General features: G+C 50.3%; 2 protein-coding genes across 2 annotated transcripts; one reads left to right on the forward strand and one right to left on the reverse strand.

Annotated features, from left to right (window-relative positions):
• Positions 1 to 28869: 28869 nt before the first annotated feature.
• On the forward strand, positions 28870 to 35161 carry LOC134055589 (serine/threonine-protein kinase pim-1-like). The gene is made up of 9 exons (XM_062511994.1): positions 28870 to 28937; positions 30974 to 31225; positions 31388 to 31730; positions 31849 to 31899; positions 32073 to 32439; positions 33083 to 33262; positions 33523 to 33620; positions 34638 to 34771; positions 35107 to 35161. The coding sequence occupies exons 1-9, from the start codon at positions 28870 to 28872 to the stop codon at positions 35159 to 35161; spliced, it is 1548 nt and encodes a 515-aa protein (XP_062367978.1).
• Positions 35162 to 44664: 9503 nt separating this feature from the next.
• On the reverse strand, positions 44665 to 50962 carry LOC134055590 (serine/threonine-protein kinase pim-1-like). Its single transcript, XM_062511996.1, has 9 exons — positions 50895 to 50962; positions 48555 to 48866; positions 48098 to 48440; positions 47931 to 47981; positions 47391 to 47757; positions 46568 to 46747; positions 46210 to 46307; positions 45055 to 45188; positions 44665 to 44719 (listed from the first exon to the last, which is right to left on the reverse strand). Exons 1-9 carry the CDS (start codon positions 50960 to 50962, stop codon positions 44665 to 44667), a joined length of 1608 nt encoding a protein of 535 aa, XP_062367980.1.
• Positions 50963 to 70353: the final 19391 nt, after the last annotated feature.

The following is a 70353-nucleotide window of genomic DNA, read 5'->3' on the forward strand; positions in this document are numbered from 1 at the left end:
GGGGAATGCTGAAGGGGAATCTGGGTGGACTGGGATGGACTGTGGGGTTGCACTGAAAACTACTGGGACATACTGGGATTGATACTTGGAAGTACTGGGACAAACTAGGGACACAGGGCGCACTGTGGGGATGGCTGGGGGACACTGACGCCTACTGTGGATAATACGGGGAGGAACTGGAATGGACTGGGAACTAAGCCAGGTGTATTGGGTGGGACTGGGGTGTACTGGGATGACCTGGAGGGGCACTGGGTTTGTACGGGGCTGTACTGGGGATGGAGTGGGCTCCTGCCTCTGGTGCCTCCCATTTGCCAAGACTCCCGCCCATCACTGCACACAACCAATCAGTGCTGGGTCTTGGCACTTTGGGGGCGGTGCCTGGTGCTGGCGCCATCTTTTCTGTTTTTGCCTGTGGCTCCCGTCATGCCCCACGGCCCAGTTGAGCCCCGTTGGTGCTGGGACAACAACGCCCGTCATGCCCTGGGCTTCACAGAACCCCAGTGTCCACCCACCACATGTCACGTATGTGTCCCCCAGACCTCCCAGGATCTCTAAGTGCCCCCGCAGCACCCATTTGGCACACCCCAAAAGCATCCCCAGACTCCAAAATGCTCCCAACCCCATAGATGGCCGTTACAGCCACTTCTGGGAATTCATCTCCTGTCATCTGGAAGAGACGGTCCGAAGTTTCCCTCATTTGCCTCACGACCATCACAAGAAGACCCCGGTGAACCCCACTCGCTCCAGACAGGAGTTTTCTGGCCTGGTTGCCTTTGAACAGTTCTGGCCTGGCCGAGGTAGAGGTTTACCAAATAACTGTTTGCAGCTGTGCTGTGCTGTGCCGTCATGGTGCACTGCTCTTCGAGGCCACACTAGCCCAGTCAGATTGGCACCTGCTTCTCTGAGCACACAACGGTCCATAAATCTCCCCACCTCTTGGCCAGACATCGCTCACTTTGAGAAAAGACTGTAAAACGGTGACTCTTTGGAGAAGCCTCTTGAGATCTCCCCACGTAAGGAAGACACGTCTATTGGCCGAAGACCACGAGGACTCCGTCCCATCCCTTGGTAGCTATTTCCCTTCCCCTCTTTTCCCCTTTTGTTTCCTTAAACTCTCCCCTCTGTCGCACAACTGAATTGTTAGCATCAAATAAAGTGCTATATTGAAGCATACTGCTGTCCCCCTGCTCTGTGTCTTGCACCTCAAGATCAAAACAAAGCATCACGATCCCCGCCTGGATTGGCGGATCGTGACATTAAATTGGCATCACGGACTGGATTATGACAGACAGAAGGGCTGCAAGGTTGTGTGTAGTCTGTAATAGGGGAAGGACATCTTGCTCCAACCGCACCTAGCTGGTCACCTCAAAAGGAGTGAGCTTGTCCAGAAAGCAAGGGGGGCAAGTTCAGATTTCCTGCAAACTGCACAGGCCTAGGTGGAGAGCACCCCCACACTTGTTTGAGGGCTCTGTCTGTAGAATTTCACTCTAGGATCTCTTGGTGTGGAAGACAGGACTGTTTTGTTGGTTTTTATTGTGTTTTTTTTGACTGCTTGGTGTAGCAAAGAGACAACCAGAGATTTGTACTGAAGCTAGTGCCTCCCAAGCAGCTTCGGTCTCTTCACCCACACAGGGAAGTGAAAGGGAACACAGAGAAAAGTTGTGTGTGTGTGTGTGTGTGTGTGTGTGTGTCTGTGTGTGCGCGTGTGTGTAACTTAAGTGATATACCTCCCTGCAGTGGTTTTTACTTGCCCCTTCATAAAATGAGTGAAAATTGCAGTGCAACAAATAAAGCTGCATTGTTTGCTCTATTAGCTATATATAGTGCCAGACCCTCTCAGGGAGGAGAAGAGTGGGCACCAAATAATTGGTATAATTTAGAAAATGTGATTGATGGAATATGTTCTCTGCAAAGGGAGTCAAAATTCAAACTGTACAAAAATAAAACTGTACTCTGTTCTGTTTTGGGAGCCTGTCTTAGGGCAGCTCTAGAAAATCACTTCAAGCAAACAAATGAGGAGACTACAATTATAAATTCTCTACAAAAATGAGTTCAAATTTTGCCAGAACAACTAAATGAAGAAAGGAACAAGTATCTTTGTTGGAAAACATGAGTGCTCTTTGTTGCAAAATGAGAAACAGTTGTTAGAAAGTGCTCTAAGAGAGGAACACACTAAAACTTTAGAACTTCTGGACTCACTGAAAGAAGCAGAGCAATGTACCAAAAATGGTTCCACCCACTCTGGGGGCCCCATTCCCTTTTCTCCCTATACAACCCCTTCTCAGCAGACACCAGGTTCACCTTCGCGTTGTCCTGCCAAGAGCCATAAAATGTGGACATTATTAGTGTTCTGGAGAAAGCACATTCCAGACTTTTCAATAATTGCCAGGCCTCTTTATGACTTGCTGAGGGAAGGGGTGAAATGGGATTGGACTCTTTCTCAGGAGGAAGCACTGCAAGTGCTGATTTTTGAAGCAACAGCTCATCAAGCCCTGGGCCCTGTTCACCCCACAGACCCTTTCCAGATAGAGTGGGGATTCCCCATCTCGGGGTTGTCGGTTCACATATGGCAACAAGGCCCTGATGGTCCTACAAGGCCTGTTATTTGTTTGTAGTTCCGTGGCTTTCAAGATGCTGAATAAAGATACGCTATCTGGGTTAAATGACTGTTTGCGGTTAGCTTAGCTCTCATAGAAGTGGAGAAAATTGTAGGGCAACGACCAATTTCATTAAGAGGTCCTTTCAAAGTGATCGTAGTGGTCACTACTGGGGCTCCCCTGCCTGACGCGGTGGCCCATAGATCCTCAGCTAGGAAGTGGTATGCCCAGATTGAACATTATTGTAACATCTTCTCAATAACAGAAGTTGCTATAAAACATTGGGCTATACAAGAAACTGAGAGCTTGGGGAGCAGCCAAGACAAAGCTGCCTCGGCAATTAAAGTAGCCCCTCCTTTCTCCTCTGAACAATCAGCAAATTCTTGGTTCACTGATGCTTCCGCCAAACCAGAGGGAAAGGTGTGGAAGCACAGAGCAGTAGCCCTCCACACTTCTGATGAATGAATCATTACTGAGGGAGAAGGCAGTGCTCACGTTGGGGAACTGATGGCTGCCTGGAGTGTTTTCCATTGTGAGGTACACAATACCTCTCTTGTTTGCATCTACACTGACTCTTATGCTGTGTTTCAGGGATGTACAGAGTGGCTTCCTTTTTGGCAGCAAAATGATTGGGAAGTTAACCGAATTCCAGTATGGCAAAAGAGAGAGGTGGCAAGAAATTTGAACTATCGCAAGGTAAGAGAATTTTGCCATGCGGTGGGTAGCTTCACACATGCTAGATAGTTTCATCATTTTAATTTCCTGCCTCTTCATGGCAGACTCTGTTGCGTTTACTTTTCACAGAAGAGCACCGAGGGACATGAAGAACCAGATAACCCATGATAACACTGCTGATACTTACTGACTGTTGGTATAATTTTACTTGAACTAAACCAACAAGATTGAAATGACAAAGCTTCATGGTTACAATAACACATAAATTCATTGCTGAATCCCTCATCAAACTTGTACACAGTTATGGCACAAGACCTCACGGCCGTGTTGTACTTTGTAAAGTTTAAAATCAGAATTGTTGGCTCCATTTCATTGCTGTACAGTTTTCCCATAAAATCATGTGTGGTAAAAACAATACAAAATACTGGGGGGAATTTGATGTGACTATTGTGACACCTACTACTCCACCACCGCTTATCCTGAACCCTTTTAACAAACGAATGACAAGAGACATAATCGGCGTTGTGGGAGCAGGATTGGGAATTTTCAGTAGCATTGATTCAGAAGTACTGAGGAATAAATTGGCTACTACGTCTGGAGATGTCACCAAATTACAGCAACCACTGCAGTCATCTTTGACAGCTTTGGGAACCCAACAATGGTTCCTATCAAACATTTTGGCAAATTGGGAAAAGGTAAATGCAAATGACCGCAAACCGATAACTGATGAACTCGGTGCTGCACAAAATAACATCTCTTTAGGTCTCAGCTGTATCCAGGCTCAGCTGTGGGTGCGGTTTGTTGCTGCCTCAATTATCAGAGAAGGCGAGGAAGGCACTTTTCCTACTGAAATTCGGCAAAGAATTTGGGATAGTGCCACTGACTTTGAAGGAGAATTCCAATCCTGGTGGAACTTGGTACATTTTAGCTATGACCCCAGCACAAACACAGCCAGAGCCTTTGTGCTGATGATACATAATGCTTCAGTGCATTCCATATTCGCCATCATTGCATTCGGGCTGAATCGTGATGGAGCTATTCTCTATCCTTTTAAGCATAGAGAATGGGCCCGTCAAATTGGTGAGAAGTGGGAAACTGTGAATTTGGAAACTTGTACTGTCCGGGAACAACAAGGGTTTATCTGTGAAAGTAACGCAATTAGAGCTCAAGATATTTGTTTGGACACAGAGCCAAATGTTTGTAACTTTGAAATACTTCCAAGCGAGATTCCTGAAACGGTGCTGATTTATATAGGCAATGGTTGTGTATGCTTAAGAACTGCTGGCAACCTGTTATCATAGAAAATTTGGTAGTGCATACTAAAAATCATTCGAATGTTTGCATTTGTAACTTTACTAGAATTGTAGGATGTGATTTCCTTATGTAGTCCCAGTTACGTCTTGCCACCTTTTGCAGTCCAATTACACATGAATCCACCATTTATTGCCTACTCCCGTTGGAATGAACCTCGCTCTGGTAAAGCAATTGCTGCTTCCCCAGGATTTAATTGAAATTTTGGAAAGGATTAAGAAAAACAGACCAAAACTCTGATAACTCTTCATCACCATGTAAAGGAACTACATCATGTTTTGGAAAGAGTAAAGAAAGATGCTGAACTCAAGTGGTGGGATACCCTCTTTGGGTGGTCACCTACTGCCACAGGTGTCCTGAACAAATTGTGTCATCCCATCACTGTCCTTTTGATTTTGGTTTTGATTGGTTTTGCTTATATCAGCAATCCTGTACAACATGAATTGGAGAATGATGAAGCAGTTAACACACTTGACATCCATAATGAATATACACAAGTCAGTCACTGATGACGTCCCCAAGGTTATTGATGCAAGATGAAAAACACATGAGTATTTAAAATAAGGTGTTATATTGACAACTTGTGTTTTCAAACTCCAATTACCTAGAAATTATTTTATTTTATTCATTATCTACTTAAAATACTTCTTAATTATTTTAAATTGTGCTGAAATGATGTACTGGTATTGACTTGTTTTTTAATTATCTTACTTGTGTTTTGTACTGAAATTGCTTATTCATTATTTTAAATTGTGTTCCATTTACTTATTAATTATTTTACTTGTGTTTTAAATTGAAATTACTTAAATTAGTGTTTCAAATTGAAATTACTGATTAATAATTTTACTTGTGTTTTAAATTGAAAATACTTACTTAAATTGAAATTACTTTGAAAGATTGAACTTGTTCTTTCCCTTTCCCTTTCCCTTTCCCTTTCCCTTTCCCTTTCCCTTTCCTACTTTTTTCTTTGGCTGACTTTCTGTCCCTGTTTATCGGAATATGCTACTAACCTGGATGAGTCCTGAAGACTTCGCTGTCGGAGTTGGCGGGAGAAATGCAGCACTCAGTGTGAATGATCAGCAAGTCACAATTTATTGCATGCTCTTAGTTACATTTATATCATCAATAATTAAGCTCATACATAGTGCAAAAGCAAGCTCATCACTGGCTACCGCAGCAAAGGTCAGTCCCACCCAGTTCCTCATTCTTGTGATCCTTTAGCTGTGGAGGTTCTGCATACTATCTTAACTGCAGTATCCTGTTATTGCAAACGTGGTTCCATATCTATTGCTCAAGGAAAAGCTGTCCTTCAAAATACCCACTGTGTCAGTATTTTCCCAAAGCCCTGTCAGCTAGTTCTCGCATGGGAATATGGCCTTTCTCTCTAAGCCATTCTTCTACACTTCGCAACTGAAGACACCGCAGCAACAACACTACAAAGGAGCTCTCTCGACAAAGATTGTGAGTCACGGGGTGGCGTAAGAGACGGTCCAAAGGTTCCCTCATTTTCCTCATGACCGTCGCAAGAAGATGCCCGTGTACCCCACGTGCTCCTGACCTGGTCGGCTTTGAGCAGGAGCTCTGACCCGGCCGAGGTAGACGCGTGGCAGGTGGCTGTCACAGGTGCACTGTGCCGTGCTGTGCTGTGCCCTCATAAGTGCCAGCCCAGACATGTGGGTGCCTGCTTCTCTGGACACACAGTGGTCCGTAAAAATCCCTACCTCATGGCCAGAAGCCATTCGCTTTGAGGAAAGACTTTAAGAAGGTGACTCCTTGAAGAAGCCCCTTGAGATCTCCCCACAGAGGGAAGACCCGTCCATTGGCAGAAGGCCCCGAGCACACCCGTCTATGACCACAAGGATGGTGTCCCATCCCTTGGTAGCTATTTCCCTTCCCCTCTTTTCCCCTCTTTCTCTCTATCTCTTGACTTTGTTTCCTTAAAAACTCTGCCATCTATAGCACATAACTGTGTGCTTAGCACCAAATAAAAGTGCTCTGCTGTGAGTATTCTGAAGCATACTGTTGTCCCCTGCTGTGTCTTTTGTACCTCGAGATCAAAACGAACCATCATGATCCCCGCCTGTACTGGCAGATCGTGACAAGCTCCCAGCTTGTCATCCTCTGTACCAGAGATACCCTGAGTTGTACTTAGAGAATGCATCGTCCGTGAAATGTTCCAGCTTTAGGAGATGACTCCAGGAGCTGCAGCTGCATTGTCCTGCAGCCAGAGGCTTCCTGTGTCAAAGGCTGGGAGTGATTCCGCCCCAGTCACCTCTGAGCATCTTCCCAGCCCTGACAGATTGAAGCTCTCTGTGCCCCTGTGCTGTAGCCGGGGTGGCCGCAGGCAGTGCCCCAGCCCTGCTGGGCTGCACACAGGAGCTGCTCCTCAGTAGAAAAGTCATTTTGTAGATCTTCTTGATTGGCAGGATCACCCTCTGAGCCAGGAGCCCAGCCCAGCCCAGCTCAGCAGCACAGACACAGCTGAATGACTTTAATGACCCTCTCAGGGCTTTGATGTTGTTTATATCAGACTCAGTCCCTGAGAGTGTGCTCAAAAATCTTGTCAAGAACTCAAAGTGATATTTAAAGTCCAAAGATTCTAGAAGCTGTAATGGGTCCCACTGAGGGATACATCGGAGAAAGTGTCCCCAGGTTCCAGTTGGAGCAGAACACTGGTGGAAGCGATGACAGGTGCAGACAAACAAGGGAAAGGTGTCTCTGATGCTGAGCAAACCTCAGCACAGCAAGGCTCACTTGTCCCCTGCTGGCCAAGGGCCCAGGGCCAGCAGCCATGGCCAAAGTGCTTCAGGAGGTGGCTCTGGCAGGGCCTTTCAGCTGCTGCCCATCCCTGTGCCCTCTGCAGCCCAGGCTGTCCTACGGTGTCCATGCCCTGTGCCTCTGTCCCTGCAGGCTGTCATCAACCCCCGGCTGCCCCACCTCGCTGGCCCCTTCCTTTGCTGCCAGCTTTGCGTCCTGCCTGCCTCTGCCTGGGCTCACAAAGCCTGGGGCTCGATACCTAGAAGGCCCTACTGGATTGCTCTGTAAGAATCCTAAGTGTCAAGTGCCCAGGGAGCAGGGTTTACATGCCATGGCGGGCACCACAGAGCCCTTTTCTCCCCCATGTGCCGAGGGTGTGGCACTTGCCATTTCCAAGATCCCTGCGGTTGCCAAAGGGGCCTTTTTGGCTCCGCTGAGAAGAGTCCTAACTGTGAGCCTGTCTTTCACCTGCTTTTCCTGCAAATGTACTCAAGGAATCCACTTTTTTTTGAACTCTCGGGTCCTGTGTGTGTGCAGGTGTACCAACTGAAGGATGGAACAGGTCTGTTGGGGAGGTGATCTCCTTCTCTAGTGGCTTTTGGTTTTGTTTTGGTTGTTGGATTTGTTTGTTTGTATGGATTGGTTTGGTTTGGGGGGATTCTTTTGTTGGACTTTTTTGTGTTCTTGTTTTAATCAACTCCTCCTGGCAGCTCTGGGCAGGGCTCTGGAACCGTGTCTGACACTTGTCTGTGGCACAGTGAAGGCGGCCAAGGGGACCTTCGCTGAGCTGCATGCAGAGGAATCCACATCAGCCCAGGCTGGGGGTGCTCAGTGGCCAGTCGGTTCTGTTGACTGGAACCTTTCCATGGAGCATGTCCAGGGATGGAATGTTGGGGCTGCCATGGCTGTGCTGTCACAGACAGGGGAACGCTGGGGCTGCCCCAGCTGCGATGTGCCAGAGAGGGGAAAGCTGGGGCTGCCCTGCTCCTGGCCAGCAGGATCCAGCACGGTGATTCTTGCCCTGTACTCAGCACTGTTTGGGCAGCACCTCGAGTGCTGTCTCCAGTTCTGGGCGCCCCGATTTAGGAAGGACGAGGAGGAGCTGAAGTATTTCCCGAGAAGGGCAACAAGGCTGGTGAGGGGTGTGGAACACAAGTCCTGTGAGGAGCGGCTGAGGGATCAGGGGTTATTTATCCTGGAGAAGAGGAGGCTCAGGTGAGACAAGGTGGTGTCAGGGCACAGGTGGGATTTGAGGATCGCTTAGGTCTTTTCCATCCTTGCTGCTTTTGTGATTCTCTGAAACCAGCCCTGGAGCAGTTGCAGGATGAGCGCTGGGCCCCCTCTTCAGAAGCTCCAGCAGCCCAGGTCCCTCAGCTTCTCCACACAGTCCCCAGAGCCCATCCTGTCAGTCCTGCAGAGCCTCTCCAGCCCCTCCTCAGTGCCCAGAACAGGGAGCCCCACAGCCAGACACACCAGCCCAGATGTGCCCCCCTGGCCTGTGGTGCCCCTGGCAAGGGAGCAGCACGAGGCACTGCAGGACCCTGCAGACAATTCCTGTGGCACCACTGCAGTTTGGGCGTGGCTGCCAGGCAGCTCTCCCTGTGAGCAATGATGTCTGCAGTGGGACAGGAAACTCACAACTCCCGTGAACAAACTTTCAGAGGCCACGACAAACCTGAGTGGTTTCCCTCCCGTCCCCCAGACCTTGCTGGCCCCAGGGGCTGATGGCGTTTGTGCTCACTGAGGTCCATCTCCCCACACCAGCACCATGCTCTGCCAGCACTGATCTTCCCTCAGCTCTGCACACAGACATTGCTGCGGCAGCTCCAGAGAAGGGAACAAAAGGGGCATCTCTAGAGAAAACTTTCCGGGCAGATCCTGTTATAAATGAGAAACAAAAAGTCTTGATATTTAGCAGAATTTAGGTTGCTTTATTTGATATAGACGGAGCAAGCAGCGCTGGGGAACGTGAGGGGTCAGCGCCTACCCCACGCTCCGTTGAACCTTGGTTTGCAGCTCCTTTCTAGAGTATGGTTTTCCTTGTAGTAATCAATAATTCTTAATTTCTTTTGTTGTCATAATTCTGCCAGGTAAGCAGTGGTGGTTAAAAAAACATCCGTGGGACCGCTGTGTGAAATCTCCGGACAATTTGTCAAGTAACCACCTGGTTTTGGTAGATAAAGAACAGCAGAAGTGGGAAGTCTGGTCTTAGCAGATAGGTTGCAGTTGATTACGCAAAGGCGGGAGATCTGATTTTGCAAAATCTTTCAGGCTCTGGGAAAACCTCATTTTGCAAACTGGTATCAAATACAATTTACTTAGGAAGCAAAATATTCATAACAGGGGGATTTAAACAGAATGGTTTTAAAAATGTATTTCCCTTTATCGAGTTCCATGTCTTGTCTAAGTATTCTGGTTTATACAAACTCCAAAACTTTTGCGATTAACACGAATCATTTATCAATTATCACAATTTCCCCACTTCTCTTTTTTTATCCCATTAATTCCTGTTTGGGCTTTAAATTTTGTCAGTACTTCTTGTACTAGATTTAATTCATTTACTGCCATTAATTTCGTTGCCATCTCAGGGTCTCTTGGTATTGTAGCAATTTGCATTCCTTGAACCACTGATTGCATGTGTCAAATGAAACATGGAACAAGACAAGGCATGAACAGTAGTTCTAATAATGCACATGTTAACATAAAACCTAATTTCTTCCACCAAGTTCCCCCAACAGGTTACTTCACCAATTATCATTAAGCATAGAGTTCCAGGTTTGCACAGGTACAGGGGCTATTTGTTTTAATTTTTTTTTTCTGCAATTATAGTAATTATTTCACCGTTATAAATACCATTTTTAAGCAGCATTCATAATTATTAAACTTGCCACACACTCCTTCTTCAGCTAATAGATAGTGCAGGGCTAGTCGACTTTGATATACTGCTGCTCTAGTTTGAGTAAGTTGCTTAGCTATTCCTTTCGTTGCTTGGGCTTAATCCCTCCCCCCTCTGTGGCCATTGTTCAGTTTTTTGCATTTCTCCACAGATCCAGCAGGGGGGTTCAGTTCAGTTCAGCAGTAATTTCTTTCGTTAATTCTGCTAAGAAATTCTTTTCCGAGGTGGGTAAGTCCCGTTTGCTGCTTTGTTGTTTCAATTTCTCGTGCAAGTTAAAACTTTTCTTATGGTTTGTTCTTGTTTCCTTGAGCGTTTTAATTGTGTTCTTTATTCATTCCTCCTTGCAGTGATTTTGCACTCCTCCCTGATCTGAATATCCCCACAGACCTTCTTTTGTGAAGCAGGGGTACGCTTCTCCTACTGGGCAACTTTGGTATGCCAATAGAGCCCACCATTTTTTCCAAATTGGTGGCTACCCAGTAACTTTTTCCTATAACAGTGCACGTTTCTAAGTTGTGCTTATTATAGCAGGCTGAACTGATATGAGTGTGGAGGGCAAGGGTGGATTCTGTGCGTCCGCCGTACCCGATTGTCTGGTAACACTTGGAACAAGCATCAGCACTATTTCCTTTCATCATAAGGAGCAATAGGATGACTCCCAGGACTGTTCTCATCCCTCTGCCTCCCTCAAGGCCTACGGGGTTGCTGCCAGTAGCGGAGGTTTGTTTAATCTTCTTGGCAGCACGGACTATGTCCTGGGGTCTCGCCCTTTGTCTTTCTCTTTTGGTATAATTTCTTAATTTTGTCCCAGCTTTTGGTTTTAACATTCCGGTACGAGGTACAGCAGTAACAGCACGGTATACTCAACCCTTTCCAGCACTTTCTTGCCAGTACCTCCGCTTTGGCTTTCTTTTTTTTTTTCCTTTTCCCCTTGTTCTATTCTCAAATAACTCCCACCATTTATGATCATCAATTTTGATTTCTCCTCTTGCTGATAGAGTATTAAGTACCTTAACAGTTTCCTTATATTAATTTCTTCTACACTGGATACATAATGCGAGTGGGAGACACCCACCACAGGAATGACCCCGCCACAACTCAGTACAATATGGACACCGTTTTTTGATGAACGGGCTGCAGTCACACCCAGGTTTAGGACAGGTGACTTTCAGTCCTGACTGGGAGACCTTCGAGACGAGTTGATCCGGTATCAACATCCAGTCCTGTGAATTGGCACTTCGAGGTCTCTGAGCTCGGGTGTCGCTGTCCAGCCTACAGTAGGAGGGGTTATGGGACCTTTGACTCTACTCACATGTGTTCACTCCTTTTTGGCTGTCTGTACAGCTGTTTCAGTGGTTAACAGAACTAAATATGGTCCTTCCCATTTTGGATCCAGACTTTCTTCTTTCCACACTTTAATTAACACATGTTGTCCTGGCTTAATCTTACGTATGGCAAATCCTAGACGGATGGTTTGAGCTAAAATTTCCTTCCACTTAATTCTTGCAAGTTTTTGTTGATGGTTATTATGTAACTTTGAAGAGAAGTGTCCTGAACTAAGATCAGATCAAGGTGTACTCCTTTAGGGTAAGACATACCATACAGCATTTCCTGTGGTGAAATTGAAGTTGTTTTCCAAGTTGGCATTCTTTGTATATTAGACAGGGCTAGTGGGAGGCACTTTGTCCATGGCATTTCAGTCTTAATTCTTAATTTTAACAGCTGTTGTTGAAATGTTTGACTGATCCTTTCAACTGTCCCAGAACTCTGAGGGTGCCAGGGTGTATAGTACTCCCAGCTGATGCCTAGGGCCGAGGTCAGGAACTTAAGCACCTTTGATGTAAAGTGCATGCCTGGTCGGAGTCTATTGCTGGGACCAGGACATGCTTTGGTATTATGTGTTCTATGAATATTTTGGCTACCACTTGTAATGTGGCTCTAGCTGCAGGGTGTGCCTCTAGCCAGTGGGTTAATTGGTTTACTATTACTAGTAAATATTTCCACCTTCCTACCACCTTTCCTGTGTTCAAGGGAACATTAACAAATCCAATTAATTCAGTCTCTTGTCCTGCTAATGGCACTTGCCCCAGGGGGTAAAGGGGAGCCTTTGTGTCATTATCTCTGTCCTCTCTGCTGATACCATCTCTCCTGGTATTTCTTTGACTCCAGGGAGTCCTTTGAGCTATAGGAGGAGAGGGAGCAGAGACCCTGGTTGGAGGGGGGGGGAGGCATGGGGGGATGGGAGGGTCTCCTGTATTTTCTGTATTATACAGAGGTGGGAGATTATCAAGTGTTCCCAGGTAACTTTTTTTTATCCTCATCCCTTTTTTCCTTTAAAGTATATACCGAGAATGGTTTATGCTGTTCTGTCCACAGAGCAGCACAGTCACACTCCTCTCTGTAAAATGGTTCTTTACAAGCAACATATGTGTTTAATGCTCTACAAATCCAACCCTTAAACGATCCCAACATGGGCCAGTACAGATTATCTCTGCGGATCATTTCTTTGGTCCACTTTACCATACTATATTGAATCAATTTTTCTTTGCTTTTTACTTTGTATAATTCCCTTGTGTCTCAAGGTCTTACTATTACACCCAAAGGGCTGGCTGGTGGTATTTCTGGCAACCTGCTGGGCTTATTTTATTTCTTTGTTTTTCTTTTTACTTTTATGTTTGTGATTGTAAGAACTTTGACCCCTTTGTGGCTCGTCTGGACTTGAACCCTTTTACTCTTTCTTTCTCCTATTTTTACCTCAATGGACTGTCTTGAAGTGTTTTGTGCTCCACAGAGTGGAATTTTGCTGAAAGGGTGCATTGATTATTCAGGGGAAATGGCCCAGGGCTTAAAGGGGTCAGGGTGTTCTTCAAGGGATGATCATCTCCTCATGCCACTAGAGGGGATCAGGACACCAGTGTCCCCATTACTCGTAATCCTCAAAGACAAACCCCAGAACGCTCTGGTGCCCACCGGGTATGAGAGGGGCCTTGTTCCCACCCCTCTCCCTGCAGGCTCTGCTCACCTAGGCATCCAGAGAGGAAGCCTGGTGCTTCTGCTGCAGAAGGCCTTCCAGCTTTTCAGGCACACAGGGCTGGAGAAAAAGGCAGCATTAGAGACACACTGGGGGCACTGGGCTGGACTGGGAGGAAAGAGGAAAGCAGGGAGATCCTTGGAGAAGGGGCCTATGGGAGCAATGGGGTGCAGGAGCTGCTGTGCTCCTGCCCAGAAGCACTGGGGTCCTGGCCAAGAGGCACAGCTGGGGCAGGGGCTGCATGCTGGGTCATCCTGGGAGGTACTGGAGTGGCAGGGATGGAAATGCAGTGGGGCCCTCTGGGCAAGGGGTTCCCTGAGAAAGATCCATGGGCCTGGGGTGTTGTCTAGGACGCCAGTAGGGGTGCACTGGGCTGTGCTGGGACAGACTGGGATAATCTGGGGTGTAGTGGCCATGTAAGGGGACGGTCTGACACTGGCAGATTTCATGGTACCCACCAGAGGTGTCTTCAGGATCTCAAAGTTTTCGAAATCAATCTCCAGAAGGACCAGGAGACATCAGTGAATGCTGTGATGTCCCTGGTGCCAGCATGGGATGGGGGGACCAAACTGCTCCCCAGTTCCCTGAGGGGATGCCCTCTAATCCCAGCACCCCACTCACCTCCCAGAGACCATCTTGGGTTCCTCCCACTCCAGCTCTGTCCCTGCCTGGGACTTGGCCACAGCTCCACAAGGCTCTTGACCCCACAGTGTGACTTCAATGCCCTGGCCCTTGGCCCAGGCCAGCACTGGCTCTGAGTAGGATGTGCCCATCCTAACAGACAAGGGGAAGTGGGCATTTCTCCTCGAGCAGCCACTGGAAGCTAATTGCGCAAACAGAGATGCCCTGTGACGAGGAGGGATGTTGCTCCCATGCCAGCATCTCTGATAAGCCCTGTTTACTCAGGGCCTGAAGCACCAGGAAGAAAGTGGCAATCTCGGGCTTCCTGGAAGGAAAATCCACAGTGAAGTTGTTCCTGAAAGCTGTCCCTGTCTGTGATTCCTCTTTGACATTTCAGAGCATTAGCGAAGGCTTCTGCTTCTCTCTTTCCACAGGGACCCTGTGGATCCATCAGATATGTGTGGTGGGAAGACGTGTGCCCAGATGGGAAAACATTTCAGGCCACTGCCTTGACTGTTTGCTCTGGAACTTGTCCAAGGAGCCACAGTAGCCACGGGGGAAGATTTTCCTCTGGAATGTTGCTGCTCTGTGCCCATGGAGGAGAGAGCAGAGTGTCCCTGTTGGGGATTCTTGACCAGATGGACAAGTGCTGTGGTGTCATTGCTGTGCAGACATCACCTTGGAGAGGAACTCGGGAAGTGTCTGCAGGGTGCTAACCGGGAACTTTGGCTAGGGAGAGGTCCAGGCTTCCTTGGAGATCAGTGCCAGTCAGGGGGATGGCATTGGATGGCCACTGACCATGTGCCAACAGTCTGGGGACAGTGACCTGGACACACACAGAGGTTTCCAGTGTGGGTGCAGTGACCCCCATTTCCAGGGAACCCCGTGGGAATGTCCCTTCATCCCTGGGGGCTGGGTCTCAGCCCTCCAGAAACTGTCCCTACAGTTGTATTTTCCTACACTTGGGCCAGCCTTTCAGGACAAATGAGTTTCCCCTCTCCTACCGACAGTGACTTCAGTATAAGCAATTTGCAAGAGGGTTCTCAGCACAGGAAAGACTCAGACCTCATGAAACTGTTCCAGGGGAGGACACCAAGACACTTGGAGAGCTGGAGCACCTCTGTGACAGAGACAGGCAGAGAGAGCTGGCAGTGTTCAGCCTGGAAAAGAAAAGGCTGCGGGGACACCCCATGACCCTTTCAGATCATCAAGGCACCTCACAGGAAACAACAAACCTGTGTTAATGCCACAGAATGTCAAACAAGAATCAGTGGCATGGGCAGCTCTCAGGAACCATTTCTTGATGGATTTTTGCTTTGTGAAAGCCCAAGATATTTGAATGTCTTCCTGGTTCCTCAGGCCCTGGATGAACAGGGCTTATCAGAGATGCTGGCAGGGGACCAACATCCCTCCCCCTGAATGGGCACCTCAGTTTTCCCAGTTTGATCCCAGTGGCTGCCTGGGGACAAACACCAACTGCCCCATATCCCTCAGGATGGGCACATCCTGCTCTGGGCCATTGCTGGCCTGGGCCCAGGGCCAGGGTATTGCAGAGACACTGAGTGGGGACAAGGGCCCTGGGGAGCTGTGGGCAAGTCCCAGTGAGGGACAGTGCTGCAATGGGAGCCTGGTTGGACATGGGGTCCCTGGAACCTCCTGTGTGTGGCACCTGTGCATAGCAGGACCCAGTGCTCTGGGAGGGCACAATGGCTGCAGGTGTGACAGGATGAGGGTCTGCCCCAGGGCAGGGGATATTCCCACCTGGACTCTACCCTGGGGCTGAAGATGGGACCAGTTTGGGGCATGCAGGGAAAGGGAAATAATGGGGTGGTGTGGATGTGTGAAGTGCCACACCTGAGCCATTCCCCAGCCTTCAGCCTTGTCTGTGGGTGATCATCATTTCCCAGTTCTGCCCAGTGTCTCTAGTGCCTAGAGACCCAAATCACCTGGCTATTTCCTAGGTTTATGACACCGTTGTCCTAGCATGCCCCAGTTTTCTGAGATTCTGGAGTCTTGTTGTCACCAGAAGAGGGGTCAGTCCATCTCCTGTTTCTCCATGGGACAGGAGGGGGAAGAGTGATGATTCTGCACTGACAGGCTGGGTGAGTAGCTGGGGTCAGCTCTGGGATATCTTGAAGAAAAAGCCCTTGGAGAGAAGGGAAACCAAAGATGGGGGAATGTGACTCTGGAGGCTGTTGGAGGATGGATTGGGTTGGAGTGGGGGTGTTCTCCACAGGTGATCCAGCTTCCTTCGGCTCCCTGACCACCCCTCTTGGACCCCAGAGGTGCCTGGGCCCTTGCAGGGGCAGGTGGCCCATGCAGGAAGCTGGAGAGATGATGGGCAAGGGGGTTGGATGTGTGCCACAGCTTGGATGGAATCTGTCCAGGGCTAGGCTTGTGGCCAGGGCTAGGGGCTGGGCCAAGCCAGGCTTTGGCCTGGGAGCTGCTGGGGAGGGAGCAGGGAGGAGTCCTGACAGGCTAAAGGTGCTCCTGCCCTGCGGCAGCCTCAGAAAGAGTAAGGGTTCAAGTCCAGACGACCCACAAACGGGGTCAAAGTTCTTATAATCACAAACATAAAAGTAAAAAGAAAAACAAAGAAATAAAATAAGCCCAGCAGGTTGCCAGAAATACCACCAGCCAGCCCTTTGGGTGTAATAGTAAGACCTTGAGACACAAGGGAATTATACAAAGTAAAAAGCAAAGAAAAATTGATTCAATATAGTATGGTAAAGTGGACCAAAGAAATGATCCGCAGAGATAATCTGTACTGGCCCATGTTGGGATCGTTTAAGGGTTGGATTTGTAGAGCATTAAACACATATGTTGCTTGTAAAGAACCATTTTACAGAGAGGAGTGTGACTGTGCTGCTCTGTGGACAGAACAGCATAAACCATTCTCGGTATATACTTTAAAGGAAAAAAGGGATGAGGATAAAAAAAAGTTACCTGGGAACACTTGATAATCTCCCACCTCTGTATAATACAGAAAATACAGGAGACCCTCCCATCCCCCCATGCCTCCCCCCCCCTCCAACCAGGGTCTCTGCTCCCTCTCCTCCTATAGCTCAAAGGACTCCCTGGAGTCAAAGAAATACCAGGAGAGATGGTATCAGCAGAGAGGACAGAGATAATGACACAAAGGCTCCCCTTTACCCCCTGGGGCAAGTGCCATTAGCAGGACAAGAGACTGAATTAATTGGATTTGTTAATGTTCCCTTGAACACAGGAAAGGTGGTAGGAAGGTGGAAATATTTACTAGTAATAGTAAACCAATTAACCCACTGGCTAGAGGCACACCCTGCAGCTAGAGCCACATTACAAGTGGTAGCCAAAATATTCATAGAACACATAATACCAAAGCATGTCCTGGTCCCAGCAATAGACTCCGACCAGGCATGCACTTTACATCAAAGGTGCTTAAGTTCCTGACCTCGGCCCTAGGCATCAGCTGGGAGTACTATACACCCTGGCACCCTCAGAGTTCTGGGACAGTTGAAAGGATCAGTCAAACATTACAACAACAGCTGTTAAAATTAAGAATTAAGACTGAAATGCCATGGACAAAGTGCCTCCCACTAGCCCTGTCTAATATACAAAGAATGCCAACTTGGAAAACAACTTCAATTTCACCACAGGAAATGCTGTATGGTATGTCTTACCCTAAAGGAGTACACCTTGATCTGATCTTAGTTCAGGACACTTCTCTTCAAAGTTACATAATAACCATCAACAAAAACTTGCAAGAATTAAGTGGAAGGAAATTTTAGCTCAAACCATCCGTCTAGGATTTGCCATACGTAAGATTAAGCCAGGACAACATGTGTTAATTAAAGTGTGGAAAGAAGAAAGTCTGGATCCAAAATGGGAAGGACCATATTTAGTTCTGTTAACCACTGAAACAGCTGTACAGACAGCCAAAAAGGAGTGAACACATGTGAGTAGAGTCAAAGGTCCCATAACCCCTCCTACTGTAGGCTGGACAGCGACACCCGAGCTCAGAGACCTCGAAGTGCCAATTCACAGGACTGGATGTTGATACCGGATCAACTCGTCTCGAAGGTCTCCCAGTCAGGACTGAAAGTCACCTGTCCTAAACCTGGGTGTGACTGCAGCCCGTTCATCAAAAAACGGTGTCCATATTGTACTGAGTTGTGGCGGGGTCATTCCTGTGGTGGGTGTCTCCCACTCGCATTATGTATCCAGTGTAGAAGAAATTAATATAAGGAAACTGTTAAGGTACTTAATACTCTATCAGCACAAGGAGAAATCAAAACTGATGATCATAAATGGTGGGAGTTATTTGAGACTAGAACAAGGGGAAAAGGAAAAAAAAAAAAAAGCCAAAGCGGAGGTACTGGGAAGAAAGTGCTGGAAAGGGTTGAGTATACCGTGCTGTTACTGCTGTACCTCGTACCGGAATGTTAAAACCAAAAGCTGGGACAAAATTAAGAAATTATACCAAAAGAGAAAGACAAAGGGCGAGACCCCAGGACATAGTCCGTGCTGCCAAGAAGATTAAACAAACCTCCGCTACTGGCAGCAACCCCGTAGGCCTTGAGGGAGGCAGAGGGATGAGAACAGTCCTGGGAGTCATCCTATTGCTCCTTATGATGAAAGGAAATAGTGCTGATGCTTGTTCCAAGTGTTACCAGACAATCGGGTACGGCGGACGCACAGAATCCACCCTTGCCCTCCACACTCATATCAGTTCAGCCTGCTATAATAAGCACAACTTAGAAACGTGCACTGTTATAGGAAAAAGTTACTGGGTAGCCACCAATTTGGAAAAAATGGTGGGCTCTATTGGCATACCAAAGTTGCCCAGTAGGAGAAGCGTACCCCTGCTTCACAAAAGAAGGTATGTGGGGATATTCAGATCAGGGAGGAGTGCAAAATCACTGCAAGGAGGAATGAATAAAGAACACAATTAAAACGCTCAAGGAAACAAGAACAAACCATAAGAAAAGTTTTAACTTGCACGAGAAATTGAAACAACAAAGCAGCAAACGGGACTTACCCACCTCGGAAAAGAATTTCTTAGCAGAATTAACGAAAGAAATTACTGCTGAACTGAACTGAACCCCCCTGCTGGATCTGTGGAGAAATGCAAAAAACTGAACAATGGCCACAGAGGGGGGAGGGATTAAGCCCAAGCAACGAAAGGAATAGCTAAGCAACTTACTCAAACTAGAGCAGCAGTATATCAAAGTCGACTAGCCCTGCACTATCTATTAGCTGAAGAAGGAGTGTGTGGCAAGTTTAATAATTATGAATGCTGCTTAAAAATGGTATTTATAACGGTGAAATAATTACTATAATTGCAGAAAAAAAAAATTAAAACAAATAGCCCCTGTACCTGTACAAACCTGGAACTCTATGCTTAATGATAATTGGTGAAGTAACCTGTTGGGGGAACTTGGTGGAAGAAATTAGGTTTTATGTTAACATGTGCATTATTAGAACTACTGTTCATGCCTTGTCTTGTTCCATATTTCATTTGACACATGCAATCAGTGTTTCAAGGAATGCAAATTGCTACAATACCAAGAGACCCTGAGATGGCAACGAAATTAATGGCAGTAAATGAATTAAATCTAGTACAAGAAGTACTGACAAAATTTAAAGCCCAAACAGGAATTAATGGGATAAAAAAGAGAAGTGGGGAAATTGTGATAATTGATAAATGATTCGTGTTAATCGTAAAAGTTTTGGAGTTTGTATAAACCAGAATACTTAGACAAGACATGGAACTCGATAAAGGGGAATACATTTTTAAAACCATTCTGTTTAAATTCCCCCGTTATGAATATTTTGCTTCCTAAGTAAATTGTATTTGATACCAGTTTGCAAAATGAGGTTTTCCCAGAGCCTGAAAGATTTTGCAAAATCAGATCTCCCGCCTTTGCGTAATCAATTGCAACCTATCTGCTAAGACCAGACTTCCCACTTCTGCTGTTCTTTATCTACCAAAACCAGGTGGTTACTTGACAAATTGTCCGGAGATTTCACACAGCGGTCCCACGGATGTTTTTTTAACCACCACTGCTTACCTGGCAGAATTATGACAACAAAAGAAATTAAGAATTATTGATTACTACAAGGAAAACCATACTCTAGAAAGGAGCTGCAAACCAAGGTTCAACGGAGCGTGGAGTGGGCGCTGACCCCTCACGTTCCCCAGCGCTGCTTGCTCCGTCTATATCAAATAAAGCAACCTAAATTCTGCTAAATATCAAGACTTTTTGTTTCTCATTTATAACAGGATCTGCCCGGAAAGTTTTCACTAGAGATGCCCCTTTTGTTCCCTTCTCTGGAGCTGCAGCAGCAATGTCTGTGTGCAGAGCTGAGGGAAGATCAGTGCTGGCAGAGCATGGTGCTGGTGTGGGGAGATGGACCTCAGTGAGCACAAACGCCATCAGCCCCTGGGGCCAGCAAGGTCTGGGGGACGGGAGGGAAACCACTCAGGTTTGTCGTGGCCTCTGAAAGTTTGTTCAAGGGAGTTGTGAGTTTCCTGTCCCACTGCAGACATCATTGCTCACAGGGAGAGCTGCCTGGCAGCCACGCCCAAACTGCAGTGGTGCCACAGGAATTGTCTGCAGGGTCCTGCAGTGCCTCGTGCTGCTCCCTTGCCAGGGGCACCACAGGCCAGGGGGGCACATCTGGGCTGGTGTGTCTGGCTGTGGGGCTCCCTGTTCTGGGCACTGAGGAGGGGCTGGAGAGGCTCTGCAGGACTGACAGGATGGGCTCTGGGGACTGTGTGGAGAAGCTGAGGGACCTGGGCTGCTGGAGCTTCTGAAGAGGGGGCCCAGCGCTCATCCTGCAACTGCTCCAGGGCTGGTTTCAGAGAATCACAAAAGCAGCAAGGATGGAAAAGACCTAAGCGATCCTCAAATCCCACCTGTGCCCTGACACCACCTTGTCTCACCTGAGCCTCCTCTTCTCCAGGATAAATAACCCCTGATCCCTCAGCCGCTCCTCACAGGACTTGTGTTCCAGACCCCTCACCAGCCTTGTTGCCCTTCTCGGGAAATACTTCAGCTCCTCCTCGTCCTTCCTAAATCGGGGCGCCCAGAACTGGAGACAGCACTCGAGGTGCTGCCCAAACAGTGCTGAGTACAGGGCAAGAATCACCGTGCTGGATCCTGCTGGCCAGGAGCAGGGCAGCCCCAGCTTTCCCCTCTCTGGCACATCGCAGCTGGGGCAGCCCCAGCATTCCCCTGCCTGTGACAGCACAGCCATGGCAGCCCCAACATTCCATCCCTGGACATGCTCCATGGAAAGGTTCCAGTCAACAGAACCGACTGGCCACTGAGCACCCCCAGCCTGGGCTGATGTGGATTCCTCTGCACGCAGCTCAGCGAAGGTCCCCTTGGCCGCCTTCACTGTGCCACAGACAAGTGTCAGACACGGTTCCAGAGCCCTGCCCAGAGCTGCCAGGAGGAGTTGATTAAAACAAGAACACAAAAAAGTCCAACAAAAGAATCCCCCAAAACCAAACCAATCCATACAAACAAACAAATCCAACAACCAAAACAAAACCAAAAGCCACTAGAGAAGGAGATCACCTCCCTAACAGACCTGTTCCATCCTTCAGTTGGTACACCTGCACACACACAGGACCCGAGAGTTCAAAAAAAAGTGGATTCCTTGAGTACATTTGCAGGAAAAGCAGGTGAAAGACAGGCTCACAGTTAGGACTCTTCTCAGCGGAGCCAAAAAGGCCCCTTTGGCAACCGCAGGGATCTTGGAAATGGCAAGTGCCACACCCTCAGCACATGGGGGAGAAAAGGGCTCTGTGGTGCCCGCCATGGCATGTAAACCCTGCTCCCTGGGCACTTGACACTTAGGATTCTTACAGAGCAATCCAGTAGGGCCTTCTAGGTATCGAGCCCCAGGCTTTGTGAGCCCAGGCAGAGGCAGGCAGGACGCAAAGCTGGCAGCAAAGGAAGGGGCCAGCGAGGTGGGGCAGCCGGGGGTTGACGACAGCCTGCAGGGACAGAGGCACAGGGCATGGACACCGTAGGACAGCCTGGGCTGCAGAGGGCACAGGGATGGGCAGCAGCTGAAAGGCCCTGCCAGAGCCACCTCCTGAAGCACTTTGGCCATGGCTGCTGGGCCTGGGCCCTCGGCCAGCAGGGGACAAGTGAGCCTTGCTGTGCTGAGGTTTGCTCAGCATCAGAGACACCTTTCCCTTGTTTGTCTGCACCTGTCATCGCTTCCACCAGTGTTCTGCTCTAACTGGAACCTGGGGACACTTTCTCCGATGTGTCCCTCAGTGGCACCCATTACAGCTTCTAGAATCTTTGGACTTTAAATATCACTTTGAGTTCTTGACAAGATTTTTGAGCACACTCTCAGGGACTGAGTCTGATATAAACAACATCAAAGCCCTGAGAGGGTCATTAAAGTCATTCAGCTGTGTCTGTGCTGCTGAGCTGGGCTGGGCTGGGCTCCTGGCTCAGAGGGTGATCCTGCCAATCAAGAAGATCTACAAAATGACTTTTCTACTGAGGAGCAGCTCCTGTGTGCAGCCCAGCAGGGCTGGGGCACTGCCTGCGGCCACCCCGGCTACAGCACAGGGGCACAGAGAGCTTCAATCTGTCAGGGCTGGGAAGATGCTCAGAGGTGACTGGGGCGGAATCACTCCCAGCCTTTGACACAGGAAGCCTCTGGCTGCAGGACAATGCAGCTGCAGCTCCTGGAGTCATCTCCTAAAGCTGGAACATTTCACGGACGATGCATTCTCTAAGTACAACTCAGAGTATCTCTGGTACAGAGGATGACAAGCTGGGAGCTTGTCACGATCTGCCAGTACAGGCGGGGATCATGATGGTTCGTTTTGATCTCGAGGTACAAAAGACACAGCAGGGGACAACAGTATGCTTCAGAATACTCACAGCAGAGCACTTTTATTTGGTGCTAAGCACACAGTTATGTGCTATAGATGGCAGAGTTTTTAAGGAAACAAAGTCAAGAGATAGAGAGAAAGAGGGGAAAAGAGGGGAAGGGAAATAGCTACCAAGGGATGAGACACCATCCTTGTGGTCATAGACGGGTGTGCTCAGGGCCTTCTGCCAATGGACGGGTCTTCCCTCTGTGGGGAGATCTCAAGGGGCTTCTTCAAGGAGTCACCTTCTTAAAGTCTTTCCTCAAAGCGAATGGCTTCTGGCCATGAGGTAGGGATTTTTACGGACCACTGTGTGTCCAGAGAAGCAGGCACCCACATGTCTGGGCCGGCACTTATGACGGCACAGCACAGCACGGCACAGTGCACCTGTGACAGCCACCTGCCACGCGTCTACCTCGGCCGGGTCAGAGCTCCTGCTCAAAGCCGACCAGGTCAGGAGCACGTGGGGTACACGGGCATCTTCTTGCGACGGTCATGAGGAAAATGAGGGAAACTTTGGACCGTCTCTTACACCACCCCGTGACTCACAATCTTTGTCGAGAGAGCTCCTTTGTAGTGTTGTTGCTGCGGTGTCTTCAGTTGCGAAGTGTAGAAGAATGGCTTAGAGAGAAAGGCCATATTCCCATGCGAGAACTAGCTGACAGGGCTTTGGGAAAATACTGACACAGTGGGTATTTTGAAGGACAGCTTTTCCTTGAGCAATAGATATGGAACCACGTTTGCAATAACAGGATACTTCCGTTAAGATAGTATGCAGAACCTCCACAGCTAAAGGATCACAAGAATGAGGAACTGGGTGGGACTGACCTTTGCTGCGGTAGCCAGTGATGAGCTTGCTTTTGCACTATGTATGAGCTTAATTATTGATGATATAAATGTAACTAAGAGCATGCAATAAATTGTGACTTGCTGATCATTCACACTGAGTGCTGCATTTCTCCCGCCAACTCCGACAGCGAAGTCTTCAGGACTCATCCAGGTTGGTAGCATATTCCGAAAAACAGGGACAGAAAGTCAGCCAAAGAAAAAAGTAGGAAAGGGAAAGGGAAAGGGAAAGGGAAAGGGAAAGGGAAAGGGAAAGGGAAAGAACAAGTTCAATCTTTCAAAGTAATTTCAATTTAAGTAAGTATTTTCAATTTAAAACACAAGTAAAATTATTAATCAGTAATTTCAATTTGAAACACTAATTTAAGTAATTTCAATTGAAAACACAAGTAAAATAATTAATAAGTAAGTTGAACACAATTTAAAATAATGAATAAGCAATTTCAGTACAAAACACAAGTAAGATAATTAAAAAACAAGTCAATACCAGTACATCATTTCAACACAATTTAAAATAATTAAGAAGTATTTTAAGTAGATAATTAATAAAATAAAATAATTTCTAGGTAATTGGAGTTTGAAAACACAAGTCCTCAATATAACATTTTAAATACTCATGTGTTTTTCATCTTGCATCAATAACCTTGGGGACGTCATCAGTGACTGACTTGTGTATATTCATTATGGATGTCAAGTGTGTTAACTGCTTCATCATTCTCCAATTCATGTTGTACAGGATTGCTGATATAAGCAAAACCAATCAAAACCAAAATCAAAAGGACAGTGATGGGATGACACAATTTGTTCAGGACACCTGTGGCAGTAGGTGACCACCCAAAGAGGGTATCCCACCACTTGAGTTCAGCATCTTTCTTTACTCTTTCCAAAACATGATGTAGTTCCTTTACATGGTGATGAAGAGTTATCAGAGTTTTGGTCTGTTTTTCTTAATCCTTTCCAAAATTTCAATTAAATCCTGGGGAAGCAGCAATTGCTTTACCAGAGCGAGGTTCATTCCAACGGGAGTAGGCAATAAATGGTGGATTCATGTGTAATTGGACTGCAAAAGGTGGCAAGACGTAACTGGGACTACATAAGGAAATCACATCCTACAATTCTAGTAAAGTTACAAATGCAAACATTCGAATGATTTTTAGTATGCACTACCAAATTTTCTATGATAACAGGTTGCCAGCAGTTCTTAAGCATACACAACCATTGCCTATATAAATCAGCACCGTTTCAGGAATCTCGTTTGGACGTATTTCAAAGTTACAAACATTTGGCTCTGTGTCCAAACAAATATCTTGAGCTCTAATTGCGTTACTTTCACAGATAAACCCTTGTTGTTCCCGGACAGTACAAGTTTCCAAATTCACAGTTTCCCACTTCTCACCAATTTGACGGGCCCATTCTCTATGCTTAAAAGGATAGAGAATAGCTCCATCACGATTCAGCCCGAATGCAATGATGGCGAATATGGAATGCACTGAAGCATTATGTATCATCAGCACAAAGGCTCTGGCTGTGTTTGTGCTGGGGTCATAGCTAAAATGTACCAAGTTCCACCAGGATTGGAATTCTCCTTCAAAGTCAGTGGCACTATCCCAAATTCTTTGCCGAATTTCAGTAGGAAAAGTGCCTTCCTCGCCTTCTCTGATAATTGAGGCAGCAACAAACCGCACCCACAGGTGAGCCTGGATACAGCTGAGACCTAAAGAGATGTTATTTTGTGCAGCACCGAGTTCATCAGTTATCGGTTTGCGGTCATTTGCATTTACCTTTTCCCAATTTGCCAAAATGTTTGATAGGAACCATTGTTGGGTTCCCAAAGCTGTCAAAGATGACTGCAGTGGTTGCTGTAATTTGGTGACATCTCCAGACGTAGTAGCCAATTTATTCCTCAGTACTTCTGAATCAATGCTACTGAAAATTCCCAATCCTGCTCCCACAACGCCCATTATGTCTCTTGTCATTCGTTTGTTAAAAGGGTTCAGGATAAGCGGTGGTGGAGTAGCAGGTGTCACAATAGTCACATCAAATTCCCCCCAGTATTTTGTATTGTTTTTACCACACATGATTTTATGGGAAAACTGTACAGCAATTAAATGGAGCCAACAATTCTGATTTTAAATTTTACAAAGTACAACACGGCCGTGAGGTCTTGTGCCATAACTGTGTACAAGTTTGATGAGGGATTCAGCAATGAATTTATGTGTTATTGTAACCATGAAGCTTTGTCATTTCAATCTTGTTGGTTTAGTTCAAGTAAAATTATACCAACAGTCAGGAAGTATCAGCAGTGTTATCATGGGTTATCTGGTTCTTCATGTCCCTCGGTGCTCTTCTGTGAAAAGTAAACGCAACAGAGTCTGCCATGAAGAGGCAGGAAATTAAAATGATGAAACTATCTAGCATGTGTGAAGCTACCCACCGCATGGCAAAATTCTCTTACCTTGCGATAGTTCAAATTTCTTGCCACCTCTCTCTTTTGCCATACTGGAATTCGGTTAACTTCCCAATCATTTTGCTGCCAAAAAGGAAGCCACTCTGTACATCCCTGAAACACAGCATAAGAGTCAGTGTAGATGCAAACAAGAGAGGTATTGTGTACCTCACACTGGAAAACACTCCAGGCAGCCATCAGTTCCCCAACGTGAGCACTGCCTTCTCCCTCAGTAATGATTCATTCATCAGAAGTGTGGAGGGCTACTGCTCTGTGTTTCCACACCTTTCCCTCTGGTTTGGCAGAAGCATCAGTGAACCAAGAATTTGCTGATTGTTCAGAGGAGAAAGGAGGGGCTACTTTAATTGCCGAGGCAGCTTTGTCTTGGCTGCTCCCCAAGCTCTCAGTTTCTTGTATAGCCCAATGTTTTATAGCAACTTCTGTTATTGAGAAGATGTTACAATAATGTTCAATCTGGGCATACCACTTCCTAGCTGAGGATCTATGGGCCACCGCGTCAGGCAGGGGAGCCCCAGTAGTGACCACTACGATCACTTTGAAAGGACCTCTTAATGTAATTGGTCGTTGCCCTACAATTTTCTCCACTTCTATGAGAGCTAAGCTAACCGCAAACAGTCATTTAACCCAGATAGCGTATCTTTATTCAGCATCTTGAAAGCCACGGAACTACAAACAAATAACAGGCCTTGTAGGACCATCAGGGCCTTGTTGCCATATGTGAACTGACAACCCCGAGATGGGGAATCCCCACTCTACCTGGAAAGGGTCTGTGGGGTGAACAGGGCCCAGGGCTTGATGAGCTGTTGCTTCAAAAATCAGCACTTGCAGTGCTTCCTCCTGAGAAAGAGTCCAATCCCATTTCACCCCTTCCCTCAGCAAGTCATAAAGAGGCCTGGCAATTATTGAAAAGTCTGGAATGTGTTTTCTCCAGAACACTAATAATGTCCACATTTTATGGCTCTTGGCAGGACAACGCGAAGGTGAACCTGGTGTCTGCTGAGAAGGGGTTGTATAGGGAGAAAAGGGAATGGGGCCCAGAGTCGGTGGAACCATTTTTGGCACATTGCTCTGCTTCTTTCAGTGAGTCCAGATGTTCTAAAGTTTTAGTGTGTTCCTCTCTTAGAGCACTTTCTAACAACTGTTTCTCATTTTGCAACAAAGAGCACTCATGTTTTCAACAAAGATACTTGTTCCTTTCTTCATTTAGTTGTTCTGGCAAAATTTGAACTCATTTTTGTAGAGAATTTATAATTGTAGTCTCCTCATTTGTTTGCTTGAAGTGATTTTCTAGAGCTGCCCTAAGACAGGCTCCCAAAACAGAACAGAGTACAGTTTTATTTTTGTACAGTTTGAATTTTGACTCCCTTTGCAGAGAACATATTCCATCAATCACATTTTCTAAATTATACCAATTATTTGGTGCCCACTCTTCTCCTCCCTGAGAGGGTCTGGCACTATATGTAGCTAATAGAGCAAAAAATGCAGCTTTATTTGTTGCACTGCAATTTTCACTCATTTTATGAAGGGGCAAGTAAAAACCACTGCAGGGAGGTATATCACTTAAGTTACACACACGCGCACACACACACACACACACAACTTTTCTCTGTGTTCCCTTTCACTTCCCTGTGTGGGTGAAGAGACCGAAGCTGCTTGGGAGGCACTAGCTTCAGTACAAATCTCTGGTTGTCTCTTTGGTACACCAAGCAGTCAAAAAAACCACAATAAAAACCAACAAAAGAGTCCTGTCTTCCACACCAAGAGATCCTAGAGTGAAATTCTACAGACAGAGCCCTCAAACAAGTGTGGGGGTGCTCTCCACCTAGGCCTGTGCAGTTTGCAGGAAATCTGAACTTGCCCCCCTTGCTTTCTGGACAAGCTCACTCCTTTTGAGGTGACCAGCTAGGTGCGGCTGGAGCAAGATGTCCTTCCCCTATTACAGACTACACACAACCTTGCAGCCCTTCTGTCTGTCATAATCCAGTCCGTGATGCCAATTTAATGTCACGATCCGCCAATCCAGGCGGGGATCGTGATGCTTTGTTTTGATCTTGAGGTGCAAGACACGGAGCAGGGGGACAGCAGTATGCTTCAATATAGCACTTTATTTGATGCTAACAATTCAGTTGTGCGACAGAGAGGAGAGTTTAAGGAAACAAAAGGGGAAAAGAGGGGAAGGGAAATAGCTACCAAGGGATGGGACGGAGTCCTCGTGGTCTTCGGCCAATAGACGTGTCTTCCTTACGTGGGGAGATCTCAAGAGGCTTCTCCAAAGAGTCACCGTTTTACAGTCTTTTCTCAAAGTGAGCGATGTCTGGCCAAGAGGTGGGGAGATTTATGGACCGTTGTGTGCTCAGAGAAGCAGGTGCCAATCTGGCTGGGCTAGTGTGGCCTCGAAGAGCAGTGCACCATGACGGCACAGCACAGCACAGCTGCAAACAGTTATTTGGTAAACCTCTACCTTGGCCAGGCCAGAACTGTTCAAAGGCAACCAGGCCAGAAAACTCCTGTCTGGAGCGAGTGGGGTTCACCGGGGTCTTCTTGTGATGGTCGTGAGGCAAATGAGGGAAACTTCGGACCGTCTCTTCCAGATGACAGGAGATGAATTCCCAGAAGTGGCTGTAACGGCCATCTATGGGGTTGGGAGCACTTTGGAGTCTGGGGATGCTTTTGGGGTGTGCCAATTGGGTGCTGCGGGGGCACTTAGAGATCCTGGGAGGTCTGGGGGACACATACGTGACATGTGGTGGGTGGACACTGGGGTTCTGTGAAGCCCAGGGCATGACGGGCGTTGTTGTCCCAGCTCCAACGGGGCTCAACTGGGCCGTGGGGCATGACGGGAGCCACAGGCAAAAACAGAAAAGATGGCGCCGACACCAGGCACCGCCCCCAAAGTGCCAAGACCCAGCACTGATTGGTTGTGTGCAGTGATGGGCGGGAGTCTTGGCAAATGGGAGGCACCAGAGGCAGGAGCCCACTCCATCCCCAGTACAGCCCCGTACAAACCCAGTGCCCCTCCAGGTCATCCCAGTACACCCCAGTCCCACCCAATACACCTGGCTTAGTTCCCAGTCCATTCCAGTTCCTCCCCGTATTATCCACAGTAGGCGTCAGTGTCCCCCAGCCATCCCCACAGTGCGCCCTGTGTCCCTAGTTTGTCCCAGTACTTCCAAGTATCAATCCCAGTATGTCCCAGTAGTTTTCAGTGCAACCCCACAGTCCATCCCAGTCCACCCAGATTCCCCCTCAGCATTCCCCATGTTCCCACGTTGACCCACTCCTCCCCAGTATCACTCCCAGTATGTCCCAGCGTTTCCCACAGTGCTCCCAGTGTTCCCCAGTATGTCCCAGTTCTCCCAAATGTTTCCAAGGAAACCTGAACTTCTCACGGTTGCCGTGGCACACAAACCCAGCCGTGGGATCAGTGCAGTGTCCATGGCCCTGTACAGCCCCTGGCAGTGGCCCAGTGCAGGATGCGATGATGATCCACCCGCAGAGCTGGCCCAGGGCAGCTCTGCAGTGCTTTTGGTGGCACCTTGGGCAGGCACACTCCTGAGGACTATGTCTGTTTGCAGTGGAGAAAATTAGGAGTTTTAGATTGTTTAAAAAAATTAAAAAGGGAAAACATTTCTTTCCTGAGCGCAGCCAGTTCTCCAAGCAAAGCAGGTTCCAGATGAGGGAGGACAGACGGGATGGGGCTGGGCAAAGTGGAGCAAGGTTGTCCACACTGGGTCAGACCTCAAGGCACAGCTTCTCTGAGCAGGCCAGACCTGCCGAGGAGAGACCCTGGATCAATATCAACCACACAATGCTCTAATCACCTCTGCTCTAAAATCAGCAGTAATAAAATCCACCCTTTAAAACTCCAATGGATATTTCTCCATAACTGCAGCAGAAAACCTTCCTCATGGACTGCACCAGACCAGAGGGAAATCAAGGCAGAGCCGTGGTTTGTCAGGACTTGCTTGATCTCCGTGAGCCCCGTGGTGCATTTGGTGCTGACTCCTTGAACCTCAGGGCCTAGGAGGAGATTGCACAAACCCTTCGAGGAGTCCAATTCAGAAGAACCTTTCAGCTGCTGCCCATGCCTGTGCCTTGGGCTGGCCCAGACTCCTTCTGGGGGATGTGTTGCACCTCAGCCCTGCTCTGGGAGAGAAATTCCTTCTCCTTGTTTCCAGTCTGGGCCTCCACAGCTGCCCTTGGTATTAATTGTTTCTTTCTCTGGATATTCTCTGTCAAAAGAGCCATCATCTCTGAAACTGCCCATCAATCCCTCCCAGGGCTCTCCTCTGCTGTCCTCAGTCTCCAGCCCACTGAGCACAGAACTCCTTTCTCCACTCCTTTGACCACTATCAAATGGTCATGTGCTTGAGGCCATGGGCACCTGGACAAGAAGGACAGTTCTTTTCCATAGAAAGGAACGTAGGGAGCCCCAGTGTTTCAAAGGCAGGGAAGAGTCGGCCCTCAGGAAGCCAAGGTAACCTACATAGTCCTGGCAGCTTTTGTCTGGGAGCTATCCTTGTATATATCCAGAATTTCAGAGGCAGTATCCCAATCTTGGCCGCCAATGCCTGTGCTTGAAAGATGTTTTATTCTCCATGGAAAGAAAAGGCTCAGGGGCTGCCCCCGGGGTGCGCGGGGCTTGGCACAGGGCTGAGAAGGCAACGGAAAAACGGAAAAACGGCCATGGGGACAAACGGCCCCAGGGCTTCAGTTGCAGTTGCAGCAGCAGCAGCAGCGGCAGCAGCGGCAGCAGCGGCAGCAGCAGCAGCAGCAGCAGCAGCGAATCAAGCGACTTTGTCGACCCTCTGGATCTCCTCTCCCTCTCCCGCAGTCCCACAGCCTCTCTCAGTCTCCGTTTCCCGGTGTCTCCCTCCTCTCCCAGTCTCCCTCTCCCCGTTCCGAGCCGGCTCATGCCCCCAGCCCGCCCTCGGCCCCGGGCGGGGCTTCCCCCTCCCCGTCCCCGTCCCCGTCCCCGTCCCCGGCCGTCCTGCCGCGGTCTCTCCTCCGCCCGGCTCTGGCTGTACTGGCAGTGGCGCTGCTGGGCGGGGATCAGTGCCTGGTGCGGCATCGCCTCCCTTTGGCTCCGCCTGCCCCGGCCCCGGCCCCGGCCCCGGCCCCGGCCCCGGCCCCGGCCCCGGCCCCGGCCCCGGCCCCGGCCCCGGCCCCGGCCCCGGCCCCGGCCCCGGCCGCAACGTGGGCTCCGACCTCGGCCTCAACGCGGGGTCCGGCCCCGACCCCGGGCCCGGCCGCAGCCCCAGCCCCAACGTGGATCCTGGTCCCGGTCCCGGTCCCGGCGCCGGCTGCTCCCGGAGCCCGCAGAGCGCACACAGGGCGCGGCCGCTCCCGCCGCCTCCGTTGGGGCTTCCCCGGCCCGAGCTCCGCCGCTCGGCAGCGCGGCCGCTGGCCCCGAGCCGCCGCTGTCGCGTTCCAAAGAGCGAACGCCAGGGGCTGCCCGGCCCGGGACGGCTGAGGGGCGCTCGGGGCCCGTGTCTGGCCCCGGGCCGAGCGCTGACAGCCGCGTCTCGCCGGCAGGGAAGGTGGAGCACGGCATTAAGGAGCGCTACCAGCTCGGTTCGCTGCTGGGGCGCGGCGGCTTCGGCAGCGTCTGGGCGGCGACGCGGCTCTCGGACGGCGCCCCGGTGAGTGGAGGGGCCGGCGGCGGGCGGAGGAGGAGGGGAAGAGCAGGAGGAGGAGGAGGAGGATGTGGCTCGGCAGGGCGGGCGGCGAGCTAAGCCCTCTGCTCCCCTTGGCTTGCAGGTGGCCATCAAAAGGGTGCCACGGAACCGCGTCCGACACTGGGGTGAGCTGGTGAGTGAGCGGGGGTCAGCGGGAGAAGCCGGGGCGTGCGGGGTGGGCATGAGCCGAGGCCCAGCAGGGTGGACAGCGCGTGTGGGGCCAGCAGAGCATCCCGGGCTGGGTGAGGGCTTCCCGAGCCCTGGCACGGCATCAGCCCCGCTGACGGCATCGTGGTCCTCCTGCAGCCCGACAGCACCAGAGCACCAATGGAGATCGTGCTCCTGGACAAGGTGTCCACTGGCTTCCCTGGTGTTGTCCAGCTGCTGGAGTGGCTTGAGCTCCCCAGCGAGATCCTGATGGTGCTGGAGCGCCCGGAGCGGTGTCAGGACCTCCGTCATTTCATTCGGGCACGGGGGTTCCTGTCCGAGGAGGTGGCGCGGCAGCTGTTCCGCCAGGTGCTGGAGGCCGTGCAGCACTGCACCAGCTGCGGAGTCCTGCACAGGGACGTCAAACCAGAGAACATCCTCGTTGACCTGGCCAGCGGGCAGGCAAAACTGATTGATTTTGGCTGTGGCACCTACCTGCAGGACACAGCCTACACTCACTTTGCAGGTGAGCCCACACAGCGCCGTCTTCCCGCTCCCAGCATCTCCTGGCCCAACAGCTCAGGGCCCAGCCTGGCTGTGGGAGTGTGGACTCTCCTTTTTGCTGCCAGTCATGGCACTGAGTCTTCAGCTGAGTTGCTTTCCACTGGGGGCGGCTGGGGGGACAGCTTCCAGCCCTGCTGGCAGCCTTTGCCAGCCGCTGTGCCCAGGACTGGGGCTGGGGCAGCCAGCCTGACAAAAACACCCATGGGTGGGGGTAGTAGGGGAGCAGGGGAGGGGCAGAACCTGCGCACCCGCTGTTTTGGTGTGCAGGTGAGAAAGGGCTTGCACTACTGTGCTCACCTTGTTTGCCTTGGCCTCATAATTGTTTTTTGGGGCAATGCAGGCAGGGAGGATGGAGACATGGATTTCCCCACCACTGAGTGGGTTTTTCCTTGTCATGCTCAGGCCTTGCTAGGGCTTCTGCTGCCCTCTTGCAGCACCAGTGGCTCCTTTTCCAAGCCCAAGTTTGTACACACGTCCCAGGTGCTGGCCAGAGGCAAGGGGTCACACCATGTGCCATTGGTGCAGCCCTAGCATGGCCAAGGATTCTGGGGCCAGGCTCTGGGAGCAGCAGCATTCCCCTGATGAACTCCATCTCTGTCCCATAGGAACACGGTCCTACAGCCCCCCGGAATGGACCCGCTTTGGCTGGTACTATGGCAAGCCAGCTACCATCTGGTCCCTGGGCATCCTGCTGCACCAGATGGTCTGTGGGAAGCACCCTTTCAGGAGGGGCCGGAACATCAGCTGGAACCATCAGCTCTCACTGCCACAACGGCTCTCTCAAGGTGAATCCTCATCTCTGGGCACGGGGGGAATGGGAGGCAGTGCTGGGAGACAGCAGTGGGCTCGTGAGCATCCCGCTCTGGCAGCTGCTGAGCACGTGGCACAGGTCCTGCTCTCCTGCTCTCCTCCAAAACAAAGAACTGATGGGAGGCTTTAGGCCCAGCTCTGAGCACACGCAGCATGGCTTGGGCATGGGAATAATGGGGCAAAGCAGACTGCAGCCTCCTCCAAGTGACCGGTGGTTTCTGCTTTCTCTCTCCAGACTGCCAAGATCTGATCAAAAGGTGTTTATCCATGCTCGACATAGAAAGGCCCTCATTAGAAGACCTGCTTTGTGACCCTTGGATGCAGCAAATTCACCTGACGTAGAAGAAGGGAGAGAGCCACAGGCGCACTTTGATGCAGGGCTCTGGTAAGTTCCAGCTCCACACAGGCCTTGGCAATCAGAAGCAAAGAAGCCCAGACTGTTTTGTCCTGCCTGTGCCACTGCACCCAGGTCATCAGATGGGAACACCCAGCCCTTGGGCTGGAGCTGAGCTGCTCTCTGCCCAGCACTGGTGGCCACCATCTGAGCTGGTTTGGCTTGTCCTGGTTCACTGACAGCTGGGGCCCTGGGCAGAACACTGAGAGCCTGGTCTCCCCCCCAGGGAAGGAGAAGGAGGCCCTGGAGAAGCTGTAGCAGGTGGGGCTGCTGCTGCTGGGGACAGCGAGGATGACATCAAGGATGACAACCTCTTCCTCCACCTGGCCACTGGCAAGCTGAAGATGACAGACTTGGATTCTGGCACCTTCTTCAAAGCCAGGCTCCACACAGCAAATTTACAGATGAGTCCAGACCCAGGGGGATGCTCCCAGATTTGGGCATTGCACAGCCTGCCCAGGAAACAAAGGTTCCCCCTTTGCTGGGGAGGATAAAATTGATTCTTCTGTCGTCTGCCAAGCTGCCTTTTGGCAGGACTGGGGGATGGGCTGGGGTGGGTACGAAATGGGAGTTGGCTCCTGGCCCTGCCAACAGCCCCCAGCACCCACCGTGCCCCAGCTGGGGCTGGGGCAGCCAGCTTGACACAAACAAAGCCCCGTGGTGGGAGCAGAGGTGGGGCTCCAGAATTGTGCTTGGCTGCTTTGCTTTGCAGGCAAGGAAGGGCTTGGGCTGCTCCACTGCCCTTGCTTGCTTTGGGATCACCATAACTTTTGCGGCAGCGCAGGGGGAAAGGGAGAAAGCACGGGCTTCTCTCAGCCATGGGTGGCTTTTTCCCTGGCATGTAGGGTTGGGCCTTCCTCAAGCCCTTGATAGAGATAAGATTTTTTACCATTTCTCTTTTCCCCCCCTTTGCACTGTAACCTATTTTCATTATTTTGTTGTTTGTTTCTCTAAAGGAAGTGTTCCAGGTGGGGTCCAGTGTGGATCAGGAGGTGCTTGGGACCAGCTGCGGTGTGGACGGGCCGTGCGCTTGGAGAAGGCTGAGGACATCGTTTGGGACCAGCTTTTCTGCCCGCAGCGATGGCATGAGGTGAGTCCCCGTCTTCTTTGCATGGTGGGATAAGAGCTTTTGGGAAATGGCAGCAAACACCGGAGCATCCTGCTGTGGCAGCTGCTGAGGAGGAGGATGTGCCATGGCTGGCTGCAGGCTGGGCACATGTCCTGCCCTCCTGCTCTGCTGCCCAATGAGGGGCAGCAATGATGGGCAGCTTTGGGCACTGCTCTGGGCATGGCCAGCGTGGCCTGGGCACCGTGGGAGCTGGGACAAGGGTGAGCCTTCAGGAGCCTTCAGCTGACAGGCAATTTCTGGTTTCTCTCCTTGCAGCCGGGCCCTGTGGATGCTGAGGCTGCTCTGGGCTCTGCCAGGGCTCTGCTGCAGCTCAGCACCGGGCCCGAATCAGCCAAAGGAGAAATGGTGTGACCTGCAGCAGAGACTTGCTTGAGCATTTTGGCAACGCAGCTCAAGTTTGCAGAGTGTACACCTCCAAGGGAAAACAAAGTAAACTTGTTCAATACCTTCTGAAATGAAATCAATCTGGAACGACCCCAAATGACATTTTCAGCTTGCACAAGCTGTAGCTCAGCCCTCCTCTGAACAGTTCTCTCCCCCACCTGCCTTTTACTTCACAACTGCTCCCTCCTTTCCCCCACTGAGTTCCCAGCCCATCACAGTGTCCATCACGTTGTTGCCTTCCTTGATGCCCCTCACCACGAGGAACACTGATCCCCAGGCTTAGGATCTCATGCTGTCACTGGCTGAAGAGCAGCAATGTCTCAGAGGTCCAGTGAGATTTTAGTGTCATTCAGAGCTGCTCTCCAGCCCTCAGTTCTCCTCACTGCTGAGTTCCCACTCCCTTTTCCTCGTCCTTCCAGCAGGATGAACTCTGTGAATCCCCCTGAGCTTCCCCACTCTTCCCAGCCCACCCATCCACCTCAGTTAGGCTGAAGCTGAAGCTTCTTTGTCTCCTCTGGCACAGCAGTGCAGTTCCCTGTGCAGGGAGCCCCAGCCCCAGAGCACAGCACACAGCAGTGCTGGGCTGGACCAGCTCCCCTCCACCCCTGCCTTGGCTGTCTGTGGCAACTGAATGCTCCCTGTTTGGAGCTGTCATTGCAGGACGGCCCCAGGGCAGAGCCCAGCCGGGCTCCCACTGCATCCCCTGAAGCTTGGGGCAGACACTGGGCCCTGGGCTGAGGTTCGTGGGGAGCACCCAGAGCTGTGGCTTGCAGTCAGTGTTTGCAAGCCTTGTGTTCTCATCTCCTGCAGCCTGTGGGGAAAACAACCTGTGCTGCCAGGCCAGCACTGCCCCTCTGGGCAGGGACAAGGCTGAAGGGCTTTCCCATTTCAGAGCAGCCAGCATTGAGCCTTGGCAGGGCCTGGCAGGGCTGGAGCCAGGTTTGTCTCCCGTCCAGGACTCACTGCTCACCCACCCCCACTGTGCTCACTTACCCATGGACAGAAGGGTCTGTCTATGCCAGGGGCTCTGGGATGTCTCTGTACCCATGGACTGAAGGGTCTCTCTGTGCCAGGGTTTCCATGATGTCTTTGTACCCACGGGTGTAGAATGAACACAGAGACTGAAAAGTGTCAGTCACGTTGCTTTCACACTCCTTCTTTTCTGTACAAGACACATCCATGTACTCCACCATGTATGGCTATATTAAAAGGGTTGGAAAGGATAGAGATTTCCCACCGAGCTCTAACTTTGGCATAACTCACCTTGGAAGCCAGTGGCCGGGGGATTTTTTTCACAACTCTGTGAGTAGGTGTCCAGGAGCTGAAGGGAGCAGCATTTAGAAGCAATTTCATGCCGGATTTCTATGCAGGAAGTGGAGTTGACAACCATCTGCATCTCTGCAGCTGTGCTGGGACTCTCTTCCCTCCACCTCTGCTCACAGGCACTGCCCCTGCAGGGACAGAAAAGGGTGAGGAAGACCTGTCTTGGTCACACAGGGCAGAGCAGGACGCTTCATTGTACCTCAATGCACAGTGATCATGCCTCTTTACTGTCTGCTTAACACAAGCACAGTACCTGCTGATGTAGCAATACTGTGACTAAAGGCATCCCTCTATGGAAAATATTATCAAAAGATAAGAAATGAATAGTAGAACACACCAAATAGAGTAACAAAAAAGACACATGGCACAAAGCAGTCTGGGCAGTCTGTAATGAGTTCCATTCTTAAGTTTATACAGACAACAAACAGGCACTTTATTAATAGTTTCTGGAAAGCACAGAGTTGTTATATTTCTCAGGGCATCCTCAAGCTCAGGCTGTAGAGAAGGGGGGTGCAGTTTTGGAGGCACCACCAAGTAGAGAACCGACAGTGCCAGACCCAGGGATGGGCACCAGGGTGGCACAGGTGACCTTTAGGTTTTGCAGGGCCCAGGCACAGGGGCTGTGCCAGAGCCAGGGCTGAGGTCACACTCTGTGGGCTGAGGCAGATCCCCAGCCAGAAATCCCCCCCGACCCAGCAGCTCTCCAGTGTGGCCACCAGGCCAGCTTGCCAAGGGAGGCTTGTGGCCATGCCCTGCAGGGAGCTGCTGCTGCCAAGGTGCCTTTGGTGTCTCGGGCTCTCCCTGGCACAGGTCCCACCCCGGCACTCTGCTCTTGTGCCCGAGCCCTTTCCTGTGTTGGGGTTGGCTCGAGGCTTTTCCTGCAGCAGGATGTGCTCTGGCCATGGCACAGGAAACGCAGTTCCTCCTGGAGTAGGAGGCTCTGCCTGGAATGGGCTCAAACATCTCCTAGAAGCCTCTGTTAGCAAAGCTCCCAGTGGAAAATGAAGAGTGGGACCATGATGCTTTTGGTTTAAAAATGCTGAAACCTGCTTGCCCAGTTTGATCCCAGTGGCTGCCTGGGGACAAACACCCACTCCCCGATAACCCTCAGGATGGGCACATCCTGCTCGGGGTGAGCACTGAGCTGGGCCCAGGGCCAGGGCATTGCAGAGACACTGTGGGGGGACAAGGGCCTTGGGGACCTGTGGGCAAGTCCCAGACAGGGACAGTGCTGGAGTGAGAACCTTGTTGGGGATGGGGTTCCTGGCAAGCCCCATGTAGAGCAGCTGTGCAGAGTGGGAGCCAGGTACTCTGGGATGGCACAGTGGCCACAAGTGTGACAGGCTGAGGGTCAGGACAGGAGATATTCCCCTCTGGAATGTGCTCTGGGGCTGGAGACTGGACCAGCTGGGACCTGCAGCGCTGGAAAATGGGGTGGTACGGATGTGGGATGTGCCACACCTGTGTAATTCTCCAAGCCTCAGCCTCATCTTCAGGTGATCCCAATCCCCCAGCGCTCTGGGGGTCTGGTGGAAGATGGATGGTGTTGGAGTGGGGATTCACCTGTCTCCAGCTCCCTTCCCCCAGGTACCTGGGCCCTTCCAGGGGCGGCTGCCCCATACAGGAAGCTGGAGAGATGCTGGGAAAGGGGGCTGGATCCATATTGCAGGTGGGATGTACTCTGTGCCAGGGCTGGGCTTGTTGCCAGGACTGGGGGCTGTGCCAAGCCAGGCTTTGGCCTTGGGTCTTGTCAGGGAGGGCACAGGGAGGAGTCCTGTGAGGGATAAATGTGCTCCTCACTTGGTGCATCCTCCACCCGTGCTGCCAGTGCTAGAGGAAGATGAAGGTGGCTCAGTGTGTGCTCAGTGTGGCCCTGCTCTTCTCCATCCTGCTGTGCCCCCTGACACAGGCCAAGGTGAGGCCCCGATGTCATGGTGTCCCCACATGCTGTCCTTTGTAGCTTCCCATCTTTGGTTTCTTGCAAAATCACCCTGGGATCTCCTCTTTATCCCACCCAGGGTCTATGAATGGCCTCGCACTGATCATTCCCAGTTCCTTTCCTTTTTTCACTTCAATCCTTTGCTTTTCTCTCTGGCCACTGCAGTGGTGTCTCCTGGCATCATTTGTGAATTCACCTGCCACTCACAAACCCTGTCCCAGTCTCGTCTTCTCCTCATCTGTCCTACTTCTTCTGCCCACTCCAATCCCCTCTGTTTCACTCCCATGTCCCTACACTGGAATTCCTTTCTTCTCCCCTGCATCCCAAACAGGGCCCCTTCCATATCCCCAGCCCAGTCCCTTGGCCTCCCCAGTTCACTCCAGCTCGGTGCCTTTGGGTCCCTGCTGCCTCACCACAACCTCCTTGGAGGCCCTGAATTCCAATCCCTTTGCCTGCCCCCCACGCAACCCCCCTTTGGTCCCTGCACCCTTGTTGTCCCACAGCCCCACATGTTCCAGTCCAGAACCATGGTTTGTCCTCCTTTCCCAGACACTCCTGCAAGGAACTGAAAATGATCTCCAGGAGGTGAGTGGGGGGTGGGATTGGAGGGCATCCCCTCAGGGAGCTGGGGGACAGTTTAGTCCCCCCATCTCTTGCTGGTACCGAGGGCATCCCAGTGACAAGTGAGGTCTCCTGATCTCTCTGCAGATGGATTTAGACAATGTTGTGATCCTGAAGACGCCGCTGGTGAGTACCACGAGTTCTGCCAGTGTCAGACCCTCCCCTTGCATGGCCACCGTACTCTAGGTCATCCCTGTGCTGGAAGCACAGCCCGGTGCACCCCTACTGACACCCCAGACAACACCCCTGCACCTTTTGAGTTTTGCTAGGAAACCCCCTTGACCAGGACTCCCCGTTGCCTTCCCATCCCTGTCACCCCAGCATCCCCTGGATGACCCAGCATGCAGCCCCTGCCCCAGCTGTGCCTCTTGGCCAGGACCCCACTGCTTCTGAGCAGGAGAGCAGCAGCTCCTGCACCCCATTGCTCCCACAGGCCCCTTCCCCCAGGATCCCCTCACTTTCCCCTTTTTTTCTCAGTTCAGCCCAGTGCCTCCAGTGTGTCTCTAATAAGTCGTTTCTGTCCCCAGCTCCCTGTGCTGAAAAGCTGGTGGGTCCCTTGAGGCAGAAGCGCCTGGCTCTTGCTTTCCATGGGTAGGTCAGCAGTGCTTCCAGGGAGAGGGGTGAGGACAGGGTCCATCTCTTGTCATGTTGTGTCCTGTGTCACCCTCTGGTGTCCGTGCTTTAGGATTGCAAGAGTTGGTGACATCCATGTCCAGCCTGCTCCGGAGGCATCAGGAGATGATCATCCCTGAATGACTCCCCTGTTTTCTCTTGAGCCCAGCGACATTTCTCTTGAATAATCAACAAAACCCTTCAGACAAACCTATAGCCGTGTGTGCGCGTGTATGTGTGTGTCTGGATTTATACTGTCCTGGTGTTCCACTGGCCAGGGCATTGCAGAGACCCTCTGTGGGGACGGGGCCCTTGGGGAGTGGTGGTCAGCTCCCAGCCTGGGCCAGTGGTGGTGTTGGAGCCCTGTTGAGGATGGGGTCCCTGGGACTCGGTGTGTGGGGCAGCTGTGCAGAGAGGGACCAGGTGCTCTGAGAGGGCAAAGGGGCTGCAGGTGTGACAGAGTGAGGGGCAGGGTGGGAGATATTCCCCTCTGGACTCTGCTCTGGAGCTGGAGACTGCACCAGTTTGGAGCCTGCAGGGTTGGGAAATGGGATGCTGTGGACGTGGGAAGTGCTACAACTGAGCAATCCCTGAAGCCTCAGCCTTATCTGCAGGTGATCACCATTCCCCATTGCCTGAAGATCCCAGCTATGTGGCTGATCCTATTGCCCATGACCCCATGTTCTCCCCTCCCACATGCCATATTTGGGGCTGGGGTCAGCTCTAGAGTGTCCTGCAGGGAAATCTCCAGGAGGGGAGGAGCACTGGGAGATGCAGGGACCTGGCTCTGGGGCACTGTTGAAGGATGGATTGTGTTGGAGTAGGGATACGCTTGCCATTGGCTCCATTCCCAACCCTTTGGCCCCCAGAGGCACTCAGGCCCTTGCAGGGCCATTGCCCCATGCAGGAAGTTGGAGAGATGCCAGGGGAGGGGCTGGATCTGTGCAGCAGGTGGGATGGAGTCTGTGCCAGTGCTGGGCTCCCAGCCAGTGCTGGGGTCAGTACCAAGCTAGGCTTTAGCCTGGGGGCTGTTGGGGAGGGGGCAGGGAGGAGCCCCGGCAGGGATGAAGGTGCTCCTGCCCTGGTGCAGCCTCAGGGAGCGCTGCCAAGTGCAAGAGGAAGATGAAGGTGACGGTGCTCAGTGTGACCCTGCTCTTCTCTATCCTGTTGTGTCCCTCACTACAGGCCAAGGTGAGGCCTGATATCATGATCTTGCCCTGTAGCCTCCCATCCCATCCTTTTGGCCCTCTCAGACATCTCCTCACCACGTTTTCCTCTTTGTTGTATTGCTCTAATGCCCTCCCACTGATCATTCCCAATTCCATTTCCTCCCTTTTCCCCCTCACTGCTTTGCCTTTCTCCCTGGCCACGCAGGGCTCTCCTGATGCCATTCCTGGACTCCTTGCCTACTCCCAAACCATCTTCCAGTCCTGTTGGTTTTCCCCTCATCCATGCTGTTTTTTCTGTCTCCATCAAGCCACTTCCTTGCAATCCTGTGTCCTTACAGTGGAATTCCTTTGGAATTCCTTTCCTCTCCCCAGCATCCAACAGGGCCCCTTCCCTACCCTCAGCCCAGTCCTTTGGGCTCTTCAGGTCACCCCACTTCAGTGTCTTTGATCATCCTTGGAGGCCCTCAATTCCCATCCCATTGTCTCCCCCTCCACCCTGATCCCTGCACCTGTGTTCCCCACAGTCCCACAAGGCCCAGTCCACATCAAACCTTTGTTACCCTTTCCAGGCACTTCTGCAAGGGATGGAAAATGATCTCTGGGAGGTGAGTGGGGTGTGGGGATTGGAGGGCATCCTCTCTAGGAATTGCGGGGCAGTTTTGGTCCTCTCGTCCCTTGCTGGCACTAGGGACATCCCAGGGACCTGCAAGGTCTCCTGGTGCTTCTGGAGACCGATTAAGAGAATGCTGAGATCTTGAAAACCCTGCTTGTGGGCATCATGAATTCTGCCGGCTTCAGACCCTATCTGCACATGGTCACCATACTCCAGGCAATCCCAGTCTGTCCTAGCACAGCCCAGTGCACCCCTACTGATACCCTAGACAACACCCCTGCCCCATGGAATTTTCCCAGGGAACCCTTTTCTCCAGGGCCCCTGTTGCCTTCTGATCCCTGTCACCCCAGGACCACCCTGGATGACCTAGAATGCAGCCCCTGCCCCAGCTGTGCCTCTTGGCCAGGACCCCAGTGCTTCTGGGCAGGAGCACAGCAGCTCCTGCACCCCATTGCTCCCCGTAGGTCTTCTCACGGACCCTCTTCTTTTCTCCTGCCTCCCACTCCAGCCCAGCAGCCCTCAGTGCATCTCTAATAAGTCCTTTTAGTCCCCAGCCCTGTATGGCTGAAAAGCTGGTGGGTGTTGTGTGACAGAAATGCCTGACTGCCTCTGTGGATGACTAGGTCAGCAGTGCCTGCAGAGACAGGAGTGGGGATAAGGATTTTCACATGTCCAGTGGACAAGGAAGGGTCTGGCTGTCCTCTGCTGCCCCTGTGCGTTCCCTGCACCCAGTGACACAAAAAGACCAATCCTAAAGCCAAGCAAGTCAGGCTGGGGACTGGTAGCTCCACGATGAGGTCCCCCACATTTACATGATTCCTCTCAGCTCTCCCCCAAGATGTTTGGTGTTTTGGAAAGGGAGTGAAGCCCAGCTGTGGGCAATTTCAGTGGGTGAGTGTGTGGCCAGGCTGAGCAAAGGTTGGAGGCTCCTCAGGAGCGTGGTCTGGATGTGGAAGAAGAACATTTTCTTAATCATATTTCTGTTTAAACAGAATTTTTTGTGCTTGGGCACGAGAGCAGAGTGCCGTGGTGGGACCTGTGCCAGGGAGAGCCCGAGACACCAAAGGCACATTGGCAGCAGCAGCTCCCTGCAGGGCATGGCCACAAGCCTCCCTTGGCAAGCTGGCCTGGTGGCCACCACTGCAGAGCTGCTGGGTCAGGGGGGGATTTCTGGCTGGGGCTCTGCCTCAGCCCACAGAGTGTGACCTCAGCCCTGGCTCTGTGCCTGGGCCCTGCAAAACCTAAAGGTCACCTGTGCCACCCTGGTGCCCATCCCTGGGTCTGGCACTGTCGGTTCTCTACTTGGTGGTGCCTCCAAAACTGTCCCCCCCCTTCTCTACAGCCTGAGCTTGAGGATGCCCTGAGGAATATAACAACTCTGTGCTTTCCAGAAACTATTAATAAAGCGCCTGTTTGTTGTCTGTATAAACTTAAGAATGGAACTCATTACAGACTGCCCAGACTGCTTTGTGCCAAGTGTCTTTTTTGTTACTCTATTTGGTGTGTTCTACTTTTCTTAACTTTTGATAATATTTTCCATAGAGGGATGCCTTTAGTCACAGTATTGCTACATCAGCAGGTACTGTGTTTGTGTTAAGCAGACAGTAAAGAGGCATGATCACTGTGCATTGAGGTACAATAAAGCGTCCTGCTCTGCCCTGTGTGACCAAGACAGGTCTTCCTCACCCTTTTCTGTCCCTGCAGGGGCAGTGCCTGTGAGCAGAGGTGGAGGGAAGAGAGTCCCAGCACAGCTGCAGAGATGCAGATGGTTGTCAACTCCATTTCCTGCATAGAAATCCGGCATGAAATTGCTTCTAAATGCTGCTCCCTTCAGCTCCTGGACACCTACTCACAGAGTTGTGAAAAAAATCCCCCGGCCACTGGCTTCCAAGGTGAGTTATGCCAAAGTTAGAGCTCGGTGGGAAATCTCTATCCTTTCCAACCCTTTTAATATAGCCATACATGGTGGAGTACATGGATGTGTCTTGTACAGAAAAGAAGGAGTGTGAAAGCAACGTGACTGACACTTTTCAGTCTCTGTGTTCATTCTACACCCGTGGGTACAAAGACATCATGGAAACCCTGGCACAGAGAGACCCTTCAGTCCATGGGTACAGAGACATCCCAGAGCCCCTGGCATAGACAGACCCTTCTGTCCATGGGTAAGTGAGCACAGTGGGGGTGGGTGAGCAGTGAGTCCTGGACGGGAGACAAACCTGGCTCCAGCCCTGCCAGGCCCTGCCAAGGCTCAATGCTGGCTGCTCTGAAATGGGAAAGCCCTTCAGCCTTGTCCCTGCCCAGAGGGGCAGTGCTGGCCTGGCAGCACAGGTTGTTTTCCCCACAGGCTGCAGGAGATGAGAACACAAGGCTTGCAAACACTGACTGCAAGCCACAGCTCTGGGTGCTCCCCACGAACCTCAGCCCAGGGCCCAGTGTCTGCCCCAAGCTTCAGGGGATGCAGTGGGAGCCCGGCTGGGCTCTGCCCTGGGGCCGTCCTGCAATGACAGCTCCAAACAGGGAGCATTCAGTTGCCACAGACAGCCAAGGCAGGGGTGGAGGGGAGCTGGTCCAGCCCAGCACTGCACTGCTGTGTGCTGTGCTCTGGGGCTGGGGCTCCCTGCACAGGGGACTGCACTGCTGTGCCAGAGGAGACAAAGAAGCTTCAGCTTCAGCCTAACTGAGGTGCATGGGTGGGCTGGGAAGAGTGGGGAAGCTCAGGGGGATTCACAGAGTTCATCCTGCTGGAAGGACGAGGAAAAGGGAGTGGGAACTCAGCAGTGAGGAGAACTGAGGGCTGGAGAGCAGCTCTGAATGACACTAAAATCTCACTGGACCTCTGAGACATTGCTGCTCTTCAGCCAGTGACAGCATGAGATCCTAAGCCTGGGGATCAGTGTTCCTCGTGGTGAGGGGCATCAAGGAAGGCAACAACGTGATGGACACTGTGATGGGCTGGGAACTCAGTGGGGGAAAGGAGGGAGCAGTTGTGAAGTAAAAGGCAGGTGGGGGAGAGAACTGTTCAGAGGAGGGCTGAGCTACAGCTTGTGCAAGCTGAAAATGTCATTTGGGGTCGTTCCAGATGGATTTCATTTCAGAAGGTATTGAACAGGTTTACTTTGTTTTCCCTTGGAGGTGTACACTCTGCAAACTTGAGCTGCGTTGCCAAAATGCTCAAGCACGTCTCTGCTGCAGGTCACACCATTTCTCCTTTGGCTGATTCGGGCCCGGTGCTGAGCTGCAGCAGAGCCCTGGCAGAGCCCAGAGCAGCCTCAGCATCCACAGGGCCCGGCTGCAAGGAGAGAAACCAGAAATTGCCCGTCAGCTGAAGGCTCCTGAAGGCTCACCCTTGTCCCAGCTCCCACGGTGCCCAGGCCACGCTGGCCATGCCCAGAGCAGTGCCCAAAGCTGCCCATCATTGCTGCCCCTCATTGGGCAGCAGAGCAGGAGGGCAGGACATGTGCCCAGCCTGCAGCCAGCCATGGCACATCCTCCTCCTCAGCAGCTGCCACAGCAGGATGCTCCGGTGTTTGCTGCCATTTCCCAAAAGCTCTTATCCCACCATGCAAAGAAGACGGGGACTCACCTCATGCCATCGCTGCTGGCAGAAAAGCTGGTCCCAAACGATGTCCTCAGCCTTCTCCAAGCGCACGGCCCGTCCACACCGCAGCTGGTCCCAAGCACCTCCTGATCCACACTGGACCCCACCTGGAACACTTCCTTTAGAGAAACAAACAACAAATTAATGAAAATAGCTTACAGTGCAAAGGGGGGGAAAAGAGAAATGGTAAAAAATCTTATCTCTATCAAGGGCTTGAGGAAGGCCCAACCCTACATGCCAGGGAAAAAGCCACCCATGGCTGAGAGAAGCCCATGCTTTCTCCCTTTCCCCCTGCGCTGCCGCAAAAGTTATTTATGGTGATCCCAAAGCAAGCAAGGGCAGTGGAGCAGCCCAAGCCCTTCCTTGCCTGCAAAGCAAAGCAGCCAAGCACAATTCTGGAGCCCCACCTCTGCTCCCACCACGGGGCTTTGTTTGTGTCAAGCTGGCTGCCCCAGCCCCAGCTGGGGCACGGTGGGTGCTGGGGGCTGTTGGCAGGGCCAGGAGCCAACTCCCATTTCGTACCCACCCCAGCCCATCCCCCAGTCCTGCCAAAAGGCAGCTTGGCAGACGACAGAAGAATCAATTTTATCCTCCCCAGCAAAGGGGGAACCTTTGTTTCCTGGGCAGGCTGTGCAATGCCCAAATCTGGGAGCATCCCCCTGGGTCTGGACTCATCTGTAAATTTGCTGTGTGGAGCCTGGCTTTGAAGAAGGTGCCAGAATCCAAGTCTGTCATCTTCAGCTTGCCAGTGGCCAGGTGGAGGAAGAGGTTGTCATCCTTGATGTCATCCTCGCTGTCCCCAGCAGCAGCAGCCCCACCTGCTACAGCTTCTCCAGGGCCTCCTTCTCCTTCCCTGGGGGGGAGACCAGGCTCTCAGTGTTCTGCCCAGGGCCCCAGCTGTCAGTGAACCAGGACAAGCCAAACCAGCTCAGATGGTGGCCACCAGTGCTGGGCAGAGAGCAGCTCAGCTCCAGCCCAAGGGCTGGGTGTTCCCATCTGATGACCTGGGTGCAGTGGCACAGGCAGGACAAAACAGTCTGGGCTTCTTTGCTTCTGATTGCCAAGGCCTGTGTGGAGCTGGAACTTACCAGAGCCCTGCATCAAAGTGCGCCTGTGGCTCTCTCCCTTCTTCTACGTCAGGTGAATTTGCTGCATCCAAGGGTCACAAAGCAGGTCTTCTAATGAGGGCCTTTCTATGTCGAGCATGGATAAACACCTTTTGATCAGATCTTGGCAGTCTGGAGAGAGAAAGCAGAAACCACCGGTCACTTGGAGGAGGCTGCAGTCTGCTTTGCCCCATTATTCCCATGCCCAAGCCATGCTGCGTGTGCTCAGAGCTGGGCCTAAAGCCTCCCATCAGTTCTTTGTTTTGGAGGAGAGCAGGAGAGCAGGACCTGTGCCACGTGCTCAGCAGCTGCCAGAGCGGGATGCTCACGAGCCCACTGCTGTCTCCCAGCACTGCCTCCCATTCCCCCCGTGCCCAGAGATGAGGATTCACCTTGAGAGAGCCGTTGTGGCAGTGAGAGCTGATGGTTCCAGCTGATGTTCCGGCCCCTCCTGAAAGGGTGCTTCCCACAGACCATCTGGTGCAGCAGGATGCCCAGGGACCAGATGGTAGCTGGCTTGCCATAGTACCAGCCAAAGCGGGTCCATTCCGGGGGGCTGTAGGACCGTGTTCCTATGGGACAGAGATGGAGTTCATCAGGGGAATGCTGCTGCTCCCAGAGCCTGGCCCCAGAATCCTTGGCCATGCTAGGGCTGCACCAATGGCACATGGTGTGACCCCTTGCCTCTGGCCAGCACCTGGGACGTGTGTACAAACTTGGGCTTGGAAAAGAAGCCACTGGTGCTGCAAGAGGGCAGCAGAAGCCCTAGCAAGGCCTGAGCATGACAAGGAAAAACCCACTCAGTGGTGGGGAAATCCATGTCTCCATCCTCCCTGCCTGCATTGCCCCAAAAAACAATTATGAGGCCAAGGCAAACAAGGTGAGCACAGTAGTGCAAGCCCTTTCTCACCTGCACACCAAAACAGCGGGTGCGCAGGTTCTGCCCCTCCCCTGCTCCCCTACTACCCCCACCCATGGGTGTTTTTGTCAGGCTGGCTGCCCCAGCCCCAGTCCTGGGCACAGTGGCTGGCAAAGGCTGCCAGCAGGGCTGGAAGCTGTCCCCCCAGCCGCCCCCAGTGGAAAGCAACTCAGCTGAAGATTCAGTGCCATGACTGGCAGCAAAAAGGAGAGTCCACGCTCCCACAGCCAGGCTGGGCCCTGAGATGTTGGGCCAGGAGATGCTGGGAGCGGGAAGACGGCGCTGTGTGGGCTCACCTGCAAAGTGAGTGTAGGCTGTGTCCTGCAGGTAGGTGCCACAGCCAAAATCAATCAGTTTTGCCTGCCCGCTGGCCAGGTCAACGAGGATGTTCTCCGGTTTGACATCCCTGTGCAGGACTCCGCAGCTGGTGCAGTGCTGCACGGCCTCCAGCACCTGGCGGAACAGCTGCCGCGCCACCTCCTCGGACAGGAACCCCCGTGCCCGAATGAAATGACGGAGGTCCTGACACCGCTCCGGGCGCTCCAGCACCATCAGGATCTCGCTGGGGAGCTCAAGCCACTCCAGCAGCTGGACAACACCAGGGAAGCCAGTGGACACCTTGTCCAGGAGCACGATCTCCATTGGTGCGCTGGTGCCGTCGGGCTGCAGGAGGACCACGATGCCGTCAGCGGGGCTGATGCCGTGCCAAGGCTCGGGAAGCCCTCACCCAGCCCGGGATGCTCTGCTGGCCCCACACGCGCTGTCCACCCTGCTGGGCCTCGGCTCATGCCCACCCAGCACGCCCCGGCTTCTCCCGCTGACCCCCGCTCACTCACCAGCTCACCCCAGTGTCGGACTCGGTTCCGTGGCACCCTTTTGATGGCCACCTGCAAGCCAAGGGGAGCAGAGGGCTTAGCTCGCCGCCCGCCCTGCCGAGCCCCATCCCTCCCCGACCCCTCCTCAGCCTCCTCCTCCTCCGCCCGCCGCCGGCCCCTCCACTCACCGGGGCGCCGTCCGAGAGCCGCGTCGCCGCCCAGACGCTGCCGAAGCCGCCGCGCCCCAGCAGCGAACCGAGCTGGTAGCGCTCCTTAATGCCGTGCTCCACCTTCCCTGCCGGCGAGACGTGGCTGTCAGCGCTCGGCCCGGGGCCAGACACGGGCCCCGAGCGCCCCTCAGCCGTCCCGGGCCGGGCAGCCCCTGGCGTTCGCTCTTTGGAACGCGACAGCGGCGGCTCGGGGCCAGCGGCCGCGCTGCCGAGCGGCGGAGCTCGGGCCGGGGAAGCCCCAACGGAGGCGGCGGGAGCGGCCGCGCCCTGTGTGCGCTCTGCGGGCTCCGGGAGCAGCCGGCGCCGGGACCGGGACCGGGACCAGGATCCACGTTGGGGCTGAGGCTGCGGCCGGGCCCGGGGTCGGGGCCGGACCCCGCGTTGAGGCCGAGGTCGGAGCCCACGTTGCGGCCGGGGCCGGGGCCGGGGCCGGGGCCGGGGCCGGGGCCGGGGCCGGGGCCGGGGCCGGGGCCGGGGCCGGGGCCGGGGCCGGGGCCGGGGCCGGGGCCGGGGCAGGCGGAGCCAAAGGGAGGCGATGCCGCACCAGGCACTGATCCCCGCCCAGCAGCGCCACTGCCAGTACAGCCAGAGCCGGGCGGAGGAGAGACCGCGGCAGGACGGCCGGGGACGGGGTCGGGGACGGGGACGGGGACGGGGACGGGGAAGCCCCGCTCGGGGCCGAGGGCGGGCTGGGGGCATGAGCCGGCTCGGAACGGGGAGAGGGAGACTGGGAGAGGAGGGAGACACCGGGAAACGGAGACTGAGAGAGGCTGTGGGACTGCGGGAGAGGGAGAGGAGATCCAGAGGGTCGACAAAGTCGCTTGATTCGCTGCTGCTGCTGCTGCTGCCGCTGCCGCTGCTGCTGCTGCTGCTGCAACTGCAACTGAAGCCCTGGGGCCGTTTGTCCCCATGGCCGTTTTTCCGTTTTTCCGTTTTTCCGTTGCCTTCTCAGCCCTGTGCCAAGCCCCGCGCACCCCGGGGGCAGCCCCTGAGCCTTTTCTTTCCATGGAGAATAAAACATCTTTCAAGCACAGTCCTTGACGGCCAAGATTGGGATACTGCCTCTGAAATTCTGGATATATACAAGGATAGCTCCCAGACAAAAGCTGCCAGGACTATGTAGGTTACCTTGGCTTCCTGAGGGCCGACTCTTCCCTGCCTTTGAAACACTGGGGCTCCCTACGTTCCTTTCTATGGAAAAGAACTGTCCTTCTTGTCCAGGTGCCCATGGCCTCAAGCACATGACCATTTGATAGTGGTCAAAGGAGTGGAGAAAGGAGTTCTGTGCTCAGTGGGCTGGAGACTGAGGACAGCAGAGGAGAGCCCTGGGAGGGATTGATGGGCAGTTTCAGAGATGATGGCTCTTTTGACAGAGAATATCCAGAGAAAGAAACAATTAATACCAAGGGCAGCTGTGGAGGCCCAGACTGGAAACAAGGAGAAGGAATTTCTCTCCCAGAGCAGGGCTGAGGTGCAACACATCCCCCAGAAGGAGTCTGGGCCAGCCCAAGGCACAGGCATGGGCAGCAGCTGAAAGGTTCTTCTGAATTGGACTCCTCAAAGGGTTTGTGCAATCTCCTCCTAGGCCCTGAGGTTCAAGGACTCAGCACCAAATGCACCACGGGGCTCACTGGGATCAAGCAAGTCCTGACAAACCACGGCTCTGCCTTGATTTCCCTCTGGTCTGGTGCAGTCCATGAGGAAGGTTTTCTGCTGCAGTTATGGAGAAATATCCATTGGAGTTTTAAAGGGTGGATTTTATTACTGCTGATTTTAGAGCAGAGGTGATTAGAGCATTGTGTGGTTGATATTGATCCAGGGTCTCTCCTCGGCAGGTCTGGCCTGCTCAGAGAAGCTGTGCCTTGAGGTCTGACCCAGTGTGGACAACCTTGCTCCACTTTGCCCAGCCCCATCCCGTCTGTCCTCCCTCATCTGGACCTGCTTTGCTTGGAGAACTGGCTGCGCTCAGGAAAGAAATGTTTTCCCTTTTTAATTTTTTTAAACAATCTAAAACTCCTAATTTTCTCCACTGCAAACAGACATAGTCCTCAGGAGTGTGCCTGCCCAAGGTGCCACCAAAAGCACTGCAGAGCTGCCCTGGGCCAGCTCTGCGGGTGGATCATCATCGCATCCTGCACTGGGCCACTGCCAGGGGCTGTACAGGGCCATGGACACTGCACTGATCCCACGGCTGGGTTTGTGTGCCACGGCAACCGTGAGAAGTTCAGGTTTCCTTGGAAACATTTGGGAGAACTGGGACATACTGGGGAACACTGGGAGCACTGTGGGAAACGCTGGGACATACTGGGAGTGATACTGGGGAGGAGTGGGTCAACGTGGGAACATGGGGAATGCTGAGGGGGAATCTGGGTGGACTGGGATGGACTGTGGGGTTGCACTGAAAACTACTGGGACATACTGGGATTGATACTTGGAAGTACTGGGACAAACTAGGGACACAGGGCGCACTGTGGGGATGGCTGGGGGACACTGACGCCTACTGTGGATAATACGGGGAGGAACTGGAATGGACTGGGAACTAAGCCAGGTGTATTGGGTGGGACTGGGGTGTACTGGGATGACCTGGAGGGGCACTGGGTTTGTACGGGGCTGTACTGGGGATGGAGTGGGCTCCTGCCTCTGGTGCCTCCCATTTGCCAAGACTCCCGCCCATCACTGCACACAACCAATCAGTGCTGGGTCTTGGCACTTTGGGGGCGGTGCCTGGTGCTGGCGCCATCTTTTCTGTTTTTGCCTGTGGCTCCCGTCATGCCCCACGGCCCAGTTGAGCCCCGTTGGAGCTGGGACAACAACGCCCGTCATGCCCTGGGCTTCACAGAACCCCAGTGTCCACCCACCACATGTCACGTATGTGTCCCCCAGACCTCCCAGGATCTCTAAGTGCCCCCGCAGCACCCATTTGGCACACCCCAAAAGCATCCCCAGACTCCAAAATGCTCCCAACCCCATAAATGGCCGTTAAAGCCACTTTTGGGAATTCATCTCCTGTCATCTGGAAGAGACGGTCCGAAGTTTCCCTCATTTGCCTCACGACCATCACAAGAAGACCCCGGTGAACCCCACTCGCTCCAGACAGGAGTTTTCTGGCCTGGTTGCCTTTGAACAGTTCTGGCCTGGCCGAGGTAGAGGTTTACCAAATAACTGTTTGCAGCTGTGCTGTGCTGTGCCGTCATGGTGCACTGCTCTTCGAGGCCACACTAGCCCAGCCAGATTGGCACCTGCTTCTCTGAGCACACAACGGTCCATAAATCTCCCCACCTCTTGGCCAGACATCGCTCACTTTGAGAAAAGACTGTAAAACGGTGACTCTTTGGAGAAGCCTCTTGAGATCTCCCCACGTAAGGAAGACACGTCTATTGGCCGAAGACCACGAGGACTCCGTCCCATCCCTTGGTAGCTATTTCCCTTCCCCTCTTTTCCCCTTTTGTTTCCTTAAACTCTCCCCTCTGTCGCACAACTGAATTGTTAGCATCAAATAAAGTGCTATATTGAAGCATACTGCTGTCCCCCTGCTCTGTGTCTTGCACCTCAAGATCAAAACAAAGCATCACGATCCCCGCCTGGATTGGCGGATCGTGACATTAAATTGGCATCACGGACTGGATTATGACAGACAGAAGGGCTGCAAGGTTGTGTGTAGTCTGTAATAGGGGAAGGACATCTTGCTCCAGCCGCACCTAGCTGGTCACCTCAAAAGGAGTGAGCTTGTCCAGAAAGCAAGGGGGGCAAGTTCAGATTTCCTGCAAACTGCACAGGCCTAGGTGGAGAGCACCCCCACACTTGTTTGAGGGCTCTGTCTGTAGAATTTCACTCTAGGATCTCTTGGTGTGGAAGACGGGACTGTTTTTGTTGGTTTTTATTGTGTTTTTTTTGACTGCTTGGTGTAGCAAAGAGACAACCAGAGATTTGTACTGAAGCTAGTGCCTCCCAAGCAGCTTCGGTCTCTTCACCCACACAGGGAAGTGAAAGGGAACACAGAGAAAAGTTGTGTGTGTGTGTGTGTGTGTGTGTGTGTGTGTGTGTGCGCGTGTGTGTGTAACTTAAGTGATATACCTCCCTGCAGTGGTTTTTACTTGCCCCTTCATAAAATGAGTGAAAATTGCAGTGCAACAAATAAAGCTGCATTTTTTGCTCTATTAGCTATATATAGTGCCAGACCCTCTCAGGGAGGAGAAGAGTGGGCACCAAATAATTGGTATAATTTAGAAAATGTGATTGATGGAATATGTTCTCTGCAAAGGGAGTCAAAATTCAAACTGTACAAAAATAAAACTGTACTCTGTTCTGTTTTGGGAGCCTGTCTTAGGGCAGCTCTAGAAAATCACTTCAAGCAAACAAATGAGGAGACTACAATTATAAATTCTCTACAAAAATGAGTTCAAATTTTGCCAGAACAACTAAATGAAGAAAGGAACAAGTATCCTTGTTGAAAAAATGAGTGCTCTTTGTTGCAAAATGAGAAACAGTTGTTAGAAAGTGCTCTAAGAGAGGAACACACTAAAACTTTAGAACTTCTGGACCCACTGAAAGAAGCAGAGCAATGTACCAAAAATGGTTCCACCCACTCTGGGGGCCCCATTCCCTTTTCTCCCTATACAACCCCTTCTCAGCAGACACCAGGTTCACCTTCGCGTTGTCCTGCCAAGAGCCATAAAATGTGGACATTATTAGTGTTCTGGAGAAAGCACATTCCAGACTTTTCAATAATTCAGCTCATCAAGCCCTGGGCCCTGTTCACCCCACAGACCCTTTCCAGGTAGAGTGGGGATTCCCCATCTCGGGGTTGTCAGTTCACATATGGCAACAAGGCCCTGATGGTCCTACAAGGCCTGTTATTTGTTTGTATTTCCGTGGCTTTCAAGATGCTGAATAAAGATACGCTATCTGGGTTAAATGACTGTTTGCGGTTAGCTTAGCTCTCATAGAAGTGGAGAAAATTGTAGGGCAACAACCAATTACATTAAGAGGTCCTTTCAAAGTGATCGTAGTGGTCACTACTGGGGCTCCCCTGCCTGACGCGGTGGCCCATAGATCCTCAGCTAGGAAGTGGTATGCCCAGATTGAACATTATTGTAACATCTTCTCAATAACAGAAGTTGCTATAAAACATTGGGCTATACAAGAAACTGAGAGCTTGGGGAGCAGCCAAGACAAAGCTGCCTCGGCAATTAAAGTAGCCCCTCCTTTCTCCTCTGAACAATCAGCAAATTCTTGGTTCACTGATGCTTCTGCCAAACCAGAGGGAAAGGTGTGGAAACACAGAGCAGTAGCCCTCCACACTTCTGATGAATGAATCATTACTGAGGGAGAAGGCAGTGCTCACGTTGGGGAACTGATGGCTGCCTGGAGTGTTTTCCAGTGTGAGGTACACAATACCTCTCTTGTTTGCATCTACACTGACTCTTATGCTGTGTTTCAGGGATGTACAGAGTGGCTTCCTTTTTGGCAGCAAAATGATTGGGAAGTTAACCGAATTCCAGTATGGCAAAAGAGAGAGGTGGCAAGAAATTTGAACTATCGCAAGGTAAGAGAATTTTGCCATGCGGTGGGTAGCTTCACACATGCTAGATAGTTTCATCATTTTAATTTCCTGCCTCTTCATGGCAGACTCTGTTGCGTTTACTTTTCACAGAAGAGCACCGAGGGACATGAAGAACCAGATAACCCATGATAACACTGCTGATACTTACTGACTGTTGGTATAATTTTACTTGAACTAAACCAACAAGATTGAAATGACAAAGCTTCATGGTTACAATAACACATAAATTCATTGCTGAATCCCTCATCAAACTTGTACACAGTTATGGCACAAGACCTCACGGCCGTGTTGTACTTTGTAAAATTTAAAATCAGAATTGTTGGCTCCATTTCATTGCTGTACAGTTTTCCCATAAAATCATGTGTGGTAAAAACAATACAAAATACTGGGGGGAATTTGATGTTACTATTGTGACACCTGCTACTCCACCACCGCTTATCCTGAACCCTTTTAACAAACGAATGACAAGAGACATAATGGGCGTTGTGGGAGCAGGATTGGGAATTTTCAGTAGCATTGATTCAGAAGTACTGAGGAATAAATTGGCTACTACATCTGGAGATGTCACCAAATTACAGCAACCACTGCAGTCATCTTTGACAGCTTTGGGAACCCAACAATGGTTCCTATCAAACATTTTGGCAAATGGGGAAAAGGTAAATGCAAATGACCGCAAACCGATAACTGATGAACTCGGTGCTGCACAAAATAACATCTCTTTAGGTCTCAGCTGTATCCAGGCTCAGCTGTGGGTGCGGTTTGTTGCTGCCTCAATTATCAGAGAAGGCGAGGAAGGCACTTTTCCTACTGAAATTCGGCAAAGAATTTGGGATAGTGCCACTGACTTTGAAGGAGAATTCCAATCCTGGTGGAACTTGGTACATTTTAGCTATGACCCCAGCACAAACACAGCCAGAGCCTTTGTGCTGATGATACATAATGCTTCAGTGCATTCCATATTCGCCATCATTGCATTCGGGCTGAATCGTGATGGAGCTATTCTCTATCCTTTTAAGCATAGAGAATGGGCCCGTCAAATTGGTGAGAAGTGGGAAACTGTGACTTTGGAAACTTGTACTGTCCGGGAACAACAAGGGTTTATCTGTGAAAGTAACGCAATTAGAGCTCAAGATATTTGTTTGGACACAGAGCCAAATGTTTGTAACTTTGAAATACGTCCAAGCGAGATTCCTGAAACGGTGCTGATTTATATAGGCAATGGTTGTGTATGCTTAAGAACTGCTGGCAACCTGTTATCATAGAAAATTTGGTAGTGCATACTAAAAATCATTCGAATGTTTGCATTTGTAACTTTACTAGAATTGTAGGATGTGATTTCCTTATGTAGTCCCAGTTACGTCTTGCCACCTTTTGCAGTCCAATTACACATGAATCCACCATTTATTGCCTACTCCCGTTGGAATGAACCTCGCTCTGGTAAAGCAATTGCTGCTTCCCCAGGATTTAATTGAAATTTTGGAAAGGATTAAGAAAAACAGACCAAAACTCTGATAACTCTTCATCACCATGTAAAGGAACTACATCATGTTTTGGAAAGAGTAAAGAAAGATGCTGAACTCAAGTGGTGGGATACCCTCTTTGGGTGGTCACCTACTGCCACAGGTGTCCTGAACAAATTGTGTCATCCCATCACTGTCCTTTTGATTTTGGTTTTGATTGGTTTTGCTTATATCAGCAATCCTGTACAACATGAATTGGAGAATGATGAAGCAGTTAACACACTTGACATCCATAATGAATATACACAAGTCAGTCACTGATGACGTCCCCAAGGTTATTGATGCAAGATGAAAAACACATGAGTATTTAAAATAAGGTGTTATATTGACAACTTGTGTTTTCAAACTCCAATTACCTAGAAATTATTTTATTTTATTAATTATCTACTTAAAATACTTCTTAATTATTTTAAATTGTGCTGAAATGATGTACTGGTATGGACTTGTTTTTTAATTATCTTACTTGTGTTTTGTACTGAAATTGCTTATTCATTATTTTAAATTGTGTTCAATTTACTTATTAATTATTTTACTTGTGTTTTAAATTGAAATTACTTAAATTAGTGTTTCAAATTGAAATAACTGATTAATGATTTTACTTGTGTTTTAAATTGAAAATACTTACTTAAATTGAAATTACTTTGAAAGATTGAACTTGTTCTTTCCCTTTCCCTTTCCCTTTCCCTTTCCCTTTCCCTTTCCCTTTCCCTTTCCTACTTTTTTCTTTGGCTGACTTTCTGTCCCTGTTTTTCGGAATATGCTACTAACCTGGATGAGTCCTGAAGACTTTGCTGTCGGAGTTGGCGGGAGAAATGCAGCACTCAGTGTGAATGATCAGCAAGTCACAATTTATTGCATGCTCTTAGTTACATTTATATCATCAATAATTAAGCTCATACATAGTGCAAAAGCAAGCTCATCACTGGCTACCGCAGCAAAGGTCAGTCCCACCCAGTTCCTCATTCTTGTGATCCTTTAGCTGCGGAGGTTCTGCATACTATCTTAACGGAAGTATCCTGTTATTGCAAAAGTGGTACCATATCTATTGCTCAAGGAAAAGCTGTCCTTCAAAATACCCACTGTGTCAGTATTTTCCCAAAGCCCTGTCAGCTAGTTCTCGCATGGGAATATGGCCTTTCTCTCTAAGCCATTCTTCTACACTTCGCAACTGAAGACACCGCAGCAACAACACTACAAAGGAGCTCTCTCGACAAAGATTGTGAGTCACGGGGTGGTGTAAGAGACGGTCCAAAGGTTCCCTCATTTTCCTCATGACCGTCGCAAGAAGATGCCCGTGTACCCCACGTGCTCCTGACCTGGTCGGCTTTGAGCAGGAGCTCTGACCCGGCCGAGGTAGACGCGTGGCAGGTGGCTGTCACAGGTGCACTGTGCCGTGCTGTGCTGTGCCGTCATAAGTGCCGGCCCAGACATGTGGGTGCCTGCTTCTCTGGAGACACAGTGGTCCGTAAAAATCCCTACCTCATGGCCAGAAGCCATTCGCTTTGAGGAAAGACTTTAAGAAGGTGACTCCTTGAAGAAGCCCCTTGAGATCTCCCCACAGAGGGAAGACCCGTCCATTGGCAGAAGGCCCCGAGCACACCCGTCTATGACCACAAGGATGGTGTCTCATCCCTAGGTAGCTATTTCCCTTCCCCTCTTTTCCCCTCTTTCTCTCTATCTCTTGACTTTGTTTCCTTAAAAACTCTGCCATCTATAGCACATAACTGTGTGCTTAGCACCAAATAAAAGTGCTCTGCTGTGAGTATTCTGAAGCATACTGTTGTCCCCTGCTGTGTCTTTTGTACCTCGAGATCAAAACGAACCATCATGATCCCCGCCTGTACTGGCAGATCGTGACAAGCTCCCAGCTTGTCATCCTCTGTACCAGAGATACTCTGAGTTGTACTTAGAGAATGCATTGTCCGTGAAATGTTCCAGCTTTAGGAGATGACTCCAGGAGCTGCAGCTGCATTGTCCTGCAGCCAGAGGCTTCCTGTGTCAAAGGCTGGGAGTGATTCCGCCCCAGTCACCTCTGAGCATCTTCCCAGCCCTGACAGATTGAAGCTCTCTGTGCCCCTGTGCTGTAGCCAGGGTGGCCGCAGGCAGTGCCCCAGCCCTGCTGGGCTGCACACAGGAGCTGCTCCTCAGTAGAAATGTCATTTTGTAGATCTTCTTGATTGGCAGGATCACCCTCTGAGCCAGGAGCCCAGCCCAGCCCAGCTCAGCAGCACAGACACAGCTGAATGACTTTAATGACCCTCTCAGGGCTTTGATGTTGTTTATATCAGACTCAGTCCCTGAGAGCGTGCTCAAAAATCTTGTCAAGAACTCAAAGTGATATTTAAAGTCCAAAGATTCTAGAAGCTGTAATGGGTGCCACTGAGGGACACATCGGAGAAAGTGTCCCCAGGTTCCAGTTAGAGCAGAACACTGGTGGAAGCGATGACAGGTGCAGACAAACAAGGGAAAGGTGTCTCTGATGCTGAGCAAACCTCAGCACAGCAAGGCTCACTTGTCCCCTGCTGGCCAAGGGCCCAGGGCCAGCAGCCATGGCCAAAGTGCTTCAGGAGGTGGCTCTGGCAGGGCCTTTCAGCTGCTGCCCATCCCTGTGCCCTCTGCAGCCCAGGCTGTCCTACGGTGTCCATGCCCTGTGCCTCTGTCCCTGCAGGCTGTCGTCAACCCCCGGCTGCCCCACCTCGCTGGCCCCTTCCTTTGCTGCCAGCTTTGCGTCCTGCCTGCCTCTGCCTGGGCTCACAAAGCCTGGGGCTCGATACCTAGAAGGCCCTACTGGATTGCTCTGTAAGAATCCTAAGTGTCAAGTGCCCAGGGAGCAGGGTTTACATGCCATGGCGGGCACCACAGAGCCCTTTTCTCCCCCATGTGCTGAGGGTGTGGCACTTGCCATTTCCAAGATCCCTGCGGTTGCCAAAGGGGCCTTTTTGGCTCCGCTGAGAAGAGTCCTAACTGTGAGCCCGTCTTTCACCTGCTTTTCCTGCAAATGTACTCAAGGTATCCACTTTTTTTTGAACTCTCGAGTCCTGTGTGTGTGCAGGTGTACCAACTGAAGGATGGAACAGGTCTGTTGGGGAGGTGATCTCCTTCTCTAGTGGCTTTTGGTTTTGTTTTGGTTGTTGGATTTGTTTGTTTGTATGGATTGGTTTGGTTTGGGGGGATTCTTTTGTTGGACTTTTTTGTGTTCTTGTTTTAATCAACTCCTCCTGGCAGCTCTTGGCAGGGCTCTGGAACCGTGTCTGACACTTGTCTGTGGCACAGTGAAGGCGGCCAAGGGGACCTTCGCTGAGCTGCGTGCAGAGGAATCCACATCAGCCCAGGCTGGGGGTGCTCAGTGGCCAGTCGGTTCTGTTGACTGGAACCTTTCCATGGAGCATGTCCAGGGATGGAATGTTGGGGCTGCCATGGCTGTGCTGTCACAGACAGGGGAACGCTGGGGCTGCCCCAGCTGCGATGTGCCAGAGAGGGGAAAGCTGGGGCTGCCCTGCTCCTGGCCAGCAGGATCCAGCACGGTGATTCTTGCCCTGTACTCAGTGTCATAAATGAGCACACTTTTGTTGTCATCGCTAATTTGTATTTTATTTTCCTTAGGAATCAACAGGTCGGTATTATTTTTCTTTTTTCTATTTCTTATTACTGGGTTAGGTCCCACTGGTTCTGGGTCATGTGGTACGGGTTCTTTTTTTATTAAGACTAGGGTTCCGGGGTCTTTTCCAGCTACATTCAATCTAACTCCCCAGGTTTTTCCTACTAACCATCCAGGATCTTGCGGATCCTGTATATGCAATTCTAGAAATTTACAAACTGTTCTGGTAGGATTTCCTCCAGCTGTATCAATGAAGTTATATCGTGTTGGCTTAGTACACCCTGAGGGACCCCACTTAATTTTCAAGTACCTGTCTGGGTTTGGTGGATTCCAGGCTCCCCCTGTAATAGTTTCACAACCCCAATAGGCACAATAATATTCTCCAGGGCGATTACAATACCCCTTTCCAGGATTCGAGGCTGGGCACATATAAAAGGGGGCACTTCGATTTGGGTACCAATTTGGCCCTAAGAATCCTAGGGGCGTTCGAAATATGGGCGGGCCGATGGTAATATTTTCTCTAATAGTCCGTTGGTCTTCCCACCTTATCAATGACCACTTGAAGGGTTCGTGGCTTTCTTGTTCACTTTTTACAAATTTTAATATTGTGATTAGGAATAGAACTGGGTGGAGTCTAATGCCAGGTTGGCGAGTACAATTAACCTTTTTAACTCCCGATGGGCCATTGCTATTACCCTCGTGCCTCTGGTATTTGAGAGTCGTAAGCCTTTTTGCTGTTATTTTTATGCGAGGTCCCTTTTCCCCACATTCTATCCCTCTGCCTCGCTCGCCAACCAGGTTGCCACTAGCTGCGAGGAGTACCATCTTCACGGCAGCAAGGATATTTTTCAGGGGCAGGGTTTACTTTTCTCTTCCACTTCCTTTTGGAATGCTAATTTTGGGTTTTTGTTTTCTTCAGCGGTGGAATGTTACACCTAACTTGCTTTACTTGCTTACGACACTTTACCAACACAATATCTGTGTTAAACGGTCCTGGAGGTTTGTTAGGGTGATAGCAATGTAGATTAGGATTAATTTTTGGTGTAGGGTTAAAGCAGTCGACTCACGCTGTTTTCCCAGCAGGGTTGACATACACTTCTAGGAGCCCTCCCCCACTGGCAGTGGACTCACCACAGTTCTTTGCAGATCCTGCAACAAAGCATGCAAATGGATAACACTGGCAGTCTAACCGACTACCCCTTACTCTAATGGTATTATGCTTTGCATAACTATTTCCATTATACAATTGTCTATTACATTCTAATCTAATAGGTTTATAATATGGCTGCTGAGCAAGTTTTGAGGTTTCAATTAACTCTTTTTGCAATGTTCAGTTATTCCCCACCTAAATGTCTCTTGTGTCCATTTATCAAGTTGTACTTCTTTTTAAGACAAGCTTTAAATCACTAGTCGGTTCTGCTTTCCAGTGAGTGTTATGTTCTTCAGAGAATTTAGAGGGATCTACTGGTCCTTTTATTCGACTGGCGTGGGTCCATCCTTTTTCTGTTGTTCGTACGGCAGTATCCGTAGTAAGCAGTACGAGATACGGTCCTTCCCACTTTGGAGTCAGCGGGTTTTCTTTCCAGCTTCGGATTAGAACCCAATCTCCGGGTTGTACCTGATGTAATACAAGATCTAAAGGTGGTCTCTGAGCCCACATTCCCTTTTCCCATAATTGCTTTTTGAACTTCATTAATACGGCCAGGTATTTATTAAGATGTAAATCACTAATATTGGGGTTGGTTTGTACTTTTTCTAGGTTGTATGGCATTCCGTATAGCATTTCAAACGGGGATATTCCCACATCTGCCCTTGGCTGGGTCCGAATATTGAGCAAGGCTAGTGGAACGCACTTTACCCATGATAATTTGGTTTCTAATACCAATTTGGTCAATTGTTTTTTTATTTCTCCATTCATCCTTTCTACCCTTCCTGAGCTTTGTGGGTGGTAAGGAGTATGCTTCTCCCATTTTATTCCAAGTGCTTCCGCTAGTTCTTGTGTTATTTTTGATGTAAAGTGCGGACCTTTATCTGAGTCAATAGTTTCAGGTACTCCGTACCTGGGCACTATTTCCTCGAGCAGGATTTTCACTACTGTCCGGGCTGTTTCCCTGCTAGTTGGGAATGCCTCCACGTAGTGGGTAAGGTGATCTACTATCACCAAAAGATACCTAGTTCGCCCCACTTTGGGGAGTTCTGTAAAGTCTATTTGCAAATTTGCGAATGGTCTTTTAGCCAATGGTCGCCCTCCTTGAGGTAATTTTCTTAAATTACTACGATTGACTCGTAAGCAGGTGGGGCAGTTTTTAGTAATGTATTTGGCCATATCGTGTAGTCCAATACTTATATATTTTGTGGCAAAATGATCAGCTAGCCCCTGAGCCCCCCAATGTGTGCTCTGGTGTAATTTATAAAGCACTCTCTGGGCTACTGCTTTGGGCAATACTTCTCGTCCATCTTCAGTTACCCACTTTCCATTATTTTCTTTTATCCCCATTTTCCTTAACCTTTCTTTTTCTTCACTAGTAAATATCAGTTCTATATCTTCTTCCGGTGCCCCCCTAGATTGTGGTTTCTCTTGTAAAACCATCTCTCTCACTGCGGCCCGTTTTGCTTCTTGGTCAGCAGCATTGTTTCCCCTGCTTTTAAAGTTTATTCCTGCTTGGTGTCCTTTTAGGTGTACCACTGCTATTCTTTTTGGTCCCCTTAAGGCCTGCAACACTTCTGTTATAAGTTTTTGGTGAACTAGGCCTTTTCCCTGTGAATTTATTAGTCCCCTTTCTTCCCATAATTTCCCAAAGGTATGTATTACTCCGAACCCATATTTGGAGTCTGTATATATGGTTCCTTCTTTTCCCTTTAAGAGAGTCAAGGCTCGGAGTATAGCGTATAATTCACACGCTTGGGCTGACCATGACTTGTCTAAGGCTCCTGATTCTATTACTCGTAGATCTGTTCCCCCTATAATAGCGTATCCAGATTTTCTTTCTCCTCTCACCACCCGGGAGGATCCATCTACGAACAATTTTTCTCCTGTGTCTAATTCTTCTTCCTCTAAATCGGGCCTAATTTTTGTTTGTTCCTCTATGGTGGCTAAGCAGTCATGAATCAGGGGTCCCTGTTCTACTTCCCCATACAGGAAGGCAGCTGGGTTTTGTAAAGTGGTGGTCTCCAGGGTAAAACTTGGTGCTTCTAATAAGATTCCTTCATACTTTAGGAGCCTAGTATCCGATATCCATTTATCTGCTTTTTGTTGCATTACGCTTCGAATATTGTGAGGAGATAATACCTTTAGATTGCTATTAAAAGTGATTTTTCTAGCTTCTTCTACCAATAAGGCACATCCGGCTAATATCTGTAAGCATGTGGGCCAGCCTCTACTTACAGGGTCTAAAATTTTTGATAGATAAGCTACAGGTTTCTTCTTTCCTGCCCAGTCCTGGGCAAGTACTCCAAACGCAACTCCTTCTTCTATATTCACAAACAAAAAGAATGGTCTTTTTAAGTCTGGAAGACTTAAGACTGGAGCATGTACTAAACTCTCTTTTAATTCTTTGAACTTATCAGTGTCTTCTTGAGTCCACTTCATCAACCCCTCTTGGGTTAGTTTTTGATATAGAAATCTAGCTTTATTACTATAATTTTCGATCCATTGTCTACAATACCCAGTAAGACCTAAAATTTGTCGAATCTGCCTTTTGTTTTTAGGTATAGGCAGTGATAATATAGCCTGAATCCTCTCTGGGTCTATTTTCTTTTCACCTCTCTTTAGATAATGTCCTAAATATTTTACTTCTTCCTCTACAAATTGTAGCTTAGCTCTTGAGACTTTCAGACCCTTGAGTCCCAAGAAATTTAGGAGCTTTATGCTTTCTCTTCGCACTTTTTCTTCTGCTTTTCCTGCTAGCAACAAGTCATCAACATATTGTACTAGAGTTACTTCGGGATTTGTCTGATAGTCTGCTAAAATTTGCTCTAGTGCCTGTCCAAACAGATTTGGGGATTCCGTAAACCCTTGGGGCAATACTGTCCATCTAAGCTGTTGTTTTCTCCCTGTGTCCGGGTCTTACTTCGAGTGATTGGTCCTGCATAACCTGAATGATCTGAGTCTGAATCTTCCTCTAGGGGTGCGTTAGGACCTATCGCTGCCCCCGGGACCTCGGGAGGCAATGGAGGTGGTATATACGGAGGAGGGGCAATGAGGGTTTCCTCCAGCTTGTTCTCTTTCTTTTTCTTCTTATTATCTTGCGACTTCTCTGTGAGTTTAAAAATAAATATCTCGGGGCGACCCACCCAGACCTTCGCATACTCCCGCTCCTCATCGGAGGTTGGCTTTTTAGTATTTACCCAAATATTCAATTTTTGCTTAATCCAATCTTCTGATGACCCAAATACAGGCCAAAACACATTTTTAGAGATTTCTTTTCCACCCCAAACTTCTACACAGTAATGTATCATCTTAGCTTTGTCCTTCCCTCCCGTATCAGGAAAATGTTCCCAATTGTCCAGTAAAAATCCTAAAGGACTATCTCTAGGCACGGGAGGAAGCTTTACTTCTGCAGGAATCTTACTCTTCCCCTGCCCCATACTTCCGGAGTGCCTTCAATCACACTTTATGTAAAACACTCGCTTCCCCAGGTTCGTGGCCCAAGCCCTCGCGGGTCTATGGGAACCGCACCACTAAGGGTCCGCACTCACTTGGGGAATCTGGCTGCCAGTTCCCCTCTCACTCATACACACAATTTGCCACACTCCGGGATCCCAACCCCGCCCAGACGGTTTCCGAAATACTTACGCGTCCTGCGTCTTCGTCCGGACCTCGTGCACAAGACTTTTAAGGGGTACCTGGGCCCTCAAATCCTCTTTGCTTCCTTCTCTTCCTCTGAGTTCGTCGGTCGGGATTAGGGCAACTTCCCCAGCCCCGGGGGCCACCAGACTGGTGGGGCGCCCCCCCCGCGAACGGAGAATCACCACTTATCACCGATCCGAGTCACGGCACCAAATTGTCATAAATGAGCACAACAGGCTATATAGGCCAATTAGTTATCTAGTTTATTATTAAAGCTAAGGAAGCAAAGCTGCAGCGCTGGGCGACAGGGGAATCACCGCTCCACCAACTGCCGCGCCGCGTGTGGTTATGACCCCCCCTTTTAAGCATCCGTAGTTTCCGTCGAGTCGCTCTTCCGGTTTCTTCTGCGCATGCTCACAGTCTTTGTCGAGTCATTCTTCCGGTGTCTTCTGCGCATGCACACAGCCCTTCCTCCTGATGGTCGGTGAGGAAGACCTATGAAAATCTTCTTCGGTCTTTTCTATGTTCTTCCCTTGACCCTGGGCTACAATGTTCTTAAGATAAGTTATGGTTAATTGTTATGGCAGTATTTGTTCCCTGTGGTTCTTTGTTAGTGACGTGAATGGACTATACACGTAGATCTGTACACGCAGATCTGCAGTTACATATTTATTTACATTTTATTCCTTTGATTAACAGTGAACATAAAGGTTAATTTCTCATTACACTCAGCACTGTTTGGGCAGCACCTCGAGTGCTGTCTCCAGTTCTGGGCACCCCGATTTAGGAAGGACGAGGAGGAGCTGAAGTATTTCGCGAGAAGGGCAACAAGGCTGGTGAGGGGTGTGGAACACAAGTCCTGTGAGGAGCGGCTGAGGGATCAGGGGTTATTTATCCTGGAGAAGAGGAGGCTCAGGTGAGACAAGGTGGTGTCAGGGCACAGGTGGGATTTGAGGATCGCTTAGGTCTTTTCCATCCTTGCTGCTTTTGTGATTCTCTGAAACCAGCCCTGGAGCAGTTGCAGGATGAGCGCTGGGCCCCCTCTTCAGAAGCTCCAGCAGCCCAGGTCCCTCAGCTTCTCCACACAGTCCCCAGAGCCCATCCTGTCAGTCCTGCAGAGCCTCTCCAGCCCCTCCTCAGTGCCCAGAACAGGGAGCCCCACAGCCAGACACACCAGCCCAGATGTGCCCCCCTGGCCTGTGGTGCCCCTGGCAAGGGAGCAGCACGAGGCACTGCAGGACCCTGCAGACAATTCCTGTGGCACCACTGCAGTTTGGGCGTGGCTGCCAGGCAGCTCTCCCTGTGAGCAATGATGTCTGCAGTGGGACAGGAAACTCACAACTCCCGTGAACAAACTTTCAGAGGCCACGACAAACCTGAGTGGTTTCCCTCCCGTCCCCCAGACCTTGCTGGCCCCAGGGGCTGATGGCGTTTGTGCTCACTGAGGTCCATCTCCCCACACCAGCACCATGCTCTGCCAGCACTGATCTTCCCTCAGCTCTGCACACAGACATTGCTGCTGCAGCTCCAGAGAAGGGAACAAAAGGGGCATCTCTAGAGAAAACTTTCCGGGCAGATCCTGTTATAAATGAGAAACAAAAAGTCTTGATATTTAGCAGAATTTAGGTTGCTTTATTTGATATAGACGGAGCAAGCAGCGCTGGGGAACGTGAGGGGTCAGCGCCCACTCCACGCTCCGTTGAACCTTGGTTTGCAGCTCCTTTCTAGAGTATGGTTTTCCTTGTAGTAATCAATAATTCTTAATTTCTTTTGTTGTCATAATTCTGCCAGGTAAGCAGTGGTGGTTAAAAAAACATCCGTGGGACCGCTGTGTGAAATCTCCGGACAATTTGTCAAGTAACCACCTGGTTTTGGTAGATAAAGAACAGCAGAAGTGGGAAGTCTGGTCTTAGCAGATAGGTTGCAGTTGATTACGCAAAGGCAGGAGATCTGATTTTGCAAAATCTTTCAGGCTCTGGGAAAACCTCATTTTGCAAACTGGTATCAAATACAATTTACTTAGGAAGCACAATATTCATAACAGGGGGATTTAAACAGAATGGTTTTAAAAATGTATTTCCCTTTATCGAGTTCCATGTCTTGTCTAAGTATTCTGGTTTATACAAACTCCAAAACTTTTGCGATTAACACGAATCATTTATCAATTATCACAATTTCCCCACTTCTCTTTTTTTATCCCATTAATTCCTGTTTGGGCTTTAAATTTTGTCAGTACTTCTTGTACTAGATTTAATTCATTTACTGCCATTAATTTCGTTGCCATCTCAGGGTCTCTTGGTATTGTAGCAATTTGCATTCCTTGAACCACTGATTGCATGTGTCAAATGAAACATGGAACAAGACAAGGCATGAACAGTAGTTCTAATAATGCACATGTTAACATAAAACCTAATTTCTTCCACCAAGTTCCCCCAACAGGTTACTTCACCAATTATCATTAAGCATAGAGTTCCAGGTTTCTACAGGTACAGGGGCTATTTGTTTTAATTTTTTTTTTCTGCAATTATAGTAATTATTTCACCGTTATAAATACCATTTTTAAGCAGCATTCATAATTATTAAACTTGCCACACACTCCTTCTTCAGCTAATAGATAGTCCAGGGCTAGTCAATTTTGATATACTGCTGCTCTAGTTTGAGTAAGTTGCTTAGCTATTCCTTTCGTTGCTTGGGCTTAATCCCTCCCCCCTCTGTGGCCATTGTTCAGTTTTTTGCATTTCTCCACAGATCCAGCAGGGGGGTTCAGTTCAGTTCAGCAGTAATTTCTTTCGTTAATTCTGCTAAGAAATTCTTTTCCGAGGTGGGTAAGTCCCATTTGCTGCTTTGTTGTTTCAATTTCTCGTGCAAGTTAAAACTTTTCTTATGGTTTGTTCTTGTTTCCTTGAGCGTTTTAATTGTGTTCTTTATTCATTCCTCCTTGCAGTGATTTTGCACTCCTCCCTGATCTGAATATCCCCACAGACCTTCTTTTGTGAAGCAGGGGTACGCTTCTCCTACTGGGCAACTTTGGTATGCCAATAGAGCCCACCATTTTTTCCAAATTGGTGGCTACCCAGTAACTTTTTCCTATAACAGTGCACGTTTCTAAGTTGTGCTTATTATAGCAGGCTGAACTGATATGAGTGTGGAGGGCAAGGGTGGATTCTGTGCGTCCGCCGTACCCGATTGTCTGGTAACACTTGGAACAAGCATCAGCACTATTTCCTTTCATCATAAGGAGCAATAGGATGACTCCCAGGACTGTTCTCATCCCTCTGCCTCCCTCAAGGCCTACGGGGTTGCTGCCAGTAGCGGAGGTTTGTTTAATCTTCTTGGCAGCACGGACTATGTCCTGGGGTCTCGCCCTTTGTCTTTCTCTTTTGGTATAATTTCTTAATTTTGTCCCAGCTTTTGGTTTTAACATTCCGGTACGAGGTACAGCAGTAACAGCACGGTATACTCAACCCTTTCCAGCACTTTCTTGCCAGTACCTCCGCTTTGGCTTTCTTTTTTTTTTTCCTTTTCCCCTTGTTCTATTCTCAAATAACTCCCACCATTTATGATCATCAGTTTTGATTTCTCCTCTTGCTGATAGAGTATTAAGTACCTTAACAGTTTCCTTATATTAATTTCTTCTACACTGGATACATAATGCGAGTGGGAGACACCCACCACAGGAATGACCCCGCCACAACTCAGTACAATATGGACACCGTTTTTTGATGAACGGGCTGCAGTCACACCCAGGTTTAGGACAGGTGACTTTCAGTCCTGACTGGGAGACCTTCGAGACGAGTTGATCCGGTATCAACATCCAGTCCTGTGAATTGGCACTTCGAGGTCTCTGAGCTCGGGTGTCGCTGTCCAGCCTACAGTAGGAGGGGTTATGGGACCTTTGACTCTACTCACATGTGTTCACTCCTTTTTGGCTGTCTGTACAGCTGTTTCAGTGGTTAACAGAACTAAATATGGTCCTTCCCATTTTGGATCCAGACTTTCTTCTTTCCACACTTTAATTAACACATGTTGTCCTGGCTTAATCTTACGTATGGCAAATCCTAGACGGATGGTTTGAGCTAAAATTTCCTTCCACTTAATTCTTGCAAGTTTTTGTTGATGGTTATTATGTAACTTTGAAGAGAAGTGTCCTGAACTAAGATCAGATCAAGGTGTACTCCTTTAGGGTAAGACATACCATACAGCATTTCCTGTGGTGAAATTGAAGTTGTTTTCCAAGTTGGCATTCTTTGTATATTAGACAGGGCTAGTGGGAGGCACTTTGTCCATGGCATTTCAGTCTTAATTCTTAATTTTAACAGCTGTTGTTGTAATGTTTGACTGATCCTTTCAACTGTCCCAGAACTCTGAGGGTGCCAGGGTGTATAGTACTCCCAGCTGATGCCTAGGGCCGAGGTCAGGAACTTAAGCACCTTTGATGTAAAGTGCATGCCTGGTCGGAGTCTATTGCTGGGACCAGGACATGCTTTGGTATTATGTGTTCTATGAATATTTTGGCTACCACTTGTAATGTGGCTCTAGCTGCAGGGTGTGCCTCTAGCCAGTGGGTTAATTGGTTTACTATTACTAGTAAATATTTCCACCTTCCTACCACCTTTCCTGTGTCCAAGGGAACATTAACAAATCCAATTAATTCAGTCTCTTGTCCTGCTAATGGCACTTGCCCCAGGGGGTAAAGGGGAGCCTTTGTGTCATTATCTCTGTCCTCTCTGCTGATACCATCTCTCCTGGTATTTCTTTGACTCCAGGGAGTCCTTTGAGCTATAGGAGGAGAGGGAGCAGAGACCCTGGTTGGAGGGGGGGGGGAGGCATGGGGAAGGGGGGTCTCCTGTATTTTCTGTATTATACAGAGGTGGGAGATTATCAAGTGTTCCCAGGTAACTTTTTTTTATCCTCATCCCTTTTTTCCTTTAAAGTATATACCGAGAATGGTTTATGCTGTTCTGTCCACAGAGCAGCACAGTCACACTCCTCTCTGTAAAATGGTTCTTTACAAGCAACATATGTGTTTAATGCTCTACAAATCCAACCCTTAAACGATCCCAACATGGGCCAGTACAGATTATCTCTGCGGATCATTTCTTTGGTCCACTTTACCATACTATATTGAATCAATTTTTCTTTGCTTTTTACTTTGTATAATTCCCTTGTGTCTCAAGGTCTTACTATTACTCCCAAAGGGCTGGCTGGTGGTATTTCTGGCAACCTGCTGGGCTTATTTTATTTCTTTGTTTTTCTTTTTACTTTTATGTTTGTGATTATAAGAACTTTGACCCCTTTGTGGGTCGTCTGGACTTGAACCCTTTTACTCTTTCTTTGTCCTATTTTTACCTCAATGGACTGTCTTGAAGTGTTTTGTGCTCCACAGAGTGGAATTTTGCTGAAAGGGTGCATTGATTATTCAGGGGAAATGGCCCAGGGCTTAAAGGGGTCAGGGTGTTCTTCAAGGGATGATCATCTCCTCATGCCACTAGAGGGGATCAGGACACCAGTGTCCCCATTACTCGTAATCCTCAAAGACAAACCCCAGAACGCTCTGGTGCCCTCCGGGGTATGAGAGGGGCCTTGTTCCCACCCCTCTCCCTGCAGGCTCTGCTCACCTAGGCATCCAGAGAGGAAGCCTGGTGCTTCTGCTGCAGAAGGCCTGCCAGCATTTCAGGCACACAGGGCTGGAGAAAAAGGCAGCATTAGAGACACACTGGGGGCACTGGGCTGGACTGGGAGGAAAGAGGAAAGCAGGGAGATCCTTGGAGAAGGGGCCTATGGGAGCAATGGGGTGCAGGAGCTGCTGTGCTCCTGCCCAGAAGCACTGGGGTCCTGGCCAAGAGGCACAGCTGGGGCAGGGGCTGCATGCTGGGTCATCCTGGGAGGTACTGGAGTGGCAGGGATGGAAATGCAGTGGGGCCCTCTGGGCAAGGGGTTCCCTGAGAAAGATCCATGGGCCTGGGGTGTTGTCTAGGACGCCAGTAGGGGTGCACTGGGCTGTGCTGGGACAGACTGGGATAATCTGGGGTGTAGTGGCCATGTAAGGGGACGGTCTGACACTGGCAGATTTCATGGTACCCACCAGAGGTGTCTTCAGGATCTCAAAGTTTTCGAAATCAATCTCCAGAAGGACCAGGAGACATCAGTGAATGCTGTGATGTCCCTGGTGCCAGCATGGGATGGGGGGACCAAACTGCTCCCCAGTTCCCTGAGGGGATGCCCTCTAATCCCAGCACCCCACTCACCTCCCAGAGACCATCTTGGGTTCCTCCCACTCCAGCGCTGTCCCTGCCTGGGACTTGGCCACAGCTCCACAAGGCTCTTGACCCCACAGTGTGACTTCAATGCCCTGGCCCTTGGCCCAGGCCAGCACTGGCTCTGAGTAGGATGTGCCCATCCTAACAGACAAGGGGAAGTGGGCATTTCTCCTCGAGCAGCCACTGGAAGCTAATTGCGCAAACAGAGATGCCCTGTGACGAGGAGGGATGTTGCTCCCATGCCAGCATCTCTGATAAGCCCTGTTTACTCAGGGCCTGAAGCACCAGGAAGAAAGTGGCAATCTCGGGCTTCCTGGAAGGAAAATCCACAGTGAAGTTGTTCCTGAAAGCTGTCCCTGTCTGTGATTCCTCTTTGACATTTCAGAGCATTAGCGAAGGCTTCTGCTTCTCTCTTTCCACAGGGACCCTGTGGATCCATCAGATATGTGTGGTGGGAAGACGTGTGCCCAGATGGGAAAACATT

Source organism: Cinclus cinclus, chromosome 33 (genome assembly GCF_963662255.1).
Source record: "Cinclus cinclus chromosome 33, bCinCin1.1, whole genome shotgun sequence".
NCBI classification, from domain to species: domain Eukaryota; kingdom Metazoa; phylum Chordata; class Aves; order Passeriformes; family Cinclidae; genus Cinclus; species Cinclus cinclus.

Bases quoted from the DNA above. Each gene is read 5' to 3' on its own strand.
- LOC134055589 (XM_062511994.1), top strand. From the start codon at position 28,870: ATGACGGGCGTTGTTGTCCCAGCTCCAACGGGGCTCAACTGGGCCGTG. The intron at 31,900-32,072 runs GTGAGTGAGCGG...GTCCTCCTGCAG, and splicing joins TCCGACACTGGGGTGAGCTG to CCCGACAGCACCAGAGCACC. The intron at 33,263-33,522 runs GTGAATCCTCAT...TTCTCTCTCCAG, and splicing joins GCCACAACGGCTCTCTCAAG to ACTGCCAAGATCTGATCAAA.
- LOC134055590 (XM_062511996.1), bottom strand. From the start codon at position 50,962: ATGACGGGCGTTGTTGTCCCAGCTCCAACGGGGCTCAACTGGGCCGTG. The intron at 45,189-46,209 runs CTGACGTAGAAG...GTTTCTCTAAAG, and splicing joins CTTGGATGCAGCAAATTCAC to GAAGTGTTCCAGGTGGGGTC. The intron at 44,720-45,054 runs GTGAGTCCCCGT...GGGCTCTGCCAG, and splicing joins GCCAGCAGCGATGGCATGAG to GGCTCTGCTGCAGCTCAGCA.